Consider the following 72,089-nt stretch of genomic DNA (forward strand, 5'->3'; position numbering starts at 1 on the left):
TTCCATTACAAACAGTGCGGTACGGAATAATTCTCCGCTTAAGATAAACATTATTTCATCATTCCCACATTTCAGTAAAACCCCGAGGTCAGTCTTACTTGATCACTGTTTCTACCCAGTAGCAGAACCTTTGCAACATGTCAATCACGAAGCGTAGAACAAAAAGGAGAAAATATCTTTATACAAGTAGCGCACGCTGTCCTGTAGATAAGCCAATCGAACAAAGTCACCCCTCAAAAAAAGGTGAAGTTATATTTACATAACACAAAAACGCGAATGTTAGGGAAAAAAATGTCGGAGCGTTAAGACGCGAACCACCGCCTCAACAAAAAAGTATTACAGATCAGAGACACTACTCATTACGCTAATCCAACAACATGCAATTTTTACGTAACTATATTGTCTTACGCCAACATCCATATTGTACTTAACCATATTGTGTTACCCCTTGCTAAAAACGTTAATTGTAGATAATTATGTTACTAATTGCAATTTAATTATAACAAATTGTACCAAGACAATTCGTTTTGGGTGGATCTTCAGTGTGTCGCTGCCTTCAAATAGCCTACTCTCATGATACGCAAATTACAATAATTCTTTTGCCACGAATATGACGTTCCTGATTATTTTATTGGAACGAACCACACAACTAACAACGGGTTTTCCAGTGATTCTCAGTTTACTGGTGCTCAGAAACGGCATATATACATATAGGCTTGAAATGAATGCTATATTGATGGCGCCTCACAAATCTGTACTGAAGGGAGATGGCGTGTGTGTGACGTAGTGGCGTTGTGCCATCTCATTGGTCAACGCTCAGACGCACGCTCAGAATATCTGACATGCCAGATATTGCTCTGCACGTTCGGAAAGACTCCCGAACTTGCTATTCCACGCTATGACGTCAGAAGCTCGGCACGCTTAACGCTCAACGTTCGGATGCACGGTCCGTGTGCCGACGGCTTTACGATGTACGCGGAGTCTACTTGGTGTACCACCATCCCGTAATAAGTAACGTGCTTTACGGTATCGGCTGAGCAAAAATTCAGCATAAATTTGAAAACTGAATAAATCACGGAATAGTGCAGATAGACACGTACAAATTGGCACACATGCTTGGAATGACATGGGGTTTTATTAGAACCGAAAAAAATACGAAAGTTCAAAAAATGTCCCACAGATGGCGCTTCATCTAATCGCAGTAGCAATAATTAACTTAACAAAGTAAGACAAAGCAAAGATGATGTTCTTTACAGGAAATGCTCAATATGTTCACCATCATTCCTCAACAATAGCTGCAGTCGAGGAATAATGTTGTGAACAGCACTGTAAAGCACGTCCGGAGTTGTGGTGAGCCATTGGCATCCCTAGAGTTGTCGGTCAATCACGATACACTTTCGACTTCAGCTAACCCCAAAGCCAATAATCGCAAGGACTGAGGTCTGGGGATCTGGGAGGCCAAGCATGACGAAAGTGGTGGCTGAGCACACGATCATCACCAAACGACGCGCGCAAGAGATCTTTCACGCGTCTAGCAATATGCGGTGGAGCGCCATCCTGCGTAAACATCGTACGTTCCAGGAGGTGTTTATCAGTCAGGCTGGGGATGATGCAATTCTGTAACATATCGGCGTACCTCTCACCCGTCACGGTAGCAGTTACAAAACCAGAATCACGCATTTCCTCGAAGAAAAAAGGCCCGATAACGGTCGATGTGGTAAATCCAACCCATAACTTGACTTTCTCGTCGTGCAATGGAGTTTCCACGACAGTTCTAGGATTTTCGGTAGCCCAAATTCTGCAGTTGTGGGCGTTGACAGACCCTCGGAGCGTGAAATGAGCTTCGTCGGTCCACAACACGTTACTCAACCAACCGTCATCTTCCGCCATCTTTTGAAACGCCCACACCGCCAAATGCCCTCCGCTTCACCAAATCGCCAGGTAACAGTTCATGATGCCGATGGATTTTGTACGGACAGCATCGGAGGGTACGCCTCAGTGCCAACCAAACAATAGTGTATGGAATGCCGGTGCGACGTGCGACTGTACGAACGCTGACTTCCCCGAGCACAGACGAACCCGCTACAGTCTCCATTTCTTCCTGAACTGTCTCAGCAGCATTACGCCTTGTGCTCGGTCGGCCACTACGGGGTCTACCGTCTAAACAACCCGTGGCTTCGAACTTCGAAATCATTCCCGCCACAGCTTCATTTGTCAACGGACCTTTACCCATTCGAATCCCCTTCCTATGACGATAGGATCGTAACGCTGGACTAGCACATTCCTCATTCTGATAATACAGCTTCACTAAAAGCGCCTTTTCAGGTAACGTCAACATGCTGCGACTGCTAGCGCACCTGATTCTCTCTCTCATTACAGCTCCTTTTATACACGATTGTCATGCGCAGTCACTGACGTTTTGCTGTCCAGCGCCATCTGACATTTTGTGATCTTTTTTTTTTTGGTTCCAGTAGAACTCCATGTCATTCCAATAATGTGTGTTAATTTTTACCTCTCTATCTACGTTATTCCGTGGTTTATTAAGTTTTCAAATTTACACTGACTTTTTGATCACGCAGTACGTAATCACTGGCACAGGGGAATTCCCCAAAAATCCACTCGAAGACAAAAATGAAGTAATTATCCAAATGGGACGGAAATCGGTAGATGTGACGTCCATGTCGTAATGAGAGTTGTTTCCTCAGAACTTACGTACGAATTTCGGCCTGAATAAATTTAGGAACTTACATTATGCACTGAAGAGCCAAAGAAACTGGCACACGTGCCTAATCTCGTGTAGGGCCATCCCCCACCCCTTATGAGCACGCAGAACTGTCGTAACACAACGTGGCATGGACTCGAATAATGTCTGAAGTAGTGCTGGAGGGAACTGACACCGTGAATCTTGCAGGGCTGTCCATAAATCCGTAAGAATACGAGCCGGTGGAGATCTCTTCTGAACATCATGTTACAAGGCACTCCATGTGTGCTCAACAATGTTCATGTCTGGGGAGTTTAGCGTCCAGTGGAAGTGTTTAAACTCAGAAGAGCGTTCCTGGAGCCACTCTGTAGCAATTCTGGACGTGTGCCATGACCCAAATTCCTGCTGCAATCGTCCTTCAAATGGTTCAAATGGCTCTGAGCACTATGGGACTTAACTTCCGAGGTCATCAGTCCCCTAGAACTTAGGACTACTTAAACCTAACTAACCTAAGGACATCACACACATCCATGCCCGAAGCAGGATTCTAGCCTATGACCGTAGCGGTCGCGCGGTTCCAGACTGTAGCGCCTAGAACCGCTCGGCCACACCGGCCGGCATCTCACCTGCCAGAGTCGTATCTAGACGTGTCAGGGCCCCATATCACTCCTAAGCTTCACGCGATTAAACAGTCCTCTAGTGACATGCAGGGTCCATGGATTCATGAGGTTGTCCACATACCCGCACACACGCATCCTCTCGATGCAATTTGAAACGAGACTCATCCGACCAGGCATCATGTTTCCAGTCATGAGTGTCGGTGTTGACGGGTCCAAGCGAGGCGTAATGCTTTGTGTGGTGCATTCATCAAGGGTACATCAGTGGGCCTTCGGCTCCGAAAGCAGATATCGATGATGTTTCGTTGAATGGTTCGCTTGCTAAAAACTTGATGGCCCAGGATTGAAATCTGTGGCAATTCGTAGTAGTGTTACACTTCTTCACCTCGAATGAATCTCCTTGGTCGTCGTTGCTCCCGTTTTTCCAGGATTTTATCCCCCCCGCAGCGATGTCGGAGATTTGATGTGTTACCGGATTCCCGATAGTCACGGTGCACTCCGGAAGTTGTCGTACGGGAGTGTCCCCACTTCATCGCTACCTAGGAGATGCAGTATCCCATCTCTCGTGCGTCGACTATAACATCACATTCATACTTACTTAAATCTTGATAACGTACCATTCTAGCACCAGAAACCAATTTAAAAACTGCGCCAGATACTTGTTATCTTGTGTAGGCGTTGCCGACCGCAGCGCCGTTTTATGCCTGTTAACATATCTCTATATTTGAATACGCACGCCTGTACCAGTTTCTTTGGCGCTTCATTGTATACTCAACATGTAAAGATTACTTTGCATGTATCTCATTACTAAAACCTTATTTTTCTGGTAACATAATTTAACTTTTAGCATCGATCCATTTAGCAACATCGATTTCGAACCATGAAAATTAGAAATGATAACCGACAAAAACCAATTCACAATGAAACTAGTATTATTATGCTTTAGTTGTGACGTAAACAGAATTTCTGTTTTCATTTTCAATTTTTCTAATTTTATAATCGATAATTCAATGGACGGTATACAAAGGCAGGAAGCTGACAGTTTTTATATGGTCAGAATTTGCAACCTTTATTGTTAATTATTAAATGCATTAATCCTTATGTAAGCAGTTGTTTCCAGAAAACATTATGTAAATTATATCTGAAAAGTAATTTCAATCAAGTAAGTCTTAATAAAATTAATTTTACTGTATCGTATTCTGGAAAGATCTGGGAGCTATGTATGTAACGTTTATAGAAATTTTAGACTCCACACGTGCCATAATACTTTCAATTGTTGTCGAGATTAGTCAAAATAACTATTAAATTATCTGTGTTGTGTTAAAGTATTCCACAATGCAATGTAGTGTTGTTGCAGTAACTATCAAGAATTTATGAATAAATACTGTAGTCAAAAAGCAATATTATCCCTGCGACTTTTAATGAACAAAACGTCTTGGACCTATTAATTAGAAAGCATAAACAGGAAGCAACAGTCTAGACAACGAGAGAGCCATAGGAAGATAAGTAACATTTATCTGCTAGTATGATGTTTCTGCCCTCACAAAGTTACAGAAACGGTGACAACACTAGAATGTTTAGTTCAACGCAGCATATTTACTTTCTATGTGTGGACGTTTTGATAGTGAGGAATATGTAACGTTATAACGTCCAGGTAAACAAATGAGTACAATACTGTTTGTGTTTTGCTTCTTTTTTCACAATTCAGTACGCCTTCTTCCTGTTTTCAGGATTGATTAGTGTTAATTTTTTGACATACTATCTACTGCGCCTTTTTACCACCAAATATGAAAGGGATACTATAGGCAATTTCCCTTGTCATAAACGACGTGACTTGTGCATACGGTACGTGTGCCTCAACATGGTATACGCCATCTCAGCCCACTCCAGCGGCAGATGTCGGCTGTGTCTCGTTCGAAAATGACACTGTTTACGAAATGGATGGAAGTAAAATTACTACGTTAGCTCTATTAAAATGCACATTTCCTCCCTTGTCCACACGCTAGTCATGTTGTTCTATCTCTAGTATACATATATAAAATTTTTCAATAAGTGTCAACGTGGTATCAGGCTAAAAGAGAAGGAACATGTCCCGTCTATAAGGACATCGGCATGTAAAAGTGCCATTATTAATAGTACGATGCAAATTTACAAAAACTTAAAAATTATTTCATCATTCTCACTTTTTAGAGAAATTCTATGGTTATTCTTAATTAATAACTATTTCTGTTCAGTAGTAAAATCTTTACAACATGTGGAATACAAAACGTCAAATAATACAGTGGACAATATCTTACCGCAAATGGTTGATTAAAGGGGAGGGAAAACAGCGAGGTCATCAGTCGCTATTATAAATAGTGCAAGCTGTCGTGTGGATGAAACCAACCAACCGAACAAACTTACACCTCAGAAAGAGCGGATGTTATAGAATATTTTTCAATTAAACTAATAGGAAAGTATCAGAATATGTTAGGCAATACGAAATTTAAGAAGAGATACTTGCAACCAGTCAAATGCTAACCAGCAACACATTAGGCTTTTCAGTACCAATCTGCTTTTCTACTCATTACGCTGACCACTTTTTGCTTCCTAACATCTCCTGAAAGCTTTAACCTTAGACATGTTATTGACTGATGTTTAATAATGTCAAACTGTACCAAGAGCATTGCGCATTTGATGGATCTCCGATATTTCGTTGCCTTGAAACGGCAGTCTTCCATAATACGCAAGCTACAATACAGGGTTATTACAAATGATTGAAGCGATTTCACAGCTCTACAATAACTTTATTATTTGAGATATTTTCAGAATGCTTTGCACACACATACAAAAACTCAAAAAGTTTTTTTAGGCATTCACAAATGTTCGATATGTGCCCCTTTAGTGATTCGGCAGACATGAAGCCTACAACCAAGTTCCTCCCACACTCGGTGCAGCATGTCCCCATCAATGAGTTCGAAAGCATTGTTGATGTGAGCTCGCAGTTCTGGCACGTTTCTTGGTAGAGGAGGTTTAAACACTGAATCTTTCACATAACCCCACAGAAAGAAATCGCATGGGGTTAAGTCGGGAGAGCGTGGAGGCCATGACATGAATTGCCGATCATGATCTCCATCACGACAGATCCATCGGTTTTCCAATCTCCTGTTTAAGAAATGCCGAACATTATGATGGAAGTGCGGTGGAGCACCATCCTGTTGAAAGATGAAGTCGGCGCTGTCGGTCTCCAGTTGTGGCATGAGCCAATTTTCCAGCATGTCCAGATACACGTGTCTTGTAACGTGTTTTTCGCAGAAGAAAAAGGGGCCGTAAACTTTAAACCGTGAGATTGCACAAAACACGTTAACTTTTGGTGAATTGCGAATTTGCCGCACGAATGCGTGAGGAGTCTCTACCGCCCAGATTCGCACATTGTGTCTGTTCACTTCACCATTAAGAAAAAATGTTGCTTCATCACTGAAAACAAGTTTCGCACTGAACGCATCCTCTTCCATGAGCTGTAGCAACCGCGCCGAAAATTCAAAGCGTTTGACTTTATCATCCGGTGTCGGGGCTTGTAGCAATTGTAAACGGTAAGGCTTCTGCTTTAGCCTTTTTCGTAAGATTTTCCAAACCGTCGGCTGTGGTACGTTTAGCTCCCTGCTTGCTTTATTCGTCGACTTCCGCGGGCTACGCGTGAAACTTGCCCGCACGCGTTCAACCGGTTCTTCGCTCACTGCAGGCCGACCCGTTGATTTCCCCTTACAGAGGCATCCAGAAACTTTAAACTGCGCATACCATTGCCGAATGGAGTTAGCAGTTGGTGGATCTTTGTTGAACTTTGTCCTGAAGTGTCGTTGCACTGTTATGACTGACTGATGTGAGTGCATTTCAAGCACAACATACGCTTTCTCGGCTCCTGTCGCCATTTTGTCTCACTGCGCTCTCGAGCGCCCTGGCGGCAGAAACCTGAAGTGCGGCTTCAGCCGAACAAAACTTTATGAGTTTTTCTACGTATCTGTAGTGTGTCGTGACCATATGTCAATGAATGGATCTACAGTGAATTTATGAAATCACTTCAATCCTTTGTAATAGCCCTGCAATTCTTCAACCACTGATTACTTTATTACAACAGATCGTACAATTCACGACAGGTTCCAAGAGGTCCGCAATTTCCTGGTGCTTAGAAACCGCGTGTACATTGATCAACCGGAACATTATGACCGCCCCACCTACTATCAGTATAAACACGTCCAGGCGATAGCAGCGTCACCTGTAGAGGAATGACTGCTAATTAGACACAGACACGATGCGTGTAGCATCAGCGAGCGCGCTGTCCCTGTGTGGAATGGGGGAGGTGCTCGCTCTATCTGAGTCTGAACGAGGGCAGATTGTAGTGGCCAGTAGGCTCAGCACGAGCATTTCGGAAACTGCAAGACTTCCCGGGTGTTCGAGGAGAGCTGTGACGAGTGTCTTCAACACGTGGAGGAACCAAAGTGGAATGTGGGGTTCGGCGGCCACCCCTCATCACGTATGTCGAACGTCGCATGCCGGGCAGACTGGTAAAGCAGGACAGGCGGCGAAATGTGGCGGAAATAACAGCAGACTTTAATGCTGGACAAAGTACAAGTGTGGCTGAACAGTTGACGGTAATGAACGCACGACCATGGGCACTGGACATTGGGGTAGTGCCAGAGCGTTGCATGGTCAGGCGGTCTGGTGTACGCCGCTACGTTCTACTGCATGGGAGGACGCGAATCCGTCGTCTTTCAGGGGAACAACTCCTTGACACGTCTACTGTGGGTCGGAGACAACCTGGCGGCGGCTTTGTTATGTTATGGGGATCATTCGTCTGGGTATCAACAGGCCCGATGGAGCTCGTGAAACGCACCATTACGGCCAAGGAGTATCGTGCACTGCTTGCAGACTACCTACACGACATTTCTGAAGAAGATAATGACCCATGTTACAAGGCCAAGAGTGTGGTGGAGTGGTTCGAGGAACACAGTGGCGCTTTCCAATTGATGTACTGGAGCTCCAGTTCGCCAGTTCTTACCGGATCGAACACATCCGGGATGTGACTGAAGGTGCCGTCAGAGATGATCGCACTCCTTCGCGAAATTTGCGGGAATTAGGCGACTTTCGTGTGAAGATGTGATGCCAATACCGTCCAGGGACCTACCTCATTGCATCCATGCCATCACGCGTCGCCACTGTTATCTGTTCCAAAGGTTATCAGCTATTACATAAGTGATCATAATGTCCGGGCTGATGAGTGCATAACAGCCGGGGTTCAATTGGAAGCCAAAATGTCGCCTCGTGACTACAGAAGAGAGATGGCGTTCAGAATATGTGACATGCTAGGTATTCCCCTGCACGTTCATAAAAAACCCCCGCGTTGAATTTTCCATTCTCTGACGTCAGAAACTCGGCACGCTCACCGCTCAACATTGCAATGCACGGTACGCGTGCCGCCGACTTTAGGCTGTAGTAGTAGTAGCTCTATTCATCCGTCCGTCTCTAATGACCTCGTTGTCGACGGGACGTTAAACACCAATATCCTCCTCCTATTCATCCGTGGATCTCTTTTTACAAGTATATAAGACATATGAAAGTATTTACAAGTTTAGATCAATTGAAAAAAAGCTAATTCGTAACAGACTTCCAGTTAGAGACAATCATTAGATGTAATCCTGGTATACAATACTTTTTTTTTACAAATAACTTATTAAATAATATAATGCCACACTGTTCACTCATATCTCACTGTCACTGCACACACTATACACACATTGTTTCATAACACTTCACTCACTACACACACACACACACACACACACACACACACACACACTGGTGATCACTGGGCCATTTTCTGTACCGCAACTTCCCATTTGCTATCCTGAGGAACTGAGTCAGCATCCCTCCATAATGAGCGAGATGTTGAGCTCAGAAAGAGGAAGAAGTGTTAGTATTGTGCTATGCATAGCTTGGGAGTAAATATTTCTTAAAAGGAAAAAAGAAGGAAAAAAGAAACACAAAGTGTTAAGTGAAATGTTGGATGTTTTATAATCATTATCATTATTATTATTTTTGTATAACATTTTTATCAAACGCCTACTCTGTTTCATCTAAGTAATCATTGAATGTATAAAATGTATTGCATAACAGGTACTTTTTAGCTGCCTTTTTGAATAAGTGTATTTTTGCAATTTCTTTAATGTCTTTGGGTGATGTATTGTATAGTTCTATTTCTTGATAGAAAATGCTGTTTTAAGTTTTATGTTTATTTTTTCTTGCTAAATGTAAGTTTAGTCTATCTCTTGTTGCATGGTCATGGACAGAGCTGTTTGTGCATTACCAGTTTTATTTTTGATGTGTACAACTGACTGGTAAATGTATTCACATGGAGCAGTTAAAATCCCCAGTGTTTTGAACAGATCTTTAAAATGAGCTGGACTAGTATTTTTCGTTATTATTCTTATGGCGCATTTCTGGAGTTTCAAAAATGTGTTCATATTATGTGCATTTGTTCCCCATATAAGAATGTCATAGCTAAGAATGGAGTGTACATACGAATAATATGTACCTAAAGGACACTGCATGTTGCACACTGATGATAGGGTTCTAAGGGCATAACATGCTGATGACATTCTGTTTGCAAGTACCTTTGTGTGTTCACACCACTTAAACTGAGAACCAATATTCATTCCTAGAAATTTTGCATTTTTTACACAGTCTATAGAGATGACATCTACATTTAATTCAACATTGTCATTTTTCCTCTTCAAACTGAAATTCATGGCATTAGTTTTCTTTATCTTCAATCTCACTCTACTGCTTTTTGACCAAACATAAACTTCCTTGAGAGTTTCATTTGCTTTCTCGGCATGGAGTTCTCTTGTTTTCTCAGTGACTATAATATTGCAGTCATCACCGAAGAGAATTTTTTCACCGTGATTAACACTACTGGGAAAGTGATTGATGTATATCAGAAACAGCATAGATCCTAATATGCAACCTTGCGGAACCCTTATAGTAATGTATTTTGATTCTGATAAGTGTTTTACTAAGTGTTTGGATCTATTTGAAGTATGTGTTATCTCTACTGTTTGTACCCTATCTGTTAGGTATGATCGAAACCAGTCAGCTGCCCATCTTATTCCTAATGCTTCTAATTTATTTAATAGAATGTTGTGGTCGACTGTACCAAACGCCTTAGGAAGATCCAAAAATATGCCTTTGACACACTCATCTTTATCAAGAGCATCAAGTACAACTTTTGTGAATTCTACTATGGCCGTATTTTTGCCACTTCGTAAACAAAACTGTGATGATTCGCTTAAAAGATTGTACTTATTCGGGCCCGATGCCTGAGAGGTGTTTACTTGCACAGGATAGGGGACACGGACTACCGAACTCTCTGTGGGGTGCTGAAGCTGTCGGAACCGTCGCAGACGCAGCTGAGAGGCGCGGAGGACTTAACTGCACATTACAGCCCGCCAGGACAGTGCATAAAGCAAACCGCTCACTGACAGCTGACAGGCGGCGTCGCGCAGTCTGCGGCGTGGGGAGTGATGGATCGGCAGTGGTGTGTGTGTGTGTGTGTGGGCGGTGCCGGGTGTGGGAGCGGCCGGTGTAATGGACACCGTACTGGAAGGCTGCGGAAGCGCACGTGTTGTTGTTGTCGGACCAGGGCCTCGTAAAAGGGTGCTGCCGCATGTCTCAGCACTCGACTTTCCCATCAAGCCCATTATGTCGGAATAAACTGAGGAGGCGACAGACAAAGGCGCCTCATGTCAGTAGTAGCCGTGAGAGCTCGGCGCGGCAGAGGCTGAGCGCGGCAGCGGCAAAGTCCCGTTCAAGGTCACACTGTACGTCACTCGTCCAGCTCAAGGTCACGCGCTCAGCGTGCATAAGTGGCCCAACGTTTCTTTTTTCTTTTTCCTTTTTTTTAAATATCGCGGGAGATAAGGAAAGGAGATAAGGCAAAAATGGCTCTGAGCACTATGGGACTTAACATCTGAGGTCATCAGTCCCCTAGAACTTACAACTACTTAAACCTAACTAACCTAAGGACATCACACACATCCATGCCCGAGGCAGGATTCGAACCTGCGACCGGAGCGGTCACGCGGTTCCAGACTGAAGCGCCTTTAACCGCACGGCCACACAGGCCGGCTGGAGATAAGGAACTTTATTGCCTATAATAGAACATACAGTCATCAATGATCTTTATTTTACAATTGCCATTACCCACTGGCGGCGCAGTGTTCCCACACTACTGGCCATTCATTAAAATTGCTACACCACGAAGATGACGTGCTACAGGCGGGAAATGTTACCCACAGGGAGAAGATGCTGTGATATACAAATGATTAGCATTTCAAAGCATGCACACAAGGTTGGCGCCGGTGGCGACACCTACAACGTGCCGACATGAGAAAAATTTCTAACCGATTTCTCATACGCGATCAGCAGTTGACCGGCGTTGCCTGGTGAAACGTTGTTGTGATGCCTCGTGTAAGGAGGAGAAATGCGTGCCATCACGTTTCCGACTTCGATAAAGGTCGGATTGTAGCCTACCGCAATTGCGGTTTATCGTATCGCGACATTGCTGCTCGCGTTGGTCGAGATCCAATGACTGTTAGCAGAATATGGAATCGGTGGGTTCAGGAGGGTAATACGGAATGCCGTGCTGGATCCCAACGGCCTCGTATCGCTAGCAGTCGAGATGACAGGCATCTTAGTCGCATGGCTGTAACGGATCGTGCAGCCACGTCTCGGTCGCTGAGTCAACAGATGGGGACGTTTGCAAGACAACAACGAACAGTTAGACGGCGTTTGCAGCAGCATGGACTATCAGCTCGGAGACCGTGGCTGCGGTTACCCTTGACGCTGCATCACAGACAGGAGAGCCTGCGATGGTGTACTCAACGACGTACCTGGGTGAGCGAATGGCGAAACGTTATTCCTTCGGATGAATCCAGGTTCTGTTTACAGCATCATGGTGGTCGCATCCGTGTTTGGCGACATCGCGGTGAACGCACATTGGAAGCATGTATTCGTCATCGCCATACGTGCATTATCACCCGGAGTCATGATATGGTGTGCCATTGGTTACCCGTCTCGGTCACCTATTGATCGCATTGACGGCACTTTGCCGGCTGCAGTGGTCTAGCGGTTCTAGGCGCGCAGTCGGGAACCGTGCGACTGCTACGGTCGCAGGTTCGAATCCTGCCTCGGGCATGGATGTGTGTGATGTCCTTAGGTTAGTTAGGTTTAAGTAGTTCTAAGTTCTAGGGGACTGATGACCTCAGAAGTTAAGTACCATAGTGCTCAGAGCCATTCGAACCATTTGACGGCACTTTGAACAGTGGACGTTACATTTCAGATGTGTTACGACCCGTGGCTCTACCCTTCATTCGATCCCTGCGAAACCCTCCGTTTCAGCAGGTTAATGCACGACCGCATGTCGCAGGTCCTGTACGGGCCTTTCTCGATACAGAAAATGTTCGACTGCTGCCCTGGCCAGCACATTCTTCAGATCTCTCACCAACTGAAACCACCTGGTCAATGGTGGCCGACCAACTATAACATCCCTGTAATGTACTGGCCTGCACAGAGTCCTGATCTGAATCCTACAGAACATCTTTGGGATGTTTTGGAGAGCCGACTTCGTGTCACGCCTCACCGACTAACATCGATACCTCTCCTTAGTGCAGCACTCCGTGAAGAGTGGGCTGCGAATCTCCAAGAAACCTTCCAGCATCTATTTGAACGCATGCCTGCTAAAGTGGAAGCTGTCATTAAGGCTAAGGATGGGCCAACATATTGAACTCCAGCATTACCGATGGAGGGCTCCACGAACTCGTAAGTCATTTTCAGCTAGGTGTCCGGATACGTTTGATCACGTAGTGTATAATATATGAAATTTGTTGATATTAGCTATTTTTTGTAAAGCCATAAAGAGTGAAAAACGAAAAATCGAACTAAAAGTTAGATTTAGCCCCATACCGTTACAGTTAAGGTTATTTCATTGCGGGCAGATATAAGCTCCGACAAATTTAAAGTAGTATCGATTGTTATTATCCATTTTTGATTTCAGATAACTTGTGAAGTGCTACACTGCATGCAATCAGCGTACTTGAAACTCACAGCCCCTAGACTAAACAATAATTTTAGTCGCCATTTTGGATTATTTTTGTATGAAAATCTAAAATAAAGTTCAAGCTGTGATCAGTCATAATCCAGAAACAGATTCTTTATATGTCTTTTCATTGCCTGAAAAAGCATTTCCAAATTTCGATTATTGTTTGCTCATTTGAATGTGAGCCTGTCCTTAACGTCCCAGGTGCGGACGCACACACCGCTCTGCTTTCCTTTGTCAGCAGCCATTAGAATGCTTCGTGAACCTACACTACTACTTGTTGCTTTCGTGCCAGCGGTCTCTGTGACTGCACCTGGAACGTGGAGCTGTGGATTCACTAACCAGGTCGATGCCTACTGTTCGTGTTACAGACCCTGACGTTAGGGATATTGTTTTGATATGGCTTGAGCACAGGTAAGGAAGCGATTTTGGATCAGATACTGACAACGATGTTGAAAGTGAACGTAATTCAGAATAGGAACAGTACGAAAGTGAAGACGAATTTATTTCGCCGGTCTCTGCATTCCTCGAATGAAACAAGTCATTAACACAGAAGCGTAGAGACTGAATCTTTAGCTAAAGGCCGGCCGCGGTGGTCTAGCGGTTCTAGGCGCGACTGCTACGGTCGCAGGTTCGAATCCTGCCTCGGGCATTGATATGTGTGTGATGTACTTAGGTTGGTTAGGTTTAAGTAGTTCTAAGTTCTAGGGGACTGATGACCACAGATGTTAAGTCCCATAGTGCTCAGAGCCATTTGAACCTTTAGCTAAAGGTTCTGCTAGAAAAATATTTTATCGGAACAAGTATCACTGGTCGTCGAAGACCACTCCAATGATGCCCAACAGTATTATGTGTGTTGGACATAGTGGGAGTAAATGTGGTTATTCTTCACAATTCCTGCAACGTCCGCCGGCCACGGTGGCCGAGCGGTTGTAGGTGCTTCAGTCGGGAACCGCGCGACTGCTACGGTCGCAGGTTCGAATCCTGGCTCGGGCATGGATGTGTGTGATGTACTTACGTTAGTTAGGTTTAAACAGTTCTATTGGACTGATGTCCTCAGATGTTGAGTCCCATAGTGCTCAGAGCCATTTGAGCTTGCAACGTCAACAGTCAGATGAGTAGCTTTAATTTTTTGAGGAAACTTGCAAAATAGCTGGACTTCGTGTATTCATTCCCCTTGTTTTGGGTGTACCAGAAACAAGAGTAGAAGTCGTTGTAGAACGACCGGAAAAACGCAAACCATTCTCCACCTGTGACCCAGAAAAGGAAGAGAAAGACGCCATACATTTGCCATAATTGCAAGAAGACACTATAACTCGAATTCTCTACAAAAATTCAAGCGAGTGTAAAGGAATGATACGGTGCATACAGAATAAGCCCGCACTACATACATCACGCAGTTTAAGTCAAATCAAACATTTGCCTCTTTACTACTTGTGAAAACACGTGGTTCAGAGCAAACAAGAACCTACCACACATACTTTTTCTACAAAGGAGAACTAGTCCATTACCATTACACGAGAAGATGTAATTTATTTTGAAGCAAAATAATATATTTGCTTTTGAAAATCAGTCAAAGCCGAATATTTCCAAATAGTTCATGCAAATGAGAACATATCCATACTTAAATGTGCTTTTTTAAAAAAATATTTTCATTGCAGATCTGATTTCCAAATTTGTACTGCCTCTTGGCAGGAAAGTAAAGACGTCTGTATTGCAGTATGTTATTTTCATTCACATGTATGCCTTAAATATGTTTTATGTTCATTGTAAAAAAACTACATTTAATGCACATGTTGGTCTTTGCATATCACCTCCTCAACTGAAAAACATCATAGTGTAACACGGGAAGAGAATGAACAGGAAGCAGAGAATGAAGAGGAAGCAGAGAACGGAAAATAATTGTTATACTAGAACAAGCCTGGTAGAGAAAGAAGAGAACAAGAAAAGCGAAGAATAGAGGAAACTGGTGCGGCAGAGGTGAAGGAAAGTAAAGACGAGACAGAGAATAGAAGGAACTGGACAATATACATCTTCAACTTTTATAGTCCTGTCTTCCTCAGTTGCGTGTAATATTACGGTATATTGATAATTTTTACTTATGGACCGTCTGAAATAAACAAAGCTCATCAGAACATAAAATTCACACTTGAAAAAGAAAAATAAAATCAAATAAATTTTCTTGACATTACAATAAAAAAAGAAAATGCCAAACATACATTTAACATCTATAGAAAACCAACAGCCACAGACACAATAATACATTCCACATCCAACCACCCCCACAGCCAGAAACTTGCAGCAGTAAGACACATGTTACATAGATTAAACAGAATCCCACTCAGCAAGAGAAACTATGAACAAGAAAAGAGTACAATCATACAAATAGCTAGGAACAACGGGTATGACACTCATGTGGTACACAGGCTCAATCAAAAAATAAAAACACAAATACAAAACAAACACAACATTTCCAGAATACAAGAGAACTCACAAGCTGAAAACTTACAAACACACTCAACAAACACACACAATGACAACACCACACAGAAAAGAACCAGACGCTACACTATGACCTACACACAGAAACTAACACACAGAGTTGACAACATCCTAAAGAGACAGGGCTTCAGAATAGCATATAAGCCTGGGCAAACCCTCCAATCACACCTAAGCCAGCCAGCTACCAAGAGGGACAAATTCCAACAATCAGGAATATATAAACTTGAATGTCAAAGTTGTGATGCATAGGCATGACATGCAGGAATTTTGAAACACGATACAAAGAACATATCAGATGTTGGAAGTATGAAACATACCATTCCACATTTCCAGAGCATTTAAAACACCACAACCATCATCCTACAAAATGGAACAAGAAATGAAAATAATGAGAATAAGCAACCATGAAAAACATCTTATACAATGGCAAGAAAACTTCCACATCCAGAAAGCCATAGCAGAAAACAAACATGGGATAAATGAACAAACACACATCAGCACAGGTCCCTACTACACTTAATAAAGGAAATGATAAGATAAAACAAAAAAACTCTTCCCCACACCATCTGGACACACACACACACACACACACACACACACACAAGTAAAAAATAAATAAATAATAAATAAAAAATAAAAAACTACCATAACACACACACACACACACACACACACACACAAGTAAAAAATAAATAAATAAATAAATAAAAAATAAAAAACTACCATAACACACACACACACACACACACACACACACCCGCACACACACACACACACACACACACACACACATATACACAAACGCACACACAAATGCATACACGAACAGATCACAGACACTACAATAATTATACTTTTTCGCTATAGAGCATTTTTCTTAGCATTCTAGCTCCTCGACAGAATAACCGATTGTTTCGATATTTTAAAAACTGAAAGATATTTAAATTCCACACAAACCGAAAGATAGAAATGGTGGATAAGCTCGAGAATTATCGCACAATCAGCTAAACAGCTCATGCATCCAAGTTGCTGGCAAGAATAATATACAGCAGAATGGAAAAGAAAATTGAAGGAATGTTAGTTGACTACCAGTTTGGCTTCAGGAATGGTAAAGGCACCAGGTAGGCAGTTCTGACATGGCAATTGACTAATTAGGTACACCCTAATTAGACAGAGATGTAGCCCTTCACCTCTACTGTTCAGCCTGTACTTCGAACAAGCAGTGGAGGAAACAGAAGAAAGATTCAAGTGTGGGATTAAAAGCCAAGTCTAGGTGACAGGCTATCAATGTTAACATTCGCTGATGACATTGCTTTTGTAAGTGAAAATGAAGACGAATTGCAAGATGTGATGAATCGAATGGTCTAATGAGTACAGAATACAGACTGAGAATAAATCGAAGAGAGACGAAAGTAATGAAATGTAGCAGAAATGAGAACAACGAGAAACTTAACTTCAGGATTGATGGTGACGTAGTAGATGAAGTAAACGAATTCAGCTTCATAGGCAGCAAAATAACCAATGACGGACGGAGCAAGGACGACATCAAAAGTAGACTATCACTGGCAAAATGACATTCCTGACCAACAGAAGTCCACTGTTGTCAAATGTAGGCCTTAATATGAAGAAGAAATTTCTGAGAATGTACGTTTGGAGCCCAGTATTGCATGTCAGTGAAACATGAACTGTGGGAAAAACCAAACAGAAGAGAATCGAAGCATTTGAGATGTGGTGCTGCAGAAGAATGTTGAAAATTAGGAGGACTGATAAGGTAATGAATGAGGAGGTTCTACGCAGAACCGTCGAAGAAAGGAATGTATGGAAAACAGTGACAAGAACAAGGGGTAGGATGGTAGGACATCTGTGAAGACATGAGGGAATAACTTCCATGGTTCCAGAATACCTGTAGAGGGTAAAAACTGTCGAGAAAATCAGAGATTGGAATAAATCTAACAAGTAATTGCGGTCGTAGGTTACAGTTGCTATTCTGAGATGACAAGGTTATTACAGGAGAGAAAAATCATGTGGGGGCGCATCAAACGAGTCAGCGGCTGATGAAAAAATACAATAGAGGCCTCAGGGGGCCTTGTTTGTCCGAAATTTAAATATTTCTTTTAGGCAGTTGTCAATACAGGGTGTCGAGAAAAGGACTTCCTGATTTCAAAATTAAATGTCTCGAAAACAAAGATCGATAGAGGAATGCAGTAAACGGTATGTTTATTGTGAAAGCTGTAAGAAGTTTATAGAGCAGTTTGAAATAATAGTTACAAAAGCTGCTAACAGATGGCGCTGTAATCGCCATACGTAATGCCTAGTATAAATAGTGATCCGAAGCCCAGAGCGATCAGTTCCACTATTGAAACGTGAAAGGAGGTTAGCATACCGAAGGAAGAGATTAGAACCATGTACGCCATTGAACAACGCGTTTTTCTGGTGCTAGAGTACCACAGGTTAGAAGAGAGTCCTAAGGTAACAAGGCGAAGTTTTCAAGCACGATTTAATGTTCCAAAAGGACCCGATGCGAAAACCATTCGTACGCTCTTCGCAAAATTTCAACGAACAGGCAGCGTACGTAACTGATGATCTAGGGGGGCATGTTGGCCGCAAGCAAACCGCAGTTACGCCTGAAAATATCGCCACAGTTTCTGGAATTATTCAGCGAAATCCAATGTCATCCGTCCGTAGAATTGCATCTGAGACTGGTTTGAAGCGTTCCAGCACGCAGAAAATACTGAGAAAGAGCCTACACGTGTTTCCATTCAAAATTCAAACGCACCAGGCCATACCCGTACGAGCTGTACAACAAAGGATTGCCTTTGCTAATCAGATGCTCACAATGATTGATAGTGAAGGATTTGATTGTGGCTGCATCTGGTTTGGAGATGAAGTACGCTTCCACCTGAATGGATACGTGAATAAGCAGAACTGGCGATTTTGGGGTTCCGAAAAGCCATATTGGTGTGAAGCGAAACCCCTGTATTCTCCTAAAGTTACTGTGTGGGCTGCAGTATGCAGCAGAGGCATTATTGGCCCTTTTTTCATTCGAGAAACGGTCATTGGTGCACGTTACGTTGCAATTTTGGAACAATTTGTCGCCACACAGCAAGCGTTAGAGGATCGACCAGGTACTGAATGGTTTATGCAAGATGGAGCCCGACCACATCGGACCGAACAAGTGTTTCGCTTTCTTGACGAATACTTCGGGAATCATCGCTTTGGAATATCCCAAATTTACTGGTGCAGGCATGGACTGGCCTCCATATTCGCCGGATTTGACTCCCTGTGACTTTTTTTTGTGGGGCACAGTGAAAGACATGGTCTACCCGAAGCATCCCGCCACGCTGGACGAGCTTGAATCGGCGATCTCTGTGGCATGTGAATCCATTTCGGTTGAGACACTACGAAATGTGATGGCGAATTTCATTCTTCTTTTGCGCAACCTCTGTAGTGCCAATGGTGAACATTTCGAGAACATTGTGATGTGACTGTTTGCAAAGATTGTTTTCATACGATTATTTCACTTATGTATGCTGATATGAGCTGTACAGCGTACAGCGCCATCTGCTAGCAGCTTTTGTAACTATTATTTCAAACTGCTGTATAAACTTCTTATAGCTTTCACAATAAACATACCGTTTACTGCATTCCTCTACCGATCTTTGTTTTCGAGATACTTAATTTTGAAATCAGGGAGTCCTTTTCTGGACACCCTGTATTTATTAAACGTTTTAGTTTATAAACCCATGACAAGAAAGTGGAATGTTTTTCAGATAGCTGACAAGTTTTTTAGGTGTTTTTCAAAACCCCACAAAGTCAATGTAACTCAAAAAATTTCTATTTTTATGAGTTTCAGAAACAGGCACGAGTATGAACAATGCTTCACGCAAACCAGGATGCACCGCGAGCAGCAGCTGTGCAGCCATTCTTATATTGTTATGAGATAAAAAAAACGTAGACGAGTATATGTATAACAGAGTGGTAATACTGGCTTTTAATAAAAAGAGCCTTGTATAAAAAAGTTCTGAACTTCACCGATTTTGCGTGCCTCTCGATCAGAACATCCTCTAATTAACAACTGAGAATTTACAGATCAACATTACAGAAGGCCCTCTACTAGTGTTTACCGCACATAATGCAACATGCGCGTAACACGTGGCGGAATGGGTCGGAAAGGTAAAATAGTGTCCGATTCTCCCGTCGACGGCACTAATTTTCCATTTATCCTCACCCTCTCCCCTCGACCCTACCCTCGGCCTAATTTCTTCCCTGGGACTCCTGCAGCGAACACAAGTTTTTACGCCAGCTTAGGTACGGTGAGGTGCGGCAGGAGACCGTCCCGAAACCCCTGCTAATGAGGCCAAGGGATCGTCAGCCAAGTCTCGTCTCCTCCGACCCGACCACAATAACCGCCGCAGCGAAAGCATCCTCCGCCAGCCACCAGTCGTCTTGTCGCCACAGACGTCACGGCGGAGCTGGAGCGGAAGTAAGCTTTTACGGCAGCGCGGGACCCAGCACGGAAACTTGTGGAACCCCGGCGATGAATTTGCATGTCTGAAGCACCCACCCTCCACAGACCTCTGCGCCCGACAGCCGGCGTCACCTGCCCAACTCGTTGCCGCCACAAGACTTTTCCTCTCCGTTCCCCAGCACCGTATCTCTCTCTCTCTCTCTCTCTCTCTCTCTCTCTCTCTCTCTCTCCCCCTCTCCCTTTTCCCTTCCTTGCCTTGATTCTCTGCCGCTCGCTCTTCTTTTCTTGCTTGTCGGATACGAAGCAGCGCCGAAGAAGTCGGGGCCAGCAGCGGCAAAGGCATTTGCAGCACCTGCCCCTAAAATTGCATTTGCAAAGTCGCCCTGATGCGCTGCAGTTCTGCATATGAATCAACGGGGCGAAAACTTCCCCCGCCGCTATCTCGAATGCTCTCCGATATTGTGTTGTTTTACTGAACACAATACAAATGCAGATGAGGTCTGCAGACACTGACACGGGGCTCTCCACCGTAATTCAGATTATTAAAATTCCACACAAAACTTCAGCACAGCATTATTAGGAATGGATAACATTTAACCTAACTGTTACGTTAAAAATGTGAATGAGTCATACTTATTAAGCTAATAAAACGTTTTGTTCGAGAAAGAATTCAGTTTGTAATAGGGGATGGCTCACCTAGAGAAAAGTAGATTTTCACCCACTCACTTTTTTTTCAGCTAGCGGCCAGTAGAAAACGATATCCCACGTACGGACCTTAAAACCCCTCATTACTTTACAAATGAGTTAATGCATTAACTATATGAAGTTAAACAAATAAAACTGCTATAGTTGGAGGCATAAAACCTTATTTATGTTTGTTTTATTAGTTTCGGGTTATTAACCATGGCTCTGAGCACTATGGGACTTAACATGTATGGTCATCAGTCCCCTAGAACTTAGAGCTACTTAAACCTAACTAACCTAAGGACATCACACACATCCTTGCCCGAGGCAGGATTCGAACCTGCGACCGTAGCAGTCGCGCGGCTCAGGACTGAGCGCCTAGAACCGCTAGACCACCGCGGCCGGCTCGGGTTATTAACCCATAGAGTAATAAAAATATGGGGTGTTTCCATAAAAGATAATAAAATTTAATAGAACATAGATGATGCTCCACTGCACGATTTGAGATGGGGAACCTAGGGCTCTCCTGCGAACCTTGCAGAACTAGCACTCCCGAAAGAAAGGATAAAATTTGGAAGGTAGGAGACGAGGTACTGGCAGAAGTAAAGCTGTGAGTACCGGGCGTGAGTCGTGCTTCGGTAGCTCAGTTGGTGGAGCACTTGCCCGCGAGGGGCGGGGGTCCCGAGTTCGAGTCTCGGTCGGGCACACAGTTTTAATCTGCCAGGAAGTTTTACGACTTGATGTTTCCTGCATAGACATAAGAGCAACAGTACGTGGGCTACACCTGCTAGTGTAGACTACCTGTATTGCGTCCTCGCATCGAAACTTCAACATCTGACGTGCTTCTCAGGAGAAAGTAGGGATTAATGTTTTGATCCCTCCACATGTACTTGGAAGTACTACCCAACCTTAAAACATATGACCTGTAGGTTCTATAATTATTAGTGCGCAACTGATGTAATGTTTTTCAGCACACGTCATCACACACCCATAGAAATATCTGCACTTAAACTGGTAACATCCTGTATTATGTTGTTGCTAAAGGTCTCGAATAGTTCTTGACCGGTTTACGGAAAATTTTTGCATGATACTGTGATATTCCTGGCGGTGGCAGCCAGTATTTTATTTTGCAAGAAGCTCCCCTTGATGGAACTTGATACATTCGAAGTAGCATACACTACACAAGTGGGGTGAGATACAAGCGACAGATGGTACCAGTCCCGTGGGAGAGTCCGCCAACTGTACTGAACTCGCTGGCCACGTTGGCCGAGCGGTTCTAGGCACTTCAGTCCGGAACCGCGCGACTGCTACGGTCGCAGGTTCGAATCCTGCCTCGTGATGGCTGGGTGTTGTGTGCTGTCCTTAGGTTAGTTAGGTTTAAGTAGTTCTAAGTTCTAGGGGACTGATGACCTCAGATGTTAAGTCCCATAGTGCTCAGAGCCACTTTTTTTTTTTTTTTTTTTTGTACTGAACTTGCTTCTGATTGGCCGGCAAATTCGGGTGCTAAGGCGCCAAAACACCTACCTTCGCTTATTAATTACTTATATACTTCTCATTGTATTTAATCCAGTTTTCAGTATGACAGTCTCTCATGGTAACGTTTATCGTTGTTGTTTATTAAATTTCCCTAGTTATGAGAAACATAACGATAACGATGTTGCAATCGAAGTGTTTCGGACACCATGGGGTCGCACTGGCGCGCCTGGGAGACGAAGTATTTCGGCTGCGCTAGTCAGACTGTTTGGGGCGTTCTTCAGAGCCTGACATGTATGACTGCTTCGGGGCAGACATGTCGTACTTTATTCGGAAGTTTTCTCACAACTTCCGATTAACGTACAATTAAGAAAGCTATGTCGAGTGTTGTGAAAGACAGTGTAAAAAGGATGATTATCTAAAATATAACAAAGCAAGATATAGTAATGAGGAAGTGTCACCTACCATTATTGTCAGTGCTACAGGTCTTGCCCTCTGTAGATACGGAGAATAATCTAGGCAAATGGCATCCCACCAAAAGCACAATCAAAGGTTCAAGTTAAACAGTGTAGCCGACTCCGGCGAGGAAAATCCCATGACCGACTAGCTGTCTTCAGCGCTGAGGACACAACTAAATGGTTCAAATGGCTCTGAGCACTATGGGACTTAACAGCTATGGTCATCAGTCCCCTAGAACTTAGAACTACTTAAACCTAACTAACCTAAGGACAGCACACAACACCCAGCCACCACGAGGCAGAGAAAATCCCTGACCCCGCCGGGAATCGAACCCGGGAACCCGGGCGTGGGAAGCGAGAACGCTACCGCACGACCACGAGATGCGGGCAGGACACAACTATAGAAGACGACAGGCTGGTTGAGAGAACGGTTATTTTTTGTTCATCAGTCTTCTGACGTTTGATGCGACCCACTAGGAATTCCTCTCCTGTGCCAACCTCATCATCTCAGAGTAGCACTTGCAGCCTACGTCCACAATTATTTGCTTGACGTATTCCAATCTCTGTCTTCCTCTACAGTTTTTTCCCTCTACAGCTCCCTCTAGTACCATGGGAGTCATTTCCTCATGTCTTAGCAGATGTCCTACAATCCTTTTCCTTCCTCCATATCAGTGTTTCCCACATGTTACCTTCCTCTGCGATTCTGTTCAGAACCTCCTCATTCCTTACCTTATCAGTCCACCTAATTTTCAAAATGGTTCAAAAGGCTCTGAGCGCTATGTGATTTAACTTCTGAGGTCATCAGTCCCCTAGACTTAGAACTAATTAAACGTAACTAACCTAAGGACATCACACACATCCATGCCCGAGGCAGGATTCGAACCTGCGACCGTAGCGGTCACGCGGTTCCAGACTGAAGCGCCTAGAACCGCACGACCACACGGGCAGGCTCATAAATTTCAACATTCATCTGTACCACTACGAGTACATCTCAAATGCTTCGATTCTCTTCTGTTCCGGTTTTCCCCACTGTCAATATTTCACTACCATACAATTCTGTACTCCACACGTAAGCTCTCAGAAATTTCTTCCTCAAATTAAGGCCGATATCTGATATTAGTAGACTTCTCTTGGCCAGGAATGTCTTTTTTGCCAGTGCTAGTCAGCTTTTGAAGTCCTCTTTGCTCCGTCCGTCGTTCGTCATTTTGCTGCCTAGGTAGCAGAATTCCTTTACCGCATCTACTTCGTGACCATCAATCCTGATGTTAAGTTTCCCGCTGCTCTCACTTCTACCTTCTCATTACCTTCGTCTTTCTTCGATTTACTCTCAAACCATACTGTGTACTCATTAGACTGTTCATTCCGTTGAGCAGGTCAAATAATTCGTCTTCAATTCCACCCAGCATAACAATGTAAACAGCGAATTGTATCATTGCTATCCTTTCACCTTGAATTTAAATTGCACTCCTGAACCTTTCTTTCATTTCCATGATTTCTTCCTCGATGTACAGATTGAACAGTAGGAGCGAAAAGCTAAATCCTTATCTTACACCCTTTTTAATGCGAGTACTTCGTTCTTGGTCGTCCACTATTATTATTGCCTATAGGCAACTCCTTTGTACATATTGTATATGACGCGTCTTTTCTCTGTAACTACTTTTTTCACAATTTCGAACATCTTGCACCATTTTACATTGTCGAGCGCTTTTTCGAGGTCGACAAATCCTATGAACGTGTCTTGATTTTCGTTTAGTCTTAAGTGCATTATTAAGTGCAGCTTCTGAATCGCCTGTCTCGTGTCTTTACTTTATCTAAAGGCAAACTGATTGTCCTGTAGCGCATACTCAATTTTCTTTTCCATTCTTCTGTATATTATCCTTGTAAGAAACTTGGATGTTAAGCTGAATGTGTGATAATTCTGGAACTTGTCACCTCTTGTCGTCTTCCTAAATGTGGGGATGATGATCTTCCGAAAGTGAGATGGTATTCGCCAGACTCCTACATTCTACACACCAACGTGAATAGTCGTTTTGTTCCCACTTCCCCCAATGATTTTATAAATTCTGATGTATTGTCGTCTATCCCTGCTGCCTTATTTGATCTTCAGTCCACCAAAGCCTTTTTTAAAATCTGATTCTAATAATGGATCACCCATCTCTTCTAAATCGACTCTTGTTTCTTCTTCTATCACATCAGACAGATCTTCCCCTCATACAGTCTTTCAATGTATAATTCTCACCCATCCGCTCTCTCCTCTGCACTCTTAATGTTATCACCCTTGCTTTTTATGTCACTGAAAGTTGTCTTGACTTTCCTGTATCTGAGTCTGTCCTTCCGACAATGATTTCTTTTCCGATGTCTTCACATTTTTCCTGCACCCATTTCGTCTTCGTTTCCCTGTACTTCCTATTTATTTCATTCCTCATCGACTTGTATTTCTGTATTCCTGTGTTTCCAGGAACATTTTTGGACTTCCTCCTTTCATCGATCAATTGAAGAATTTGTTGTGTTACTCATGGTTTCTCCGGAATTATCTTCTTTGTTCCTATGTTTTCCTTCCCAACTTCTGTGATGGTCCTTTTTAGAGACGTCCATTCCTCTTCAACTGTACTGCCTACTGAGTTATTCGTTATTGCTGTGTCTATCGCCTTAGAGAACATCAACTGTATCTCGTCATTGCTTAGTACTTCCGTATCCCACTTCTTTGCGTATTGATTCTTCCTGACTAGTGTCTTAAACTTCAGCCTACTCTTCATCACTATTATATTGTGATCAGAGTCTATATCTGCTCCTGGGTACGCCTTACAGTCCAGTATCTGATTTCGGAATCTCTGTCTGACCATGATGTAATCTAACGAAAATCTTCCCGTATCTCCCGGCCTTTTCCAAGTATCCTCCTCTTCTTATGATTCTTGAACAGGGTATTCGCTATTACTAGCTGAAACGTCCGGCCCGGGCAGCTCGGTGGTCAGCGCGGCAGACTGTGAATCTTAAGTGCCCGGGTTCGACTCCCGACTGGGCCGGAGATTTTCTCCGCTCAGGGACTGGGTGTTGTATTGTTCTTATCATCATTTCATCCCCATCGACGCGCAAGTCGCCGAAGTGGCGTCAAATCGAACGACTTACACCGGGTGAACGGTCTACCCGACGGGAGGCCCTAGCCACACGACACTTTTACTAGCTGAAACGTCTAACAGAACTCAATTAGTCTTTCTCCTCTTTCATTCCTTGTCTCAAGCCTATATTCTGCTGTAACCTTTTCTTCTACTCCTTCCCCTGCAACTGCGTTCTAGTCCCCCATGAGTATTAGATTTTGGTTCAAATGGTTCAAATGGCTCTGAGCACTATGGGACTTAACATCTGAGGTCATCAGTCCCCTAGAACTTAGAAATACTTAAACCTAACTAACCTAAAGACATCACACACATCCATGCCCGAGGCAGGATTCGAACCTGCGACCGTAGCGGTCGCCCTGTTCCAGACAAGCGCCTAGAACCGCTCGGCCATATTAGATTTTCATCCCCCTTTACATACTGTAGTACCCTTTCAATATCCTCATATACTTTCTCTATATCTTCATCTTTAGCTCGCGACGTCGGCATGTATACCTGAACTATCGTTGTCGGTATTGGTTTTGCTGTCGATTCTGATAAGAACAACCGTGTCACTGAACGGTTCACAGTAACACACTCTCTACCCTATCTTCCTATCCATAACATTTTCTGCTGCTGTTGATATTAGCCTGTACTCATCTGAGCAGAAATTTTTGTCTTCTTTGCATTTCAGTTCACTGACCCCTACTGTATGTAGATTTGGCCTTTGCATTTCTCTTTTCAGGTTTTCTAGCTTCCCTAAAACGTTCAAGCTTCTGACGGTCCATGCCCCGACTCGTAGAACATTTTCCTTTCGTATCCTCATGATCGCCTCCTTCTTGGCAGTCCCCTCCGGGGATCCGAATGGGGGACTATTCCGGAATCGGCCGCGCGGGATTAGCCGAGCGGTCTTAGGCGCTGCAGTCACGGACTGTGCGCCTGGTCCCGGTGGAGGTTCGAGTCCTCCCTCGGGCATGGGTGTGTGTGTTTGTCCTTAGGATAATTTAGGGAAAGTAGTGTGCAAGCTTAGGGACTGATGACCTTTGCAGTTAAGTCCCATAAGATTTCACACACATTTGAACATTTTTATTCGGGAATCTTTTGCGAATGGAGAGATCATGATGACACTTCTTCAATTACAAGCCACATGTCTTGTGGATACATGTTCTGTGTCTTCAATGCAGTGGTTTCCATTGTCTTCTGCATCCTCGTGCCGTTGATCGTTGCTGATTCTTCCGCTTATAGGGGCAGTTTTCCACCCCTGGGACAAGAGAGTGCCCTGAACCTCTGTTCGTTCCTCCGCCCTCTTTGACAAGGCCGTTGACAGAATGAGGGTGACATCTTATGCTGGAAGTCTTCGGCCATCAATGCTGACTATTAATCAAAATTTAAGCAGCGGTGTAATCTGAACCCGGGACCGAAGACGCTTTAATTATGAGTCAAATATGCCACCCATAGACCGCGGGTAGGGACTCTTATTCGATCTCTCTAGCTTCCAGATGTGACTTGCAAAGGACACCCATAATTTATATAACACACAAACATTCATTCATATGAACATACATTTTGCACATTTTTAAACGACTGATTATTCGAGTATGACAGAGAAAAATACTGTGCTGCGAAAATGTGCTGTTTCGTTTTGTTTCTTGCAGTCACTTGGGTATGACAGCAGGCCATTTTAACTATCAGACAAAATGTTTTTCCAAATGTATTCTTGGCCCTTGTATACAATTTTAAAGAAAAATTCTAGACATGACACTGTAATATTATGGTTTCTTCCTTGCCCTAGGTATTAACAAAAATCTGAAAGTTGCATGCTTTAGAAGACTACTATGGGTTCTGAATAGCCTTAAACCTTTTAATCCAATCCATTTGCAGGCCTGAGCTGTCTGAAATACTGTCACTGAAGTTACTATCCTCACAGATCCAGCAGTTGGAAAGGTCTCCCTCATACACCAAAGACCAATGATCCCAACGGCTTTATCCATTCATTTTAAGCTATTTCAGTTCCCAGTCGATGTTTCCTTTTGCAGAATGGATAAACGTGGCTCAAGGTCAGAGAGGAGTGAGAAGAATAGATGGACAAAGACGGCGTGAGAAAATGAACATGAGAGGGGGAAGGGTGATATTGACAGAGAGATCAAGAGGAGAAGGAGGAGGAGGAGGAGGAGGAGGAGAGAGAGAGAGAGAGAGAGAAAGAGAGAGGGGGGAGGAGACTGACAGAGGTTGAAGTGAGGTGGTGATGCGTGGACAGGAGGGGAAAACAGAGGAGGGGATGGTGAAAGGATGAGATCGACAGAGAGAGGAGGTTAGTCGGCATAAGTTGATCCGTGACAGTTGCAGTAGGCTGTGCGGGGCTGCTTCGCAGTCCTACCTCAACCAATAACCCAACATCTCTACGGCAATGGCACAATGTTGTCATAGGTCCGTAGACGCCTACCGTTATCGCCTGTAGCCGTTGCTGCTTCACAGCTGAGAGCTGGCAACAGTGCTACGAGCTGTCTGGGCTCTTCTTATGCCATCTCAACTACAGGCATTTATGACGTATATTCAGTTCCTACACATATTTAGATACTGTGAGGCATTACTGGGTTCGCTAATTTATATTGTAAGATGGCAAGAACTATGCCCCTTATATGAAGTCATTAAAGATCACCGAACTCACGTTGAGCGAACAGTAGGGCTGAAAGTAAATGACTGACAAGGCACAATGCATCTTGTACAGGGTATAGTATGGACGTATTGGAATAATTAATTTTGGGTGATGGTTTTAAAGTAATTCACGCGACATGAAAACTTTGTGGAAACGCGTCGATTTACTGGAGGCTAGTTTATCCCAGGGAAGTATTCAGAGTTGACTGCGGCCGGGTGGCGGTGCGCAGCTGGCGAGCGGCGAAGGGAAGCGACAATAGGGAGCTTATGGCGGCTCAAATTCTGATGTGTAATGGGGCGCGGCCTCCAGCTGCCTTAAGGTGAGTGACAGTGAGGGTGTAGTTGACCCCATGCAGGTGTACCAGGAAGCAGACGGAGAACTTGTACGCCTGTCGATAAATGTCCGTTGTCCCATTTTCAGTGAAACATTCGAGAAAGCCGCACAAAGCTACGGTGAAGCGGTCAACAGAGGCCGAAATATGCGTGTTCGTGACTATAGCAACTTCACGCAGAATTCACAGTCTGCAGTCTGAAGTAAATCAAATGAAGAGCGAAATTATGAAATACGCCGGCCTCCGATGGGAACGTAGGACCGAGAAATTTGAAGTACTCTCCTGGGAGTCAGAATTCCGGAAAAATTGGTGTTTTATGCAGAGGCTAACCTTGATGGGTGGCCTGGGAGGGGATAACTAGCAGAATTTGAGAGGAAGTGAAATTCTGTGGGAATTTGTTCACTTCCCAGAGCAGGAATTGGTCGGCGCTGGGAAGCGACGCATAATTAACGCGACTTGCTCTGCAATTGGCGTAAGTGATTTTGCTGGAGGGGAAACCGAGGCGAAGAGCAGACTGGCAGAAGTCTCTGTAGATGTCTTCCGTTCCCAGCCTGCCTTGAGTGTGGACGTGGCATTCTTTACTCAGCTTGCCTGAGAAAGAGTGAACATCTCTGCAGTTTATGACTTAGCAAACGGAACGATTGAGCTTGGAGATGGAAAGTTTTCATTCAGCTATGTACTGAGAAAGATAGCTAGGAGTGAATAAACGAGCACAGCCTTGCAGCACCACGAGGCCAGCCGACGTCCACACGACGAAGCCACCCAGCCACGCTGAATTCGGTGATATTGTGCTCGCTCCAGCTTGAGATAGGCCACTGATTAATTTGTTGGATCACGTCGGCAAAGTTCCCACGAGGGTTGCATGGGCCGTGTATTATGGAATTCTTCTCGCAATTCGCATTACGCCTGGGTCACTCGATAGGAATTCATTTTGATTTATCGCGCTTTACTCCGCATAAACGCAATTTGTTTCCACTGCCTGTTAGGAGAGTCATGTAATGTGATGATTGAAGGTAGTGAGTTAAAATAAATTTGTGCTAATTGACTGCATCTGTTTTCAATCAGGTAGTTGAAATCCCAAGGCACTTTCTTAATTAATTTTATGTTCAACATTTGCATCTGGTGTTGAATAGCTGAATATAACATCAATGTGCACCCCTTTTTAATTAAAAGGGATCAATTCTGAATGAATTAATGTCAACACTGCCACCGCAGTTCAATCAGGAGTCACAGGCTTCTTATTACTTTCTTTGCATTATCCGATATTGCAGCAGTTTTGCACTCTCTGTTGATCTGTTGGTCAATTAGCTGGGGTGTACACACGCCAAAACCAGATAAGTGACGGGTGGGGTGTTACAATATATAATTTCATTGTGTCATACGACTGTGTTTCCACATTCCACCGCGGAAGGAAGTTTAAATGTACATAACAGGTATTTAATTTTCATCATAAGACTCAAAAACAATGAAATACAAACAAAGTAGAGAGCATACTGTCCCTTCTCGTAACTTGTTCTTGCGGCAGTTTCTAAAATCATGTGATGAGGCAACGCGGTGGCAGCTTGAAGCCTTGGCGTCCCATCCGCTGGTGGACGATCCTCGGCCGTGTCTAAACGTCCCTCCTCCTCCCCCTCCTCCCTCCCCCCCCCCCCCCCCCAGCAGGCCACACGTAGCCAGGTGGGCGGTGTTGGGCGCCTGCCAGGTTATCTCCCCTGCTCTGGTCTGGACTGGCACACTCCCCACCGCCCCACGGGGGTCTTTAGCAGCGCCATCATGTCCCCCCACTTCCCCTCTCCCCCACCACTCCACTTTACTCTTACAGGGCTGTTCAGATAGCGACGCCACGCGGCCCATATGCTGCGACCCTTCTTCGCAACCTGCTCACAAATTACTGAGCCCAACGCGTTATCCCGGCCGTCCGAGGTCGCAATTACCCCTGGGAGGGCCCTAAACTGGACTCAGCGACCGCTGCCAAGTCGCGCATTTACCACAGTGGGCCACCAGGAATAAAATATCTGCTGTCCTTCACCGCATCTTTCGCAGACCACTATGTAGTGCACAAGTAATATACCGGGTGATCAAAAAGTCAGTATAAATTTGAAAACTTAATAAACCACGGAATAATGTAGATAGAGAGGTACAAATTGACACACATGCTTGGAATGACATGGCCTCCCAGGTCCCCAGACCTCAGTCCGTGCGATTATTGTCTTTGGGGTTACCTGAAGTCGCAAGTGTATCGTGATCGACCGACATCTCTAGGGATGCTGAAAGACAACATCCGACGCCAGTGCCTCACCATAACTCTGGACATGCTTTACAGTGCTGTTCACAAGATTATTCCTCGACTACAGCTATTGTTGAGGACTGATGGTGGATATATTAAGCATTTCCTTTGTCTTACTTTGTTATGCTAATTATTGCTATTCTGATCAGATGAAGCGCCACTGGTCGGACATTTTTTGAACTTTTGTATTTTTTTGGTTCTAATAAAACCCCATGTTATTCCATGCATGTGTGTCAATTTGTAACTCTCTATCTACGTTATTCCGTGATTTATTCATTTTTCAAATTTATACTGAGTTTTTTGATCACCAGGTATATATATGGAGAGAGAGAGAGAGAGAGAGAGAGAGAGAGAGAGAGAGAGAGAGGTAGGTTCAACTGCTCCAACGCCTTCAAATACCACAAGGAAGCTTTTCATATTCTCTACCCTGACAGGACAATGAACAGGACATTTTTGTAGGAAATTTAATATAGTTTGTAAGTAGGCTGTTTAGGTTTTTATGTTGGTAACGCCACGTAGCGCTCTATATGAAAATTACTGACTGTGCTGTGTGCAGTCTGTGCCTGGTTTGCATTGTTGGAGTATTCGCTATTGTAGTGTTGGGCAGCTGGATGTGAACAGCGCGTAGCGTTGTGCAGTTGGAGGTGAGCCGCCAGCCGTGGTGGATGTGGGGAGAGAGATGGCAGAATTTTGAGAGCCGGCGATCTGGACGTGTGTCCATCAGAAAGAGTAAATTTGTAATATTGGATATCATGAACTGATATATATATATATTATGACTTTTGAACACTATTAAGGTAAATACATTGTTTGTTCTCTATCAAAATCTTTCATTTGCTTAGTTTGCCTGTCAGTAGTTAGTGCCATCAGTAGTTGAATGTTTTATTCAGCTGGCAGTATTGGCGCTCGCTGTATTGCAGTAATTCGAGTAACGAAGATTTTTGTAAGTGATTCATGAAAGTTATATGTTATTGTTAGTCAGGGCCATTCTTTTGTAGGAATTAATCAAAGTCAGATTGCGTTGCGCTAAAAAAATATTGTGTGTCAGTTTAGTGAATGTCTGAGTACGTTCAGTTTTGCTCAGCTGTTTGAAAATCAAATAACGTAGAGGTTTTCCAGCACTGTCATTTATAAAATTTTTCTAAGGGGATGTTTCATGGGAAATTTAATATAGTAGAATGTTTTACTAGGATACGTTTTCTCTAGACGCTGTAGTTCTCGAATTATTCAAGAATAACGCACAAAAGTTATCTTATAACGCGTTTTTCTTGAATAACTCGAAAGCCGTGGCTTCCAGGGAAAATGCATCTCAATTACATACGCAAAGATAGTGTTTTTTGTTTTTTGTGTTTTTTTCAGGACTAGTAGTTTGGGCGTAGCGAGCGAGGTAGTATGAAGATCTTGAAAGCAGTTCATTAATGCGTTGCGGGTTGCGCAACACCTATATGTAGGGGCAGCTGACTCGCACTGTAGATAACTATATATGTTCCACGTCTCTTACTAAACCTCTCCACCGATTTCAACCAAACGTGGTACACATGCCACTTACTGTCTGGATATCATTGCTGTCGTGGCAAGACCCACCTACCTATCAAGAGGGTGGCAGTAGAGGCGAAGAAGCAATGTAGCCCACGATGCACGAATAGCCATACTTTAGTGAAAATGAGATCACTTTACACATTATTTCAAATATTTACGAAATTACTTACCGTTGACAACCCCCACTTAATGATGAAAGCAATTACGTTTCTCACTCACTACATTTTTCGCTGTTGTTGCAGTAAAACTGCTCCATGGAGCATGAGCTTTTAATTTATTACATTTGTACTATTAACTGTTTGCAGACACTACTCACATATACCACTGAATGTACCAGCGAAAATATATCACTGTGCGACACATGGTTCAGCAGATATGACGTCATAAACCCTGTGATTCGTCAAAAACTGCCTCCTCACGAAAGCCATTTAAGTTTATTATTTGCATGTTCCTAACTCTAGTCACAAACATTTCGCAAACATATAACCGCAAAATTATATTACTGTACAGCTCAAAATTCAGGAGGAATGACGTCATAAACATTAAGCTGCATGAAAATTACACAGCTATACATGCAGGTGAAATACACTATCTGATTAAAAGTATCCGGCCACGTGGCTGACAATGACAAGTTTGTGGCGCCCTGCATCGGTAATGCTGGAATTCAATATCGTGTTGGCCCACATTTAGCCTTGGTGACAGCTTCCACTCTCGCAGGCATGCGTGCAATCAGGTGCTGAAAGGTTTCTTAGGGAATGGCAGCCCATTATTCACGGAGTGCTGCACTGAGGAGAGGTATCGATGTCGGTCGGTGAGGTCTGGCACGAAGTCGGCGTTCGATGACATGCCAGAGGTGTTCTCTAGGATTCAGGTCAGGACTCTGCGCAGCAGTCCATTACAGGGATGTTACTGTCGTGTAACCACTCCGCCACAGGCCGTGCATTATGAACAGGTGCTCGATCGTGTTGAAAGATGCGGTCGCCATCCCCGAATTGCTCTTTAACAGTGGGAAGCAAGAAGGTGCTTAAAAATGAATGTAGGCCTGTGGTGCCATAGTGCCACTTTAAACATCAAGGGGTGCAACGCCCACCATTAAAAACACACCACAGTATAACGCCACCACCCTCCAATTTTACTGTTGGCACTACACACGCTTGCAGATGACGTTCACCGGGCATTCGCCATACCCACACCCTGCCATCGGATCGCCACATTGTGTAACTTGATTCGTCATTCCACACAACGTTTTTCCACTGTTCAGTCGTCCAATTTTTACATTGCTTACACCAGGCGAGGCGTAGTTTGGCATTTACCGGCGTGATGTGTGGCTTATGAGCAGCCGCTCGACCATGAAATCAAAGTTTTCCCACCTCCCGCCTTACTTTCATAGTAGTTGCTGTGGCTCCTGATGCAGTTTGGAATTCCTGCGTGATGGTCTGAATAGATGTCTGCCTATTACACATTCCGACCCTCTTCAACTGTCGGCGGTCTCTATCAGTCAACAGACGAGGTCGGCCTGTACGCTTTTGTGCTGTACGTGTCTCTTCACGTTTCGACTTCACTATCACATCAGAAACAGTGGACCTAGGGATGTTTAGGAGTGTGGAAATCTCGCGTACAACGTATGACACAAGTGACTCCCTATCACCTGAACACGTTCGAAGTCCGTGAGTTCCGCGGAGCGCCCCATTCTGCTGTCTCACAATGTCTAATGACTACAGAAGTCGCTGTTAGTAGGTGGTAGCACAATGCATCTAATATGAAAAACGTATGTTTTTGGAGGTGTCCGGATCCTTTTGACCACATACTCTTCTTAAAATTCGTGGGGGTCCAAAGAAACGCACGTAATGATGCAGATTTTGTGCTTTACCACTGCGGGAAGGGCATGTGCTGTATTATATGCAAATGTTTATGATTTTTCATAGTAACAGTTGGAGTACAAGAATGAAGCCTCTCCGAAGACTGCGGTGGCATGTGATCAGAACAACATAAGCAATTCGGCGTACCCTGGGAAATGTCACAGATGTCGGCTAACGCTTTCATACCAGAAAATTCCACATTTGAGCCTTTCCAGGATCACAGTTAAAGAATCACAATTGTGTATGATAAATAAAATATACTGTTGTTGTTGTTGTGGTCTTCAGTCCTGAGACTGGTTTGATGCAGCTCTCCATGCTACTCTATCCTGTGCAAGCTTTTTCATCTCCCAGTACCTACTGCAACCTACATCCTTCTGAATCTGCTTAGTGTATTCATCTCTTGGTCTTCCTCTACGATTTTTACCCTCCACGCTGCCCTCCAATACTAAATTGGTGATCCCTTGATGCCTCAGAACATGTCCTACCAACCGATCCCTTCTTCTGGTCAAGTTGTGCCACAAACTTCTCTTCTCCCCAATCCTATTCAATACTTCCTCATTAGTTATGTGATCTACCCATCTAATCTTCAGCATTCTTCTGTAGCACCACATTTCGAAAGCTTCTATTCTCTTCTTGTCCAAACTATTTATCGTCCATGTTTCACTTCCATACATCGCTACACTCCATACGAATACTTTCAGAAATGACTTCCTGACACTTAAATCAATACTGGATGTTAACAAATTTCTCTTCTTCAGAAACGCTTTCCTTGCCATTGCCAGCCTACATTTTATATCCTCTCTACTTCGACCATCATCAGTTATTTTGCTCCCCAAATAGCAAAACTCCTTTACTACTTTAAGTGCCTCATTTCCTAATCTAATTCCCTCAGCATCACCCGACTTAATTAGACTACATTCCATTATCCTTGTTTTGCTTTTGTTGATGTTCATCTTATATCCTCCTTTCAAGACACTGTCCATTCCATTCAACTGCTCTTCCAAGTCCTTTGCTGTCTCTGACAGAATTACAATGTCATCGGCGAACCTCAAAGTTTTTATTTCTTCTCCATGAATTTTAATACCTACTCCAAATTTTTCTTTTGTTTCCTTTACTGCTTGCTCAATATACAGATTGAACAACATCGGGGAGAGGCTACAACCCTGTCTTACTCCCTTCCCAACCACTGCCTCCCTTTCATGTCCCTCGACTCTTACAACTGCCATCTGGCTTCTGTACAAATTGTAAATAGCCTTTCGCTCTCTGTATTTTACCCCTACCACCTTTAGAATTTGAAAGAGAGTATTCCAGTCAACATTGTCAAAAGCTTTCTCTAAGTCTACAATATACTAGCTGATATAAACTCGATGTCTGCCTCATGTATCGTTATATCCAAATGGTTTATAAATGTTAATCTACATTCAGATTCGATGATGAAACCTTTAGTGTGTTGAAACCGGTTATCCAGTAAACAGTATTTAAGCGATCTTGGCTTTTGAATTATTTCTACAACAGGGTGTTCGCCCCACTACGCACTGTGTATTCGCTGCAAGAAATTATTACCGTCTGCGTTTGGCCAGTTTTGTTGTATCTTGTCTATATGGGAGCAGAATAACTTTATCTTGTCACAACCAAGTGTGGTGATTTGGCTTTTGCTCCCTAGTATTGTTAGTAATAGTAAAATTTAACTTGGCTGTATACCTCCTACTGGTGAGGTGGCTAATGGACTTTGGGCACCAACGTCATTTGTACTTCCGTCTGATTTCTTGCCTTGGAGAAGGTGTGAAGCTTACTGTTGCAAAGGGGATGTATGCATTTTAATGTCTCTTATTTAACGTTAGTTGAACTTACATTCACGTCCTCTTCTGGGATCAGCTCACAGTTGTTATACTAGTCACGCGGTCAGGGTGCCGCCGCAGTCTTACCTAATCAAACAACTGTTCCTAATCGGACCACCATTCTATTGCACAGGTGACACGTTCTTCGGGTTCGTGCAGTTTTATGTATAATGCAAATGTCCTTATGCATTGTGATATTAATTTAAAAATCTTAACTCTTTGTATGAATTTGGCAAGAATCTTGGTAACTGCTAATTTGCTTACGATAGAATTTTTATTAAATAAAAATATTTGTTTGGGCATGATAAATGACGCGCAAGTTAGGCCACCCTTACACGAGTTTTCCTTAAATTAATCCGAGTCCTCGTTCTGAGTCTCAGTAGTTTGTTGTGACAGAAAATCTTGGAAAGTTCTTGACCGATATTCTTCAAATTTTTGCGCGACTAATTAGCTCTCGAACGGACACGCTATGTTTTGGTTTAATTTAGATAGTACATAAAGGGGAAACGTTGTTAGTAATATTCTCGAAAAGTTCTTAACCAATTTATTTCCTATTTTTACAAGATACTGTAGTAAACTTTCGGGCGGGGATAGGTTACGTAGGTTGAAATATACATGGTAAATAAATATATAATATGTAAACGGAATACATTGCTAGGAAAAATATTGACAAGGTCTGAACAGATGTATTTGAAATTTTTAATACTCTATGACCATTCGAAGTGACACTGGGTGTACAATTTTTATTAAACACGTGTACTATATAAATGTATATTTCATATATAAGAAGGAAACATTGGTACCAAAAATCCCTTAAAGCTATTGACGATTTTACCTCAATCTGTTACATGATATCGTGTTAACACCCAGACATGGATTGAAAATTTTTTCAATAATATACAAATTTTGTGTTTTGACCGACTGCGGGAAAGGAAATAGCGTGCTGCAAAAATGTGGATTCGTTTTCTTTCTCGCAGTCAGTTTTGAGATATCAAGTCATTTTAAACCAATTCCTAACAGGATCAAGGTGGGATATTGTTATAAGATGAGCTCACACCTCATACGCTTAATTAAAATGAACAAGCATTAAAGTGGGAGGAGGAGCAATAAGATTAGTGCACTTATACGCCTCCCACATCATCTTGCACTTCCGAAGCACTGTCGGGCACGCCAGTCACCTAATACTGGCAAGACCTCCGGTCGAGATTGTGTACCAGCCACGCCCCTCTCAGAGCATACTGACGCAGTATGCTTAGCAATCCTATACAACACCAATACCCAAGAAATGAAACACGATTTATTGACAAATAGCCGACACGGATTCTGAAAGTATCGTTCTTATGAAACACAACTGTCGTGCCTTTAAAATTAGTTGTGACCTTTCATGTTTGGTTGACGGGACGGGGACGTGACACCACTGCCCAGGTAACACCAATGGCGAGCCAGATTTCCCAACCCCACCAGTCCCCCTGCCACACCATGAATGAACAGTACCACGTGGTGTCACGCATTAAATGCATCAACGTTCGTCAGCTCTCGTGAAGTAGCATCGAAGTGTTCTGTAGTCAGCATGTATTGTGAACAAGTGTTTCGTTTTGGCGTCGCATTAATAACAACAGTGCAGTACATCTGAATAGGAGATATGCAATAAAAGTGTCTCAGCCGTGCTGCAGCTCACGTTGGTACTGTTTGTAGGTCTCCGCCCTCTGTTGGAGGCCAGACCGTATCGTCTAGTTGGCATGGTTGCGGTTGTTTCTCTTCTTCTCGTGTTGACTGGTGCCACTCCGCTTTGCAAGCGTTGCCTGTCCGCTAGTGGCAGTAGCGGCGGTTATCGATATGTAGTAACTGTTGCCCTATCTTTGGGGTGACGACGTTGTTTTTCCGGGTCGTGTGAGTGTGGAGTCGGTTGGGAACTCAGGAGGACCCAGGTCCGCGCGGTGTGGGAACACGCTGGGACCGCTGGCGGCACGCATGGACTGCCGGATAGAAGGGCTGTGGTCACGGGGGTGCACCGCCTCGTCGTAAACCGGATCCTGCAGGCTTTAACTGAGTGCATTTCAATTCCATCATTGTCACATCTCACGATGGTGCACCGCCTCGTCGTAAACCGGATCCTGCACGCTTTAACTGAGTGCATTTCAATTCCATCATTGTCACATCTCACGATTCTCCAGTGACTTGGTTTCGAATTGCTGCTCGTAGTGTCGCCAACGCGAAGAGCAGAGTGTGGAGTGCTTGGGGAAGGCGAATCTGATTAGCTTTCCTCGACTTCTTATTACTATTTACTGCGATCAGCTTGTTACAACCTGTTGGATCTGGTTAGCTTTCCTCGACTTCTTATTACTATTTACTGCGATCAGCTTGTTACAATTTGTTAAGTTCAACCAGCGGTATTTTACCTGCCAGGTGGACGCTAACGCCCCAGTTACCTGCCCTGGCGGTTGGTGTACGTAACGGCAGTGTACGTTTCGTCGCCTTGCCACTGCTGCCCGGTAAGGCGTGTAGTTTTGACAGCTTTCTTGATTGTAAGCTGGTTGGTGATTTTTCTACTCTGGTGGTAGTGATTCCTTTCTCGTTCCGGGCGCTCTAAACACATTATTCTGGGGAAGTAGTACAGTCCTCCAGTTCCGGCTTTGGCGTACTGTTCCATTGATGCATTTGATTTGTCGGACGTCAGGTAACTTCAGCAAGATTATCATTAGTCATTCGTTACACTGCCACTAGTCTGAGTTACCATCTTGTGAAGTGAATGCAACTTTTAGCTGCCTATCTCATCGCTCGCGAAAGTGTTTGTTCTCAGAGGTCGATTCCTGGAGCACTGTCTGTGACTGGTCCTTGGACCGGCCGCGGTGGTCTCGCGGTTCTAGGCGCGCAGTCCGGAACCGTGCGACTGCTACGGTCGCAGGTTCGAATCCTGCCTCGGGCATGGATGTGTGTGATGTCCTTAGGTTAGTTGGGTTTAAGTAGTTCTGAGTTCTAGGGGACTAATGACCACAGCAGTTGAGTCCCATAGTGCTCAGAGCCATTTGCACCATTTGAACTGGTCCTTGTGTTCTATTATTGTATGATTTATTATAATATCGTGTAATTCCTACATTAAAGGTTATATATGCCTAGTTAACAGTTCTGGTCGCCTTCTGGAATAAATCTAGCAGTGTAAGGGTTGTGTTTCAAGGTTTACCGTCTTTTTATTTCACCCGTTTGGTGATCAGTTGCTTCTTATTTTAAAATTAACCTTTTCTATTGTATGTGATGTTTTACGGCAAGTTTCTAAATTTTTTATTTAATTGCTGTTCCTGGCGTGTAATGCCGTCAGTCGTAATTGTGGTAATCTGCCTTAAAATTCCAATTTGGTATTGGTATTTTTAGCAGTAAGCCTTAAAACCTTACTTACTGCCATGCCCGGCGTCTTATGCCTTCTGCTGCATTGGTGACTACTTACCTGTAATATTTTAATATTTGTAAGTTGTAAATTGCAGCGAGTTCTTAAACATTTTTAAATTATTGCCATTCTTGGCGTATAAGGCCTTCAGCCGTGATCACAGTAGCTTGTTTTTAAAACAATATCTGTTTTATCTGTATTTTATGGTGATCTGCTAAATTGTAACGCACTGAAAACACTATTATTTTACACAGTTGTTCATCCCTTTATGTATTGTTGAATCAGGAATTACTGGTTTAAAATAAATGTGTGTAACTGTGAAAGGCAACCAATAGTAACTGACTACGGTCCCGCTCACAATCGTAACCGAATCCTGCCTTCCCTGACTACCAGGTTTCAGTGTCGTCCAAGAACACGTTCACCGGCTGGGAAGAACGCCTGTCGCAAAACATTCCTAGGAATTCGACAGTACTAAAGGACAAAACGCCGTATCACTCTGTTGTGATGCATAAAGCTCCAACAACGCAGTGGAGGAAAGCAGATATTTTGCTCTAGGTACCAAAAATTTGTCCATGATGTATAGTTGAAGCTGTATAAGGCGAAGTTAATAGGCAAAACTTCAAGCTACCAGGATGACGAAGTGGCTAGCGGTAAAGGAAATAAATTAATCAGGCTTCCTCCGACAAAAGAAGCCACTTAAATGTCACACGACAGGACTGATCTTGAGTTGTCAGCCATACCAAGAAAGTAACTGATTCCTGAAGAACTGTGACAAGTTTTGAGGAATACGTAGCTTCTCTTGTTGCCACGTTACCACCTGCTTTTTTGTCAAAACACAACAGAGTTTAGAAATATTCATCTCACTAACATTCTATCAGTTGAAATTGCAAAAGAGTCCTGAAGTAATGTATTATTAAACTAACAACTGAATGCAAGTCAGGTCAATAGTTTATGAGACAGTGCATTGTCAGTATAAAAATAAGCTTGTAGCTTCTTCACTTATATTGTTACAAAACGCACAGCAGTTCTCGTTTCATCAGCTATCCATGGCACTCAATAATTACATTATTTCACTGAAAAAATCTGCACTCGCTTGAATATCACGGTAGATATGAAAGTTTAGCATATTAATCATATGACAAAACACACTTGTCTCTGTGCGTTGTCACTTACCAAAATCTTGTTTCGATATCTCAAACCATTTATGAGATACGAGGAGTTTATGAATATTTCATTCTGCCTTTCACCGACTCACGATTCATGACGGAGAGCTTTACATAAATTCCATGTTCTCGAGACTGGAAACAGCGATATCGTTCCAAGTTAAAATAATAGTTCAGTGTGTTGTCTAGATTTAATACGCAGCAACACGTAACCTAATAAGCACCAAACACAAGTTCGCAACGATACCTATTTTTCACCGCAAACTAAGAATTTCTTGCAGTAGTTTACGTGGTATCGAAATATCACAATAACTATGGCCGTTAACGAAATGATAGGCGGTTCAGCGTCAAGCTGACTAATTACGCTATAAGATGTGCGAGAGTAGGAGTTTATTACCGAAGAGTTTCTTTAAAATCGTTGGAGGAAGATCGCTGATCGGCCGACTCGGTCTTCACACAGTGAAGCTCCGCGCCTAATATGGCTGGCAGTATACTGCAGCACCGGCTGATGGGCCGAGCACACGCTTCCCTCCACTTGCTGTCAAAAGTCGCAACTTGTTTTAAACGGAATGTAGGTCTTCATTCTCAAGAAGCAATGAGTGCTGTTGACAGGGAATGTCAGAGTGGTTCCATATCTTTAGTTTTGCAGAAGGCTTTTCGTACAGTACCTCATAAGCCACTTCTAATCAGACTGCGTGCCTGTAGAGTGTCGTAAGTTGTGCCACTGGATTCGTGATTTCCTGTCACACAGGTCACAGTTCATAGCAATTAACGGAAAGTCAGAGTATAAGCGAAGTAATGTCTGGCATTCCCCAAGGAATTGCAAACAGGCCTTCTGGTGTTCCTGATCTACATAAACGGTTTACGCGACAATCTCAGCAACTCTCTTAGATGATGGTGTCATTTACAGTCTTTTAGTCGTCGGAACATGAAGAGCAATTGCAAAATGATTTAGATAAGATATCTGAGTGGTGCGACAATGGCAACTCGCTCTCAATAATGAAATGCGTCAGGCCAACCACTTGAGTACTAGAAGGGATCCGATAAATTTCGGTTACACGATAAGTCAAACAAGTCTAAAGACTGCAAATTCAACTAAGTATCTACGGATTTACGATTACGAATAACAAAGTGTCACACAACACACAGAACATATTCTGGTGAAAGCGAATTAGGATTGTGATTTAGTGGCAAAACGCTTTGAAAATACAACACTTCTGTTAGAAGGATTGACTACAAAAACCCTTCTGGAGGACTGCTGGCGGTGTAGGATCCGTATCAGATAGGCCGGACGATGCCGGAAAAGTTCAACCAAGAACAGCTTGTTTTGCACTATCGCGAAATAGGGGAGAGAATGTCATGAATATGAATTGCGAATTGGGTAGCAGTCAACAGTATTTGCTTGCAACAGGATCTTCTTATGAAATTTCAATTACTAATCTTCTCCTCACGGGGTGAAAATATGCTGTTGATGCCCGCATTTAGAGGGAAATTATCGTCATAATGCAATAAGAGAAATGCACGAAATGATTTAAGCGTCCGTTTTTCACGCACGTTGCACAGCAAGATCGCAGGCTTTCGAAAAGAAATGTGATGGTGTGGTGTGGCCCTCAACTACGTACCCTCTGATTCAGAGTTGAAATATTAAAAGTTTTGGCTGGTTTCGTTGTCTAGGGGCTGAGATACGTAGTTGCCTCATTTCGAGCCAAAAACTGCTGAGCCTACAGTATACAATATGAATACACAGATGAATCTAATGGTCGAACGTTCCTATCACTCGGCAATTGCGAATTAATATAGAAATTTATAAACGAGAGTGCAATCAAATAAAATCTGCAAGTACTATTTTAACGACTTTAAATGATGAGTACGATAGCAGAAGTACTTTTGAGAATACCGTATATTTCTGCAAAACACTTGGTATCGATGGTCCGGCAATTAAATAAAATAGAAGTTGAATAACAGGGAAACAATAGATACCTACTTCACGAAATTAGTTATGAACAAGAAAATGTGTGTGTTGTGGTGGTCTTCAGTCCTGAGACTGGTTTGATGCAGCTCTCCCTGCTACTCTATCCTGTGCAAGCTTCTTCATCTCCCAGTAGCTACTGCAACCTTCATCCTTTTAATCTGCTTGGTATATTCATCTCTTGGTCTCCCTCTACGATTTTTACCCTCCACGCTGCCCTCCTATACTAAATTGGTGATCATTTGATGCCTCAGAACATGTCATACCAACTGATCCCTTCTTCTAGTCAAGTTGTGCCACGAACGTCTCTTCTCCCCAATCCTATTCAACACCTCATTAGTTATGTGATCTACCCATCTAATCGTCAGCATTCTTCTGTAGCACCATATTTCGAAAGCTTCTATTCTCTTATTGTCTAAACTATTTATCGTCCACGTTTCACTTCCATACATGGCTACACTGCATACAAATACTTTCAGAAACGACTTCCTAACACTTAAATCAATACTAGATGTTAACAAATTTCTCTTCTTCAGAAACGCTTTCCTTCCCATTGCCAGTCTACATTTTATATCCTCTCTATTTCGACCATCATCAGTTATTTTGCTCCCCAAATAGCAAAACTCCTTTACTACTTTGTCTCATTTCCTAATCTAATACCCTCAACATCACCCGACTTAATTCGACTACATTCCATCATCCTCGTTTTGCTTTTGTCGATGTTCATCTTATATCCTCCCTTCAAGACACCATCCATTCCGTTCAACTGCTCTTCCAAATCCTTTGCTGTCTCCGACAGAATTACAATGTCATCGGCGAACCTCAAAGTTTTTATTTCTTCTCCCTGGATTTTAATACCTACTCCGAATTTTTCTTTTGTTTCCTTCACTGCTTGCTCAACATACAGATTGAATAACATCGGGGAGAGGCTACAACCCTGTCTCATTCCTTTCCCAACCGCTGCTTCCCTTTCATGCCCCTCAACTCTTATAACTGCCATTTGGTTTCGATACAAATTGTAAATAGCCTTTCGCTCCCTATATTTTACCCCTGCCACCTTCAGAATTTGAAAGAGAGTATTCCGGTCAACATTGTCAAAAGCTTTCTCGAAGTATACAAATGCTAGAAACGTAGGTTTGCCTTTCCTAGGACGCTCGATATTCACTTCTGAACGCATACTACGTCCTCGCTGCAGAAGCCATGGAAATCTCACTAGTGCACTAGTCGGCACGACGAAATATTTGTATCTCTCGCGACCACTCGCAAACCGCTCCCCTCTCCAAGTCCTTCCCGCGAGCACATGTTCGTCGCACCGTTGTGTCCCCCACTCTCCTGTCCTTTCCTCTCGCTTCCATCGAGTCTTCCCATTCACGACCGCTGTGATTGGCTAGAGCGCTCCCGCCATGTCTTCAAGCCAACGCACACTCACAAATATAAAAGACTTTCGAAATGCTGAATTTACATTTAAATAACTCGAAATTAAATAAATATTCCTGTAACTGGACCATAAGCACGCTCTAACATACATTACCAAATACATAAATAAATTAAATAAACATACATCAAAGGAATGGCAATAGTAGGCCAGTAGCCTAATGTCTCTGTGCCTTCTAAAACACAGTAAATATTTGACCAATTTCTGCATGAACAGTATATATCGGATATAAACAAAGGCATAGACGAATAAATATATTTATAAGCTTCCTGCTCCCGTTATTTCGCGTAACTGTGGAGTACTTATGGCCTGACGCGATCGATAGTAATTGGCTACTTTGACCTCCTATAACTCCTGTACTACTAAAGTTAAATGACTGTAATTTACACCAATTTAGGTTCACACTAATACACTACTGGCCATTAAAATTGATACACCACGGAGATGAATTGCTACAGACGTGAAACTTAACCGACAGGAATAGGATGCTGTGATATGCAAATGATTAGCTTTTCAGAGCATTCACACAAGGCTGGCGCCGGCGGCGACACCTACAACGTGCTGACATGAGGAAAATTTCCAACCGATTTCTCATACACACACACAGCAGTTGACCGGCGTTGCCTGGTGAAACGTTGTTGTGATGCCTCGTCAAAGGAGGAGAAATGCGTACCACCACGTTTCCGACTTTGATAAAGGTCAGATTGTAGCGTATCGCGATTGCAGTTTATCGTATCGCGACACTGCTGCTCCCGCTGGTCGAGATACAATGACTGTTAGCAGAATATGGAATCGGTGGGTTCAGGAGGGTAATACGGAACGCCGTGCTGGATCCCAACGGCCTCGTATCTCTAGCAGTCGAGATGACAGGCATCTTATCCGCATGGATGTAACGGATCGTGCAACCACGTATCGATCCATGAGTCAACAGATGGGGACGTTGCCGTTACCCTTGACGCTGCATCACAGACAGGAGCGCCTGCGATGGTGTACTCAACGACGAACCTGGGTGCACGAATGGCGAAACGTCATTTTTTCCGATGAATCCAGGTTCTGTTTACAGCATCATGATGGTCGCATCCGTGTTTGGCGACATCGCGGTGAACGCACATTGTAAGCGTGTATTCGTCATCGCCATACTGGCGTATCACCCGGTGTGATGGTATGGGGTGCCATTGGTTACACGTCTCTGTCACCTCTCGATCGCATTGACGACACTTTGAACAGTGGACGTTACATTTCAGATGTGATACGTGCCGTAGCTCCACCCTTCATTCGATCCCTGCGAAACCGTACATTTCAGCAGGATAATGCACGACCGCATGTTGCAGGTCCTGTACGAGCCTTCCTGGATACAGAAAATGTTCGACTGCTGCCCAGGCTAGCTCATTCTCCAGATCTCTCACGAATTGAAAACGTCTGGTCAATGGTGGCCGAGCAATTGGCTCGTCACAATACGCCAGTCACTACTCTTGATGAACTGTGGCGTGTTGAAGCTGCATGAGCAGCTGTACCTGTACACGCCATCCAAGCTCTGTTTGACTCAATGCCCAGGCGTATCAAGGCCGTTATTACGGCCAGAGGTTGTTGTTCTGGGTACTGATTTCTCAGGATCTATGTACTTAAATTGCGTGAAAATGTAATCACATCTGCCGGCCGGTGTGGCCGAGCGGTTCTAGGCGCTTCAGTCTGGAACTGCGCGATCGCTACGTTCGCAGGTTCGAATCCGGCCTCGGGCATCGATGTGTGTGATGTCCTTAGGCTGATTAGGTTTAAGTAGTTCTAAGGGGACTGATGACCTCATATGTTAAGTCCCATAATGCTCAGAGCCTTTTGTAAGCAGACCTCAGTTCTAGTACAATATATTTTTCCAATGAATACCCGTTTATGATCTGCATTTCTTCTTGGTGCAGCAATTTTAATGGCCAGTACTGTAGCTTTCTAAAGAAACGTCGATCGAGAAAATCGGATGAAGCGTTTAGATTTTGGAAGTCCGTTGCTGGGTGTTACTTGTATAATTTACAGTCAGGTAGTAAACTTTAAACTAAGGAAGATATTAAAATCTGATTACACCATCAGAATCGTCGTGCTAATAATGGTAATGTTCTTTTTTATTTTTGAGATATCATAATTTATCTGGCTACTATTAATTTCTATAGGATCTGTGAAAAGTCTGCTATTGTGGTTACACAAAGTCCGCCGTATTTGGCACTCTCGGCTTAGACATCTCCTCCGTCGACACGAAGCACCGTTCTCGTCACAGCGTCAACATGGAATTCGCAGCCCAGCCACGCGATCGGGCTGGACCCCTCTTGCTTCTGCCAACGTCCGGAACCACGTGGTCGGCATGCCGAGCGGCCCACGCTCTCCGATCGGCCATGCCAAGTCCGAACTTAACGCTTTATCCAGGGCGCCACAATTCGCCCGTTACCTCACATGGTGTAAGTGTTCCTACTGCACGTTGGAACTGTAGAGAAACAGCTTGAAGCTGGTTTGATGAAACCTCTGCCAGGCACGTGATTGTGAATGGCAGTGTAATCATGTAGATGTAGATTACATGTCATGTGCATTATTCAGTCGACTTTCCCGTCCACAGCTATTGGTCTAGCGGCTAGGGTTGCTGCCTTTGGATCAAGAGGTTCCGGGTTCGATTGCCGGATGAATTGGGGATTTTCTCCACTCGGAGACTGGATATTTGTATTGTCTTTATAATTTCATCATAATTAGTGGAAGTGACGAGATTGGATTGTACAACGATTGGGATTTTGTACGGGTGCTGATAACCGCGCAGTTGAGCGCCCCACAAACCAATCATCATCTTCGACTTTGCCACTTTGCTGACGCAAGTTGCTAGAGGGCTCCGAATTGTAGCGTGTGAGACGGTGGAGACTGAGAACCGCCGTGTCTCTCCTTGAAGATAAAAGTGGCAGGTGACACAGGGCCGCCGCGACATCTGCCACAATCTTTCACCTTGGGCCTCTGTCATCGATCGTCGTGCATACAGAGCCTACTTTGCCCCATGTGATTTTCATCTCTTTCTATAACTTAAAGAACACCTTTGCGGACTTGACTTTGATAGTGATCAAGCGGAGTAAGCTGTGCTGAGGTTGTACGTCCGACAAGGAAGTCTTACATTCTACTGTGAAGATATCAACAGACTGATCTCTCGTTGGGAGAAATGAGTTCTTCGCTAGGGTATGCATGTTCAGAAAAAAGTATTTAGAAGTGAAGGATAAAAATTAGAATATGAATAGAGTTTGTTTTATTTAGAAACTTTTGACATTTTTCACACAAAAAATTCGGAGACATTACTTTTCACGATGCCCTCGTAGAATTCAGCCTGACTGTCTCTGATCTTTCCCCATATCAGTACTCGGGCTGGGTAGCGGATTGGAATCGATGTCTGGTAGTAAATGTGTGGGGTCAGGAAAATTTCGCGCGAACAGTAAAACAAAAAATAAGTGTAATTAGTGGTTTTTAGCAAAAATTTTTACGAGATATGACGAAATTTTTATATTGCCATTTAAAATGCTGTAAAGCAGAACGCAGTTTAGTAGTACTCGTAACTAATAGTTACTGAGTGTTAAAATTGGCATTTTACTTCTAATCTCTACAAGGCGTGTATAATCTTAAACGGACAGGTCATGTCCCGCATAACGAACCTGGATGTGAGGAAGAAAACAGCATAGAAAATTGCAGAAGGAAAGTGGAATATGGCAGAAACACCAAATTTAAAAAAAAAAAAGAATTTTAGAAAAAAGCGCAGAATTTGGCAAAGTAAACATTGAATTTTGGAAAAAAATGAATAATTGATATAGTAACACCATATTTAGTAAGAAACTGAGGATTTGGCAGAAAAGTAACTGAATTTGGCAAGAAAAGCTCCGAATTTCGCCATAAATTTCACCGAATTTGGCAAAAGATAGCACCATAGGTGGTAGAATATAGCACAGACTCTGGCAAAAATGACAAAGTATTTGGCAAACAGTAGCATAGAATTGGGCAAAAAATTAACCAGATTTAGCCAAAAAAGTACATCGAATGTGATAGCAAATAACACCAAATTTGCTAGAAAAGTAACAGACAATTTGGCAATTGTGTTAACTAATTTGCAAGACAAAGAATCTAACACAAAATGACACCAATTCTTCAAAACATGAAACAGAATATGGCAAAAATAACAGAAAGTTTGGCCATAAACTAAAATGGTTTCTTCCTGTCCTTGTAAATGGCCACAGTACTGTCAGCTGACAGTGGGTTTGATAGCGCTCACGAGTTGCACACGCCGGGTACGCTGGACAGCTTCTAACGAGGAGGCGAAGCCCGGGCCCCGGCAGAGCTGCGTGACCTCTGGAGGTCGGCCGCCTTCCCCACGGGTCGCGTGCAGATCGCCGGATAAGCCGGCCACGTCGACCCCGTTCTCAGGGGCTCAATTTAGCGCACGTTGAGCCCGCTCTGTGACGTTATACCTGCCTGAGGTGGAGGGCGAAGGCGTGTGGCGCTAGAAGTGTCTGGAGCCTCCAGCTACTGACGCGTCCACAGAGCGCTGTAGCACTACGACTAGCAGGACCTGTTTAAGGTCGCATGCGGCCCTCGTTCATCAATTTGTACTCATATGCTGCCCGGCCGGCTCGCCGCGCGGTCTAACGCGCTGCTTCCCGAGCGAGAAGGCGTGCCGGTTCCCGGGACGAATCTGCCCGGCGGATTAGTGTCGAGGTCCGGAGTGCCGGCCAGCCTGTGGATGGTTTTTAAGGCTGTTTTCCAACTACCTCGGCGAATGCGGGCTGGTTCCCCTTATTCCGCCTAGTTACACTATGTCGGGGACTGCTGTGCAAACACCGCCTCTATGCACTCGTTCACCATCATTACTATACCAGGCGAACATTTGGGGTTACAATCATCTGGTATGAGACGTTCCCGGGGGGGGGGGGGGGGGGGGGGGGCGCACTGGGGGCCGAACTTCACGATAGCCCTGGGTTCAGTGTGGGGCGGCGGTGGGGTGGGTGGACTGCTGTCGCCTGTTGTGTGGGTTTGTGAACCACTGAGGGCTACAGTGGGACGAAGCCTCTCCGTCGTTCCTAGGTCCCCGGTTTAATACACACACACACACACACACACACACACACACACACACACACTAATATGCTTATCAAATATAGAGAAGTCAGATGGTCAACCAGCAGTAGGCAAAGAACGGAAGGCTGGAAGGTGGAAGAAACATGTAGAGAGGCTGTACAACGGAAGTGAAGTTAAATGCAATGTTGTGAAAAATCAAGAGAAAATAGATGAATTATGAGAGATACCGCGAGAAGACCTGAATGGAAACGAGGTCTCTTGATTTGACGAGATTCTCTCAGAATTACTGAAGTCCCTGGGACAAACTATTTCACCTGGTGTGCAAAGTGTACAAGACAGGCAAAAAATACCACCAGACTTCAAGAGCAATGTAATAATTCGAACTACAAAGCGTAATCAGTCTTGGTCGCAAAATACTGAGATGGATTATTTACAGATGAATGGAAAAGTGGTGGAATCCTACCTCGGGGACGATCAATTTGGTTTGTGGATAAATGTAGGTGCGTGGAGGAGGAGGATGAGAACGAGGAGGGGGAGATGAAGGTGACTGGTGTTTAACGTCCTGTTGAGGACGAGCTCACTAGAGACGGAGTACAAGCTCGGATTAGGGAAGGATTGTCAAGGAAATCGGCCATGTCCTTTCAAAGAAACCATCCCGGCATTTGTCTTAAGCGATTTAGGGGAATCACGGGAAACCTAAATCAGGATGGCCTTCCTCCTCCCGAATGCGAGTCAAGAGTGCTAACTACTGCGCCACGTCCAATGGGCCGCGCGGGATTAGCCGAGCGGTCTGTAGCGCTGCAGTCATGGACTGTGTGGCTGGTCCCGGCGGAGGTTCGAGTCCTCCCTCGGGCATGGGTGTGTGTGTTTGTCCTTAGGATAATTTAGGTTAAAGTAGTGTGTAAGCTTAGGGACTGATGACCTTAGCAGTTAAGTCCCGTAACATTTCACATACATTTGAACATTTGAACCTCGAATGGTATAGGAACACGCGAGGCAATACTGACCCTGTAAGTTATCTTACAAGATAGACTGAACTGAAGCAAATCCACCTTTACAGCTTTTTTCACTAGATTGTGTTGAATACATTCTTTGAAGGATAAAACACAGGGAATGAGAGGCAATGGTGACCAGTTACCATGTCCTGTAGCCAAAGCTATGATGATGATGATGATGATGAAGATGATGATGAGGTCCCATACTTCGAGGAGCGTAGGGGACGATGTGGGAGACCCGCACTGCCGAACAGGCAAAATCCTAGTGGAGGTGGTCTGCCGTTGCCTTCCTCCGACCCTAACGGGGATGAATGACGATGGTGAACACGACACAACAACAACACCCAGTCATCTCGAGGCAGGAAAAACCCTGACCCCGCCGGGAATCGAACCCGGGACCCCGTGCGCGGGTAGCGAGAACGCTACCGCAAGACGGAACACGACCTTTAATCCGTTAATCGTTACCTAACGGAGTTAACTACTTTCGAGTGACGGATTACGTTTTAAGCTAAAAACGTTAACGGACTCTGTTTAAGAAATTCGGGACATGTACGCGTGTGGTGGCGCCAGGGTACCCGCGACTGATGTAAACAATCGAGTGCGAGCGAGGTGTTGGCTGTTCATTGTTGATTGTTTACTGAGTTCGCTTGAATTACTACTTCTTGTCAGCGTATCGACTGTGGAAATTAATTCATGGGATCGGATTTTCTGTGGGCAAAGAAATTTCGTCTCCTACACGAACCTCGCTCTCTGATGAAAACTTTAACATGTTGATGTTCATGAAGGGAAATTTGCACCTTGTTTCAGACGCTGTGATTCCCCTCTATTTTGATCCTCCCATGATTTAACAACGATAACTAGATAATGAGGAAACTAAATGAAATGTCTGAATGTTTAAACCTTCTGTTTTGTTTTTATCATCGATGTCCTACCTGAACATCCCCATCCAAAGCATTTTTATATAAGCAATGTTAATACATTTGATTTACTTGTGCATTTCATTACACTCACAACATAAAGTTTAGTATAACGAGTCAAAGATTAATTTTAACTTGCAATACACTTCTTGTAAAGTAACTCTTTACCACCACACTGTCAAAGATGTTACCTGCTGTATGTTTCTGCTTTAGTCTAGACTTGTACCTTCTCTTCCAATGTTGTTTAGAAACATCCTAACTTCTTTGGTGACAATACTCAGTAAATGTCTGAGGATGGCCTTGTAAGCCGAAAACCGGTAAACACAATGCTCATGAGCCACACATCACGCCGGTAAATGCCAAATGGCCCTCGCTTGGTGTGAGAAGCGTAAACATTGGACGATTCAACAGTGGAAAAACGTTGTGTGGAGTGACGAATCACGGTACACAATGCGGCGACCCGATGGCAGAGTGTGGGTATGGCGAATGCCAGGTGAACTTCATCTGCCAGCGTGTGTAGTGCCAACAGTAAAATTCGGAGGCTGTGGTGTTATGGAGTGGTCGCATGTTTAATGGAGGGGGCTTGCACCCCTTGTTGTTTTACGTGGCACTATCACAATACAGGCCTACATGGATGTTTTAACCACCTTCTTGCTTCCCACTGTTGAGGAGCAATTCGGGGATTGGGACTGCATCTTTCAACACAATCGAGCACCTGCTCATAATGCACGGACTGTAGCGGAGTGGTTTCACGACACATCTGTGTAATGGACCGGCCTGCACAGAGTCCTGACCTGAATGGTATAGAACGCCTTTGGGATCTTTTGGAACGCCTACTTCGTGCCAGGCCTCGCCGACCGACATCGATACCTCTCCTCAGTGCAGCACTCCCTGAATAATGGGCTGCCATTCTCCAAGATACCTTCCAGCACCTGATTGAACATATGCCTGCGGGAATGGAAGCTGTCATCAAGGATAGGGGTGGGCCAATACCATACTCAATTCCAGCATTACCGATGGGGGGCGCCACTATCTTGTCAGTCTTTTCAGCCAGGTGACCGGATACTTTTTATCACATAGTGTATAGTGAGATTAATATATAGAGTTAATTTAATTCAATTTAGTTACGATTGTAGTAATACCCTTGACAATCAAAAGGCTGTAGGCTAGCTGGTGGTCAAGAAGTGAAAGTACCGGAAAATTTAGTATGAAAGTGTTTTCTGTAGATGTGCTAAATAGGCACCTTTCCAGTAGAAAGCTGGAGGAGAAACTGAGATTTAAAGAGTTAGATAGATCTATTTCGAATGTAAATCTAATAACAGATGGGCATGGCCGATATGTCTTACGTGGCACTAAAAATTTCGAAATATTCGCATAGTATTTTGATCAGATTGTCAATTGAAGCTTCTTGGCAGATTAAAACTGTGTGCTGGAACGAGACTCGAACTAGGGACCTTTGCCTTTCGCGAGCAAGTGCTCTAGGTTTTAGGAAGGACTGATCATATTCCGAACATATATTTAATCTGAAGTCAGTCATTTCCCACAGATTCCCACAGATTACGTAATTCAGAAGATGTATGCTCCCAAAAGGCCACTGATTCCGCTAACATAAACAATAAAGTAAATAAAACTATGTGAGTAGAAGTAGGCTGATGCCCCTTTCAATATGCTATAATATTTCGCTTGAACGGGCTGCAGGGAAAGGTAAAACAATGTCTAAGGATTTACGCGTAGAGTATGAAAGATTATGAGGAGCAAAACCTGTAGTGGCTCGATAGCGCAGTGTTTAAACACAATGACTGCCAGTTTGTGCAGCTGCTTCATTAGCTTTTCTCTTTTGCATTTTATTTTATTTTGTTCCTCGCAATGATAAACGGTTAATTATATAATTTAAATATATATGAATTTATAAATATATTTCAATTTATATCCGTAACATTACTGTATCCAATTTAGTTATTATTACTACCCTTCTAAATCAAAACCTACAAGTCATCACATTCTCGGACAGTGGTAAAATTTTGCACGAGCTGCAACTGCCGGGAGGATAAATTAAGACTGCACTTACAAGAGTGGTTCAGAAGGAAGTGAGTCATGTGTGTAGCCTATCCCCAATATTATTCAGTCTGCACGTTGAGCAACCAGTAAGATAAACCGAGGAATATGGAGAAGGATCAAAATTCAGAGAGAATATATAAAAATTTGCCCGGTGACTTCGTAATTCTTTCAGAGGCGGAAAAAGGACTTGAAAGAGCAGCTGAATAAATGTATAGTGACATAAAAAGACGTTATAAACTGGACATCAACAAACATAAAAGAAGGATAACGAAATGTAATCGCTTTAAATAAGGCAATGCTGAAGGAGTTAGCTAAGAGAACGATGCTCTAAAAACAGTGTTGAGTTTTGCTACTCGAACCGCAAAATAACTGACGTTGGCCAAAGTAGAGAGGACATAAAATGTAGACTGGCTACAGCACGAAAAGCATTTTTGAAAAAGATGCATTTGTTAGTGCCTAACATAAATTTAAGTGTTAGGAAGGTTTTTCCGACGGTATATGTTTGGAAGGAGATGAAACATGGATGATATGCTGTTATGAGAAGAACTGATAGAAGAATATTTAGCTATGGGGAAATAGTGAATATTAGATGAGTAGATTCTGTCAGAGACAGCAAAGGACTTTGAAGAGCAGTCGAACGGAATGGACAGTGTTTTGAAAGGAGGACATAAGATGAGCATCAACAAAAGCAAAACGAGGATAATGGAATGTAGTCGAATTAAGTCGGGTGATGCTCTGGGAATTAGGAAATGAGAAGCTTAAAGTAGTAAATGAGTTTTGCTATTTGGGGAACAAAATAACTGATGATGGTCGCAGTAGAGAGGATATAAAATGTAGACTGGCAATGACAAGGAAAGCGTTTCTGAAGAAGAGAAATTTGTTAAGATCGAGTATAGATTTAAGTATCAGGAAGTCGTTTCTAAAAGTATTTGTATGGAGTGCAGCCATGTATGGAAGTGAAACTTGGACGATAAATAGTTCGGACAAGAAGAGAATAGAAGCTTTCGAAATGTGGTGCTACAGAAGAATGCTGAAGATTAGATGGGTAGATCACATAACTAATGAGGAGGTATTGAATAGGATTGGAGAGGAGTTTGTGGCACAACTTGACTAGAAGAAGGGATCGGTTGGTAGGACATGTTCTGAGGCATCAAGGGATCACCAATTTAGTATAGGAGGGCAGCGTGGAGGGTAAAAATCGTAGAGGGAGACCAAGAGATGAATATACCAAGCAGATTAAAAGGATGAAGGTTGCAGTAGCTACTGGGAGATGAAGAAGCTTGCAGAGGATAGAGTAGCATAGAGAGCTGCAACAAACCAGTCTCAGGAATGAAGACCACAACAACAACAAGTAGAATCGTGAAGCGATGCAGTCCTTCAACAAAGGAAATTGCTTACAATACGTTAGTTAGTCCACTATTAGAGTATTGTTCGTCTGTATGGGACCAGTTGGGTCTGATGACTGGTACATTTAGCCGTGGTGAGAGCGTTACAAATCTCATAGGAAGTTTGAAGTGGAACACACTTGAAGATAGACGACGCTAAATGGAAGGGGCTGCTCACTAAATTCCGAAATCCGATCTTCGCCGAGGATGTAGAGCACATATTATCACCACCAACTTTGAAATCGCGCAATGATCACCATTCAAAGATGAGCTCGTACTGAGGCAGGCGTCTTTTCCTCGCGCGATCCACGAGTGGAATAGAGCGACCGGGAGGGGGGGGGGGGGGAAGGAAGGGGGGGAGGGTAGCGAAATATGACTTTGGCTCGAATAGTGCCCTGTGCCACACACCGCTCGGTGGGTAGCGGAGTGTATACGTAGATCTAGATGTAGAAAAGCACAGATATTGACTGAAGGCCACAGAGATGCCGTGCACTCGTATGAGACAGCGTTATCAGCACCTGATGGTTCGAAAAGGGCCTTGTCATGGGTGTCCTTCTGCCCAGTAGGTCGAATCGTGCAACTTACAGATTTTTGGGGCTTATGGATGTGACAGTCGCCCAATGTTGGACTGTTTGAGAATGTGAGGGCCGGCATACTCGTCATAAAGAGTCTGACCACCAAAAGGAAGACTCGCTTTATTGTGCACCACGAACACAGTAACCCGTTCACACTCACATCTGCCGTGCGAGAAAAGAGGAGTCCCTGCAAGACTCTCTGTCATCCATCAACACTGGTCGGTGTAGCACTAACGGGACTAAGGAATCACCGCCCCTTGCGTATAATGGAGATCATGCCACAACACAAACGGCTGCATTTGGAGTGATTCCATGACCAGGAAATATGTACTGCTGATGAATGGCGTTCCACTGGGTCTAGTGATGAATGGTGGTTCTACACTATCCCGGATAAGCATCGTCGGCGAGAACGGCGGCAGCTAGGGGAGAGGCCCAATGAGGCACGGCGGTTTTACTCTTGACGTCGTAGTTTGGGGCATCAGCGGGTAGTTCAGTCCACTGGTGGTAGTGACTGAGAAAACTGTGTCGATACAACTGTACGTCATGGACAGCCTGCGCCTCCATGTGTTACCTCATGTAACCATATTGTCGTGCTATTTGTCAACAAAACAATATTTGTCCACACATTGCACATGTTTCTATTAACTGTGTGATGTTGAGGTATTCCTGTTGCCAGCAAGATCCCCAGATCAGTTCTCGGTAGAGTACGTGTGGAACAATGGTGGGTATCAACTGCGTCCCAGAGCCAATCTCCAGGACGTCAAGGACCACTTACAACAGTCCTGGGCCATTTTGCCTCGGGATGGGATGCGACGGATATCTGACACTTTACCAATCAAATGAGTGCATGCATTCAGGCCAGACGGGGTGCAACGTCATATTGATAGGTGGGCTTATGCTGTCACGTTTTTTGCAAATTTCGCTCGATTTCGTTACTACTGAAATAACGTCACTGAACCGTAAATTTACTTTCAAAATCTTTTCTTAAAGAATTTATTTTATTTACTAGCGATTCGTCAAGAACATTAACACATTTAATCACACTAGGTGAGCGTGGAAGTAGTTGCCAGGAAGTAACTGATGGAAAATGAAACTACTTTTAACAAATGTAAATTTTATTCCTAAAAGCCTTTTCAAAAACAGATTTAAAATTATAAGCAGAAAAACAAGTTACAATTTTATTTAGAGGCAGAAAGAACAATATTAACAATAAATATCACTTTGGGCTGAGAAGCATGCCTGCTCCCTTTCAACACGGCCGTAGTCATGACCGCTCACTACAACCTCTGAAAGAGTACACTGGTGGAAATCTGCAACACACCAGATTACTTTAAACTAAAAAAAAATTTAACAACTCACAGAAACACGTAAACTATGCACCCCGTAAGAGGGATGGAAATGGAACAACACTCAAATTATTTGCCACCGAAAGTGCAATTTTTTTTTTCTTTTAAAGGACTCTTACGGTGGAAAGGTGGCAACCTTATAACCTAAAATGACTATTTAAATAAAACCCATAAAATGCAGACTTACATAAAATGTACAACATGCTCTACATTACACATATACCACCTCCCAAGATGATAGGCAAGATAAAAACATATATCAAGAATTCGGCCTTTAAGCAATAAATTCGTTAACACCGAATACGACAAACATGACAGAGGCAACTACTAACGTATGGCAGATTGACAGGGGGGGGGGGGGGGGTTACTAAACGACCCGAACCGCAGATTTCTCTAAACCTCACCAATTCCACAAGCGAAAAACGGACCACCCAATTCACAAATAACCACCTTCCGGCGGGTGGGAAAACGGAGAATAATGGTGGGACGACCTCAAAACAAAGCGGCTGGTGATCTCACCAAGAAAACAAGTAGAATTTAACAAGTAAATGAAACAACATATCAGTAATCATTTAACTTCTAATAAACTGCGATTTCTGGCGAAGACCTGGCGTAGCACCCCCAACGCTCTCCCGAACCGTCCGCTGCCAGCCGCTTCAACGGACGCAGGAAGGCGCGCCGATCTCCCGTCTCACGGCGTCGCAGCTCGCACCGGCCAGACCGATGTCGTGGTTTCGCTCCTGTTGCTCTCGTGTGAACCGCGAAGCCACTGCCTCTTTCTATACGGCGCTGCCCACTGGACTCACGTGGGGACCTCACATGCGCCGACGCCCAAGGCGGACTAGAGTCATCTCGTGTCTCAGTGCGCGACCGACCAACCGACCGATCCAACCGCCAATGACCATTGCCCGAGCAACTCGAGCAGACTGGCGGCCTATCGCGCAGACTCAGATGCAGGAACTCAGCCCCGATCGGGCGACCACTAGCTGAGTTCTGTTACTGGTGGAGTGGCAAGACTCTCATTTTCTAGTTTTTAATGTTTGATCCAAACGACAGACATACTAGCACTCCGACGACAGACAGACACTAACTGCCGCACAAATGCAAACGCGAGACAGACCAGCAACTGGTGACGCGAGACTGACCCAGCCTCACTCCGACTGATCAACTGCCGAGCTGATAGCGCCCCTTAAATGCCCATGAACAGGCAACCTTTCCGCTTTCCCGCCAGAGGGAGACACCAAAGCTGCGATTGCCACAGTGGCGCCACCGCCAGAAACGTAGGGCGACTGCTTCACACAACGCGCTGTGGCGCGCTCTTCAAAACAGCAATTTTTTTTACCATGGCTCAATCACATAGTTCCTCGTGAATTTCATCCCCTCTCTCACTTTAATTCGTCAGACTGTGTACATCTCGATTCCCCAAATTCCTGCAGGCCCTAACGCTCAGCAGAATGAGACTTGCTTCTCCTGCTCTCGATGAAAGAACACTAGTATTTTCCACATTATTTGGTTATTTTCTCTGCCGGGTACATTTGCTGCAGTGTAATGTAGGTTTCGCTCCTGTTGCTCTGGTGTGAACCGCGAAGCCACTACCCTTTCTATGAGGTGCATTCAAGTTCTAAGGCCTCCGATTTTTTTTCTCCGGGCTGGAAAGAGATAGAAACATGCGCATTGTTTTGAAATGAGGCCGCGTTCATTGTCAATACGTCCCAGAGATGGCAGCACCGTACGGCAGATGGAATTTTACCGCCAGCGGCGAGAATGAGAACTGTTTTAAAAACTTAAAATGGCGACGTTTTCCTTACTTGAACAGCGTGCAATCATTCGTTTTCAGAATTTGCATGGTGTGAAATCAATTGAAATTCATCGACAGTTGCAGGAGACATGTGGTGATGGAGTTATGGATGTGTCGAAAGTGCGTTCGTAGGTGCGACAGTTTAATGAAGGCAGAACATCGTGTGACAACAAACCGAAACAACCTCGGGCTCGCACAAGCCGGTCTGACGACACGATCGAGAAAGTGGAGAGAATTGTTTTGGAGGATCGCCGAATGACTGTTGAACAGATCGCCCCCAGAGTTGGCATTTCTGTGGGTTCTGTGCACACAATCATGCATGACGACCTGAAAATGCATCCAGGTGGGTGCCACGAATGCTGACGGACGACCACACGGCTGCCCGTGTGGCATGTTGCCAAGCAATGTTGACGCGCAACGACAGCATGAATGGGACTTTCTTTTCGTCGGTTGTGAGAATGGATGAGACGTGATGCCATTTTTCAATCCAGAAAGAAAGCGAAGTCAGCTCAATGGAAGCACACAGATTCACCGCCACCAAAAAAATTTCGGGTAACCGCCAGTGCTGAAAAAATGATGGTGCCCATGTTCTGGGACAGCGAGGGCGTAATCCTTACCCATTGCGTTCCAAAGGGCACTACGGTAACAGGTGCATCCTACGAAAATGTTTTGAAGAACAAATTCCTTCCTGCACTGCAACAGAAACGTCCGGGAAGGGCTGCGCGTGTGCTGTTTCACCAAGACAACGCACCCGCACATCGAGCTAACGTTACGCAACAGTTTCTTCGTGATAACAACTTTGAAGTGATTCCTCATGCTCCCTACTCACCTGACCTGGCTCCTAGTGACTTTTGGCTTTTTCCAACAATGAAACACACTCTCCGTGGCCGCACATTCACCAGCCGTGCTGCTATTGCCTCAGCGATTTTCCAGTGGTCAAAACAGACTCCTAAAGAAGCCTTCGCCGCTGCCATGGAATCATGGCGTTAGCGTTGTCAAAAATGTGTACGTCTGCAGGGCGATTACGTCGAGAAGTAACGCCAGTTTCATCGATTTCGGGTGAGTAGTTAATTAGAAAAGAAATCGGAGGCCTTAGAACTTGAATGCACCTCGCTATACGGCGCGGCCCACTGGACTGACGTGGTGACCTCACATGCGCCAACGCTCAAGGCGGACTGCTGTTACAGTCTTCGAGGCCTCTGCTCCGGACTTTTATGTGTCAATTCATTAATGAAAGACGGCGCACAGCGCGAATCAGAGCCGCGGTGATCGACCGCGCGTAACGATTCGGCCGGGAACGCCGCGCGAGGCATTTCTGATCTCTTTTGCGGCCGCCCCGTCCTGAGGCTTTCCCTGGGGAAGGATTACCACTAATTCCTTCCTCCGCCATTACCCAGACACCGTGGCTCCTGTAACGAGCTCCCTGCGTCGACAAAACGCGGAGCCCGTAACAAAGGGAAAGATAATTCCCGCCCCAGTTAAGCACCTTCCGGCGCGCTCCACTTTGTCGGCTGTTTTCGGACGGCCACCAGGAGACGCTGCCGCTCCGTCTGCTCCAGCGTTCTGTCACTTCTCTGAGGACGCTTGAAAACCTAGTACTCCAATAATCTGTGCCGCAAGTTAATACGCGGGCAAGACAAGTTTGGATTCCAGAGAAAATTAGTAACAACTCAATAGTCATTGTTCGACTTATCCTAGCAGCTACGTTGGAGAGAGGTAAATTCACATTTGGAACATTTGGGAATTTAGAAAAATGTGTTGACAATGTCCTGTGGCACACACTCTACGATTGAAATGACGACGCACCGTTAGGGAATTATGCGAATGGGTCGCAGTTCGGTAGATGTGAGCTACATGTACGGACAAAACAAATGATTCCAACTGGAATATTGGATGATATAGTCAAGAGAAATAACTACACGCATTGTGCAATTCAATAAAGTTGAAACATGGGAATTAGGGAAGGCAGGAAAAGGTGTGGACGCGGCCTTACTCACTTACCGTTGGTTGATCAGTAAACACACTTTATTTAAGGTAATAATTTTTTTTAAAAACAATAATTTAAAAAAAAGTTGACCTTAACACAAGCTACACTGACGGCTGAAAGCCTTATTAAGAAAGAATTCAAAATTATTTGCCGGCTGAAGACCACAAGCAGTAGGAATAATTTAAACAAAATATTATTTTTTAAACCATTGACACAATCAGACCAAATAAAGAATGATCTACAGACAGTGATCCAAGGAACGACCTGGGAAAGTCCCTCAAACGTAAGTAAGGTGAGACAGGCAGCCCAGTGTTATACTCACTTAACAGAATGGCAACTCAAACCAGTCACAGTTTAAACGCAAGACCAACACTCTTGCAAAATCTACCTGTCCGATGCCCAATACAGCGATGGAATAAGCCATACCAGGCAGACGAGCGAACTACACCCCTGACATCGTAAAACGACAAACATTATACAGGAGAAAAAGCTCAAACGTAAGAATGATCCGCGGTCATCACAACAAGTTGCCTCCACGAATCCAGTACGTAGACAGCCTTAAAGTGATTACTCATTCTAAACCACACTATGTACACACGGATCCGCGAAAACAATGACACAAACAACTTAAACAATACTAAAAGCAGTCACTGTGAGGCAAGAAGGACGAATTACAAGTCGACAGAAACACAGAGAACCCAGAAGCCGTCGGAAGACCAAATACACGTCGTCCATTGAGATGACCGACCGAACGACCAACTAACGGCTTGTTACCATGAGGTCACTTCGGCGGACGGGGACACCCACAATGGTGGCGGTTTCACTACTCGGATTTAACGAACTATTCAACTTAAACGAGCTGAATCCGGTTCTTGGCGTGGTCGTGTACTCTCTCCACCACATCCTTCCATCGGGTAGGATGCCGGCTGTCCCGGCGAGTTCTGGCGCTGTGCGGACCTCACTGGTCCTCCGTCCTAACCGAATTCCGAGACACGATGACCGGGAAATACTAGAGGTCGCTCCAAAGATAGTACCACAGTACTCGCTATCGATAGGCGCCGCTGCTGCCACTGACGGACAGACAAAACGAGCAAACGTAGTGGCGCCAGTGAACGGACTGAGAAAACGAGAAGTCACAATCCGAATACACGACGCCATCCTGTCAACGGCACAAACACGAGCCGGAGCGCGGCTCAAAAGTGTTCGTCCACCTTTGGCCCTTATACAAGCAGTTGTTCTAATTGGCATTGGTTGCCAGAGTTGTTTGATGCCATCCCGACGGATGTCGTGCCAAATTATACCAAATTTCCGCCTTAGACTGTCGAGGTTGTTGGAGGGCACTGCCTATCATGCTCCAAATCTAATTTGCAGAGGGATCTGGCGACCTTGCTGGCCAAAGTATGGTTTGGCAAGCACGAAGAAATGCAGAAGATACTCTCGTCGTATGCAGGCAGGCATTATCTCGCTGAGATGTAAGCCCAGGATGGCTGACCATGAAGGACAACGAAACGAGACATAGTGTGCTGGCGTAAGTTGTCGCCAGCACAGTAGTTGGCAAAGATGTAGCGCAAAGATCGTTAGCAAGCACTCGATCAAATGCGCCCGTCACGAGAGAGGCCAGAGACACACTGACAAGCAACAGGCCGCCAACGCCCTCTCGACAGAAAGTATGTAGTCTGCTGCCGCCGACCGGAGGGCCTCACTGACCCACACTCCAGTTGGCGTCCGTCACTGACATTACAGGCTATGACAGTGTATAGCGACCAGTGTAGTGTTTATCATGGGACTTGTAGTTCACCAGCAGTGATGCTAAAATGGAGTACTATGGATGAGATTGTAACAGAACACTTGGACTCTTATTAAAGTTAAGTAGCAGTTGTCTACTCACGTAGATGAAGAACTGTATTTTGTGTTGCAGAAAGAGGATACTGGCTACATCCTCTCCCCTGTTTCCTACGGTACAGGACACCACAGTGGCATATTGCCAACGTACTGCTGTGCTATAAATGTGCTGGGGATGACAACCAAATGGGTCCTGCTATGAGAAGAAATGGCACCCCAGACCCCCAGACCAACCTCCGGTTGTAAGACCAAATGACGGGCAACAGCCAGCTTGGTATCCCATCGCTGTCGGGAGCGTCTGCAGATGCAGCTGCAAGCTGGCCACCCGCGTGTCTCCCATCCCCACCATACCTTTTGATGGTTCAAATGGCTCTGAACACTATGGGTCTTAACATCCGAGGTCATCAGTCCCCTAGAACTTAAAAATACTTGAATCTAACTAACGTAAGGACAACACACATCCAAGCCCCAGTCAGGATTCGAACCTGCGACCGTAGCGGTCGTGCTGTTCCGGGATGAAGCGCCTATAAACGCTCGGCCACACGCGGCCGGCGGTCACTGGGGCTCTGTTCAAACTGGAACTCATTACTGAAGAGAATTCTACTTCAGACATTGAGATTCCAGGCCAAAGATATGTCTGGGCTAACGTGTCAGCAAGATAATTCCCGCCCTCACACGTGGAGAGTTTCTACTGCTTCTCTTTGTGTTTCCCAAAACCTACGTTGGGCAGCTTTGTCGCCGGATCTTCCCTTAATTGAGAACTTTTGGAGCCTTATGGGCAGGATCCTGCTGGAGAATAAGTTCCCACTTCATCGTGTCTGAGTCGTGGTCAACTCGTGAGATAGCTGGGGTTCTGGCTGGCCAGGACACTCGTTGAGAATGAGACTTTCATTCTGCAGCGGAGTGTGCGCTGATATGAAACTTCCTGGCAGATTAAAACTGTGTGCCGGACCGAGACTCGAACTAGTCACCTTTGATTTCAGCGGGCAGGTGCTCTACCACTAGAGCACACAGTTTTAATCTGCCAGGACGTTTCAGGACTGTCGTTGTACACCACGAAGAGAACTTCGTGTCACAGTAGCTGTATGTGACGTGCATGTCCTGATTGAAACGCCGATCACCTTCCTGTCGAAGAAATCGCGATAGCACATTGATAATAACGTATCCAGTGCAGTGGGCGCTATTTACTCTACCCTGCAGAAACACCAAATGTGACCAGATGTTGTAACTGATGGCCATCCACACCGCATAGCCTGGGATGAGACCTGCATATCGTGTGGTATAGCCGTGAGCGACCGGCGGGCGGTGCGTGGCAGAGAATGGAGACTCCGAAGCCGTCACACGGGGGAGCTGCTGGTGGTATCGCTAACTACGAACAGACAGGCCAGACTAACAAGTAGGTGACGACAGACAGAACGACCGACCAGGACACAACGTGAGGCAAGCAAGCAAGAACTGAGGGGATAAACATTGCGAGACAACAAGAACAACGCAGGGAACGCTGCAAACGACAGTATGTATCTTAACACACGGAGCTGGAAACCAGTGCGGCCGAGATGCACACGCGAACTACGGCGAGTACCAGACTGACAGACTGTCCGGGGTAGCGCCGCGCGGCCGCATAAACACACGACTGCGGGGAACGCGATTAGCTGCGGTCTTCACGTGGTTCGGAGAGTGGCGCACGAGCACGGCGAGATTCGCGGCGCAGGTGCGCGCCGGAGCACAGAGACCCCCAGTGGGTATTCAGATCCAACCCTCTGGCCCGCTTTGTACTTCCGCGCCTTCCGACACCACGCTGTGGGCGAATAGGCGGCTCACGAGATCTACACCATCATCGACGACAAAATAGTGCCGTTCCACTCTCTACTCAACTCTTTAACGACACCAGATCAATCATGCTTAGCGCTATCGTGGTATCAGTGGTCATCTGGCTAGAGATTCACCAGATAGTAAACGTGCTTTAAGCAGGTGGTACCCAATGGTCCCTGATGGCACCGCAGGGGCAACATACCTTCGGGTTTCCTCCCTGCCGACCGGTGTGGCCAAGCGGTTAAAGGCGCTACAGTCTGGAACCGCGTGGCCGCTACGGTCGCAGGTTCGAATCCTGCCTCGGGCATGGGTGTGTGTGATATCCTTAGGTTAGTTAGGTTTAAGTAGTTTTAAGTTCTAGGGGACTGATGACCTTAGAAGTTAAGTCCCATAGCGCTCACAGCTATTTGAACCATTTTTTCCTCCCTGGTTGATGTTCGGTCGGTATGTACTATACAGGCGTCCAGAACCTCGTCTATAGGCATGGGAATGTACTACAGTCCACTGCTCAAAACAGCAACACACCGACCACACTGTGTCCAACACGTGCAGCGTCCGTCGACCATTACATTCAGCCTCGTGCAGTTCTACAATGCGATCCAGATCAAATGGCTGAAGCCATTCATCAGAAGTACGCACTCATCGGTTGGGTATGGTTCTACTCTAGAACGAGCGTTGTAAACACCGTTCGCCTCTAAACGCAGCACAGTTACTGCCTGAAGAGGGCCTCCTAAGCGCCATTTGCTGTCCGATGACAGTGAGAAATAATCACCAACACTACAGCCTCTCACTGTGCACATCTTATACCCTTGTGCCACTGGCAGTCATTGACGGTGTTGCAATTTTTATTTAGTCAGCGTATTTGGCCTGCGAGGTAACTGACAATGGCCGAGGTAGAGACTACAGGGTGGTTTTAATTAAACTTTCAGTGCCTGAGAGGGCCCCCACGAAGAAAGAATCACTATAGGACAGTGGCGCTTAGTGGAAACATTTGTAAGGACATGCAGATGAGTAATAAAGAATAAATTATTGAAAGAAACACACTTCAGTTTCCAGATGAGTTGTTAACTGCGTCCCAAGTTTACGTTCTAGGTTACAAACGTTGCTTATTGTGTTCACCATTTGCATCCACGACAGCCTAGAATGGCACTTCTGCCCGAAACGTCTCAGGTGGGATGTTCGTTACCTCTCTCGCTATGCTCGTCTTCACTCTCTGACCTGTGTTAGTGTCCCCTTGATCAACCCTATTCTTCAAGAAACCTCACAGCCGGAAATCACATGACTTTAAGTCTGGTGATTTTGGGGGCCATGGAATTGAGAGCGACCAGCCGATTATTTGAGTTTCTCTGAATGTGTTACGGAGTAACCGAGTGGCCTCACGAGCAAGCAGGACTATTGCTGTTGGTATGGTAAAACAAATTTGCGAGTAAAGGCCTGCTCACCTTGTTCGGACCCTTGTCGATTGTCTGCAGCTGTAGTGCACAATGATGCTTGTGTTTCAACCTTACGTTGCAGTACCAGGACGGGCGGTTAACGGCAAGCCATGCCACTAACACTGCTAACAACTGAAATCCTGCAGCGCACAGAGTGAACATTATTCCTACAAAGCTGGGTACCCATGCTGTAAATAGCTTTCCATCTATATTGGTTCAAGTAGCGAAAGTAACTTTAACCACCATGTTTATATAAAACGCTGACTCGCAATATTAAGGAAAACATTTCAAATGGTTCAAATGGGCCTAAACACTATGGGACTTAGCATCTGAGGTTATCACTCACCTCGACTTAGAACTACTTAAACCTAACTACTTAAACCTAACAAACCTAAGGACAGCACACTACTTAAACCTAACAAACCTAAGGACAGCACACACAGCCATGCCCGAAGCAGGATTCCAACCTGCGACCATAGCACCAGCGCTGTTCCGGACTTACGCGCCTAGAGCCACTCGGCCACAACCGCCGGCGAGAAACATTTCAAGAAAACAGGATTTGGTAACATCTAACATAAATTTTAGGGTAAAGAAGTCTTTTCTGAATGTATTTCTGTAGAGTGTAGCACTGTACAGAACTGAGACGCGGAAGATAAGCAGTAAAGACAAGAAAAGATTAGAGGCTTTAGAAACGTGGCACTACAAGAGAATGCCGAAGATGAAACGGGTAGATCGAATAACAAATGAGGAAGTACCGAATCTAATCGGAGGAGAAAGAAACTTATGGCACAAATTGACTACAAGAAGGGCTCTTTTATTAGGACACATTCGGAGGCATGGAGGAAATGTGAATTTGGCAATGGAAGGATGTGCGGGAGGTGGGTAGTAACAGTTGTAGAGGCAGACCAAGACGTGGCTGTAGTACATAAATTCCAATACCAAAAGGCAGGATGATATATTTATTTATAGGCTTATTTAGCCTGACCATATTACACCCTTAGGGCCCTCTCTTACATCTAACCAGAAACAATTCGTTCCAATGTTATTACAAAAACATCCTCAGGAATAATAATAATAATACAACAATAAAATAATAAGAATAATTGACACCAACTGTAATATAGATTCACACTAATAATAATAATAATGGTAATAATAATTGACACTAGTAATAGCAATGGTGATAATAATTGACTCTAGTAAAATAATAATGAAGTTTATAATTGCAAAGAGATTGATGTAGATTAGCCTTGTACATCTCAATACGTATTCTAGAAGAGGAAGGGATAAAGAAAGGGGAGTAGATTGCAAGCAACAGTGGCTGTTAGGAAATAACAGAGGGGAAGGGTGAAAGAAGTTGTGGGGGATGGGGGTTTGACGAGACAGAGCTGCAGACTAGTATATGGGAGAAAAGTTTATCATGATAGAAGGTGGGCCATTAACTGTCTCTACGCTTATCGGCACATAGCTATGGTAGTTGGTAGGCAGGAGCGATATGGTCGAAATAGCGCACATCACAAGTGTTTCGTGCACAGGCATTCATAGCCATTTCTAAAGTGAGCTTTCTTACGAAAGTCTTGGAGGCAAGTGTTGTGGATTGGCAAGAGCGCCAACCCACTGTGAGAGGAGGCCGAAAGGCACGCGTTTTAGCTCACGCAGGCTGGCGTGAGGTCTGGAAAAGGTCAAGGAAATTAGACTAGCAAAAAACGTACGTAGCTGCTGGAATACTTAACTTTAATCCATAATTGGTGAACATCGCTCTTGATGGTACACGTTTTACAGCATCAATAGTAACTGGTAATGGCGCCTTGCTAGGTCGTAGCAAACGACGTAGCTGAAGGCTATGCTAACTATCGTCTCGGCAAATGAGAGCGTAATTTGTCAGTGAACCATCGCTAGCAAAGTCGGCTGTACAACTGGGCGAGTGCTAGGAAGTCTCTCCAGACCTGCCGTGTGGCGGCGCTCGGTCTGCAATCACTGACAGTAGCGACACGCGGGTCCGACGTATACTAACGGACCGCGGTCGATTTAAAGGCTACCACCTAGCAAGTGTGGTGTCTGGCGGTGACACCACAGAAAGCATCACCATATTCAAGTATGCGGAGTATTAATGATTCTACGAGCTTCTTTTTAAGTTCGAAAGGAAATACTATTTTGTATTTTTGTAGTGAATGAAGTGACGCTCACACCTTCTTAGAGACTGTAGTAGTGTGCTCAGTCCAGTCTAAGTAATGGACCAGAATTATCCACAAGTTATTCGCAGAAGATGTTATTTCTGTACCGTTTAGAATTGATGGTGGAAGACATTCTCCGAACTGTGTGGCAGTAAGTCTTTTGTGATTGACTACGGTTGCTTCCGTTTTCACATGGGTTATGTTTAGCGCATCCTCTCTGATAAGATGTCCGCTCCCGGTAGCTGAATAGTCCTCTGGGCCCGAGTTCGATTCCCGGCTGGGTCGGGGAATTTTCTCCGACAAGGGACTGGGTGCCGTGCTGTCCTCGTCATCATCCTATCATCCTCATCGACTGCAGGTTGTCGAAGCGGCGTCACATTGAAAGACCGGCACCTGGCGAACGGTCTGCCCAACGGGGGGCCCTAGCCATACGAGTAAATAAATAAACTCTGATAAGGCAAGTAAATCAGCATGCACATGCTGAATTTCTGTGCACCAGCTTGTTGGATTTGCACTTTTCTATAACTGAAAGTCGCCATCGTGTGGATGATATCTCGTGTGGGAGAGAATGGGTGACACATCAGTTCACGTACAGGATTATTCAGATGCCCCTACCGATGTCGTTTTATGCATCCCGCCATGTTATTGTAGCCTTCAAAAACGTTGTGTGAGATTTTCATATTATCTCCCTCGCTATGCGCAAAATATTAGTCGAATGAAAAAAAGAAGAGAACGTTTTGTAGGAAATTTAATGTTACATTCTTGCACTGGCGTACGTTTTCAGTGGAGGCCACGGTTTTCGACCTATTCAAGAAAAACTTACGATAAAACGTACGTCCACGCCCACACATCTCCCACTAGTCAGGATTTCTGATACGCAGTTCGTGGTACTCCCTCCTACCACTGCACAAAATTATACAATTACACCGACTGTGCCCTATACTTAACTTTTTGGTCTCTATTGACTGAGTTATTAAGCCACCACCACAGTCGGCTGTTGCACTACCATAGTTTATCCAAACGTGCTGGTGAGGATAATGACATAAAAACTACGTTAGTAAAAGTCGCTCTGAAACTATGAAGACAGTTAGATCCAAACTTAACTCATACAAGCTCAGTAGTTTCGTAGTCAAAAGTCCTGAGGGATACAACGACCTTATCGTTTATTATACACAGTTAAAATTCTCAAAATTGTTACACAAAATTTACCCAAACATCAATTTTACAAATATTAAGTGCTCGGCTAAGCTCATGACGTAATAAAGCCAGTGAATGAAGACCAAAAAAGATGGAACGTACGAAATAATTCGTGGAGTCGCAAATTTTTGTACAGAGGTAGGGAAGAAAATTGAGAATGCGCTAGGTGACGATCAGTTTGGCTTTAGGAAAAGTAAAGGGACGAGAGAGGCAATTCTGACGCTACGGCTAATAATGGAAGCAAGGCTAAAGAAAAATCAAGACACTTCCATAGGATTTGTCGACCTGGAAAAAGCGTTCGACAATATAAAATGGTGCAAGCTGTTCGAGATTCTGAAAAAAGTAGGGGTAAGCTATAGGGAGAGACGGGTCATATACAATATGTACAACAACCAAGAGGGAATAATAAGAGTGGACGATCAAGAACGAAGTGCTCGTATTAAGAAGGGTGTAAGACAAGGCTGTAGCCTTTCGCCCCTACTCTTCAATCTGTACATCGAGGAAGCAGTGATGGATACAAAAGAAAGGTTCAGGAGTGGAATTAAAATACAAGGTGAAAGGATATCAATGATACGATTCGCTGATGACATTGCTATCCTGAGTGAAAGTGAAGAAGAATTAAATGATCTGCTGAACGGAATGAACAGTCTAATGAGTACACAGTATGGTTTGAGAGTAAATCGGAGAAAGACGAAGGTAATGAGAAGTAGCAGAAATGAGAACAGCGAGAAACTTAACATCAGGATTGGTGGTCACGAAGTCAATGAAGTTAAGGAATTCTGCTACCCAGGCAGTAAAATAACCAATGACGGACGGAGCAAGGAGGACATCAAAAGCAGACTCGCTATGGCAAAAAAGGCATTTCTGGCCAAGAGAAGTCTACTAATATCAAATAACGGCCTTAATTTGAGGAAGAAATTTCTGAGGATGTACGTCTGGAGACAACATTGTATGGCAGTGAAACATGGACTGTGGGAAAACCGGAACAGAAGAGAATCGAAGCATTTGAGATGTGGTGCTATAGACGAATGTTGAAAATTAGGTGGACTGATAAGGTAAGGAATGAGGAGGTTCTACGCAGAATCGGAGAGAAAAGGAATATGTGGAAAACACTGATAAGGAGAAGGGACAGGATGATGGGACATCTGCTAAGACATGAGGGAATGACTTCCATGGTACTAGAGGGAGCTGTAGAGGGCAAAAACTGTAGAGGAAGACAGAGATTGGAATACGTCAAGCAAATAATTGAGGACGTAGGTTGCAAGTGCTACTCTGAGATGAAGAGGTTAGCACAGGAAAGGAATTCGTGGCGGGTCGCATCAAACCAGTCAGTAGACTGATGACCAAAAAAAAAAAAAAAAAAAAGGGAGAAGGGCCTTGAAAAACATACTAAAAACACTGACCGGTAGGGGCTGAGTGTGTGAGTGGGCTTGCGCCTAACGGTAACTTCTGTAAGATTTTCTTGGATAACTCGAAAACTACGCCCTCTAGCAAAAACTTATTCCAATATAACATTTAACTACTTCAAATTTACTACAAAAAGTCCCGTTCATTTTTTTTTTTCTATAAGTGTAATATTTTGCGCGAAGCGAGCGACATAATATGGAAATCTCGCACGTGGTGTTTGAAGACTCGATACAACACGAGATTGGTAGGGGCAGCTGAATAACCCAGTACAATGAGAAAAGTAATAGACCCAACACGGATCCCCGTGGCACTCTTAATACTACATCCATCTATTGTGACATTTTAGTTAGGATAACGTAAGCCAAAACGTTCCACTGAACTTCGGTCCCCTACTAATCCGTTTGCGAAATAGTTTCCGATACGTGAATACAAACCACCAATGGCTTCAGTATATTCGTAAAAATACAGATGAGGAGCTAGAGCAGTGAAATGTACAGACTTGTCACGATTTATAATATGATACATGGGGGTTTGAAAGAATTCGTAACTCCCTGCAGTGGCGAGGGCAGTCTTGCGTGATCGACACTTAAAACACTCTCTTTGACATGGTGCTGTTACATGAGAAGTTTAAAAAGTTAGACTTAAAATACATGTGCACTTTGCATCTGAATGCTCTCTCCGTAGATATTGCCACTGTATGTACGATACCTAGACAGAGGATTTCTACTGAAAATTGGGACTAAGAGATTTGGGCACTGACAGGAAAGTTTCAGGGGACATAAGAGGGCGTAACGGGTATAACTGCAGAGGTTTTCACATGAAGTACCTTAGTAAGTGCACACATCAGGTTGTTCGTTTTCTTTTTTTCTCTACATCAAAATCAGAAACACGTCACATAATTTACATTTACATCGACATCTACATCTACACCTATACTCCGCAAGCCACCTGACGGAGTGTGGCGGAGGGTACCTTGAGTACCTCTATCGGTTATGCCTTCTATTCCAGTCTCGTATTGTTCGTGGAAAGAAAGATTGTCGGTATGCCTCTGTATGTGCTCTAATCTCTCTGATTTTATCGTCATGGTCTATTCGCGAGATATACGTAGGAGGGAGCAATATACTGCTTGACTCCTCGGTGAAGGTATGTTCTCGAAACTTCAACAAAAGCCCGTTCCGAGCTACTGAGCGTCTCTCCTGCAGAGTCTTCCACTGGAGTTTATCTAGCATCTCCGTAACGCTTTCGCGATTACTAAATGATCCTATAACGTAGCGCGCTGCTCTACGTTGGATCTTCTCTATCTCTTCTATCAACCCTATCTGGTACGGATCCCACACTCGTGAGCAGTATTCAAGCAGAAGGCGAACAAGTGTACTGTAACCTACTTCTTTTGTTTTCGGATTGAATTTCCTTAAAATTCTTCCAATGAACCACAGTCTGGCTTTACCGACGATCAACTTTATATGTTCATTCCATTTTAAATCGCTCCTAATGCGTACTGCCA

Source organism: Schistocerca americana, chromosome 9, assembly GCF_021461395.2.
Source record: "Schistocerca americana isolate TAMUIC-IGC-003095 chromosome 9, iqSchAmer2.1, whole genome shotgun sequence".
NCBI classification, from domain to species: Eukaryota; Metazoa; Arthropoda; class Insecta; order Orthoptera; family Acrididae; genus Schistocerca; species Schistocerca americana.